Below are 72,089 nucleotides of genomic sequence, written 5' to 3'. Positions count from 1 at the left end.
TCCTCTCTTTTTATTCCTTCCATCAAGGCAACACTTATAAAAAAAAGAAAAGAAAAAAAATATAGTTTAGCAAAATAACCAACATCCAAAAAGTTAGGCATTACCTGTGGTTTTCCATATAATCTATAATTTCCTTAATTCTGCAAAGAGAAAGGGACTACTCTTTCTTATATCTTCTCTTGGGTCAAACTAGAGTATTAAAATTTCACAGCATCTAGACTCAGTTTTTACTGCTGTTCTTTGCTTTAATATTGTTGTGGTCACCATCTATATGATTTTCCTAGCTCTGTTTTAGTTTGTATCATTTGAATAAGTTTTTCCATGCATCTCTGCATTCATTATATGCATTGTTTTTCACAGTACAACAATATTCTATGATATTCATATATTACAGTTGGTTTAGTCATTCCCTAATTAATGGGCACCAATTTTTTTCCCCAATTTTTTGCTAGAATAAAAAGCGTTGCTATAAATATTTAGTTGCCTTTGAAGTCTTTTTGTCATTTACTTTCTTGGAGTATATGCCTAGCAGTAAGATGTCGAAATGAATTTGGTCATTATAACCTTTAAAAAAAAATCCAACTCTGTCAGTCTTTTGAAATCTATAAATCCCTTTCTCAGAGATTACTGTGGAAACAATTATATTGAAACATTAGTTATCAAAATATTTTAACATTTAGATATGTAATAATAAATCTAGCAGTGAATCTTATAACTACAGTAATTTTAAATAGTGATGAGCATGATATTTTGAGATATCTATACTATTTGTAAATGTGATATGAAAACATCTGTGATTTCTATTAATGACAAAATTGGTGTTAATGCTACTGTGGTTTGTTTCCTACATTCATAATTGAATGAAATGCTAAATTTCTGTTAGAAATTGGTGAAAATAAAGATGCAATTTTTTCTCCTATCCAAGTTCATAGACATCCCCTGAAATTTCTCTTCAAACATGTTAGGGTTTCTTGGGGACTCATAGATCCCAGATTAAGAATTCTTACTTTAGAAAAACTTAGTAATAGGCATATATAGATCCTGGCAATGTCAAAGGGATATTACTAGGTCTTCCTTGAGGAAACGGATTTTTCAGATTATATTGCATAGACTCCCTTTTAGAGATGACAGTCTGGGAATTAGAGTTGAGGAGCTTTTTTGCAGTGGTTTGGGGTTTCAAAATTACTCAGAGTTCAATAGTTTCATGCCAACTGATATTTTTATAATGGAGTATGCAATGGGGACAATATTTTTATTTATTTATTTTTCTAATAAATTCTGCTTCCTAATTATTATGTTTGTGTGTCTCTTATTTCCTTTACTTTCTGACTCCTCTGCCTTATTTCTTTCTACCTTGTCCTCCTATTAACTTAAACTATTCCCTCTTCAAAGATCCTTCCCTTATCCTGTCTCCTCACCCTTTCTTTTCCCCTTTAATCCATTCGCTTTAATGTAAAGGGATAAATAATTATTTTATCCTACGTTACATACTCTTCTATACCCTGTTTTATCCTATTTCCTCCCCTTCTTATTTATCTATAAATTTAGAAGACTTTTACACACACATACACACACACACACACACACACACACACACACACACAGAGTATTATTTCCCTCTTTAACCCATTATCAATGATTGTAGGGTTCTAGGATACCAGTCCACCTCCTCCCATCTAATTCCTGTTTGTCAGTTCTTCCTTTTGTACCTCTTTCACACAATTACTCTTTTTACCTTTTTCCTACAGTTTTCCTACAGTTTTGCTTTTTAACATACTCAGCTCTACTTCAATTTTTCTTTTGAACTACTTTTTTGAACTGATGACAATCTTAGTCATGTGATTTACATTTCCATGTATAAAACAAATAGTTTGCCCTTATTTAATCCCTTGAAATTAGTCTTTGATGCTTACCTTGTATTTCTCTTCGATATTATATGTCAAAATTTCTATTAAGTTTAGGTCTTTTTGCAACAGTTTGGCAATTCACTGAATATCCTTTTTTCTCTTTGTCTATTCCTCCCTTTATTCAGGTTTATGCTTAACTTTGCTGGATTGGGACAGCTGCTGCTCTTGACTTCTCATTTCTGTTTCTCTCCACTTGTGAAAAATAATGAAAATAATGTTGATGCCCTCATCATCCCACCCCAACCCGAACAGTTAGGTGGCCTAGATCAGGAGAATCTGAATTCAAACCCAGTCTCAAAACATTTGCTGTATGACCCTGGACAAGTCATTTAATCTTAATTGCCTTTTAAAAAATATTCTCTTTCCTTGTGATATTCTTTTTCTTAAACAGAGCAACTTATTCTTATCTGATATCTAGGTTGAAATAGAGAAAAGTAAGATTTGAAGTTGCCCAAGGCAATATTTCAGAAATCAAGTTTGTCTCCTATCTTTCTATCATCAGACTTTTCAAATATTGGACATTATAAAGGTTGTTTTAGGGGGTGGGGCAGGGAAAGCAGTTTTCCAAATACTAAATATTGAAGGTGATGGGTCCTCAGATCTGTACTTCCTTCTGTGTCATAGAGCTCTGGGAATTGTTAAAATTATTTAGAGAATTGTTAAAAACCCTTTCATAGACCTCTCCATTTGCTCTGTTTGTTTTACCTTATTCCTCTAACCCCTTCCTCCAATCCTTTCCCAGGTACAAATTTTAGTCTTTCAATTCTTTGCCTAGCCCTAGAGGAGTCAGATAATAATCTAGTCAATTATTAATTTGTAAGTAATTTGTAAAATTTATTAATTTGTAATTATAATTGGTGAGTAAAAGTTTTAATAATGCTATTAATTTCAATATTATATTGTACATTTATAACGATTATTAAAAAAAAGGGAAATAAGGTTATTAATGCTTGGTTTCAGGTCCTTATCTTCAAGTCATAGATTTCATTAATTTATCAAACATTTATTAAGCACCAGGTACATTTAGACCACAAAGCTAGGTATTGGGGAAACTTAATTTAAATAGGATATAATCCCTGACTTGAACAAGTTTATAATTTATTCAGGGAGATAAAACATGTTCTCAACTAATTATTATATAAAATAGAATATAGGTTCATATGAGAAATTTAAAAACTATTATGAGAATATGAGGATATGGTGATTACTTTTTGAAGATTTCATCTAGGAGATTGTCATTTAAGCTTGCTTTTCTTGAAAACTCTGAAGGACTTCAGAAAGCACTGATGTTGACAGGGAAGGTGGCAATAGTGTAGAAATTCCCACCATAGGATATGGCAGCAGTGCTGGATTTGAAATCAGGAAAAGACCTGAGTTTTAATCCAGCTTTAGATGCTTGCTAGCATTGTGATACTGAGGTAAACTATTTAAACTTTCTCTGCCTCTGTTTCCTCAACTTTAAAATGGGGATAAAAATAATGCTTCTCATGGTTGTTGTGAGGATTAAATGAAATAACATATATCGAACATTTTGTAAACTTTAAAGCACTATAAATGCTAATGATGATATTGATGATGATGATGAAGGAAATCAGATTGAGCCAGAAGAAAACTTATCTTTTTTTCCTACGCTTTTGTCTTTAATAGAAATCATGGAGAATCCTCACTATAAGAACTTAAGAAAAGAATTTAATTAGCCCCGTTTGGGATAAGTTCTCATCAATTAGTTGATGACACTCTTACATTCTGACCATTTTCTAGTCTCTTAAATCCTTTTGGCCATTTGGCAGCGGACATAATTTAATAACCACTGTGACAATTCTCCTCATTCTCTCCTCCCCCACTGGGTATGTCTACTTCCCCAGAAGCACACACATGTTAAATACAGCATTTTTGTGCTAAAGCCAGAATCTTTGATCTTTCATACAAAAGAGAAGTTGAAGAAGAAATCTCAAACAGTGTGTAGTCCAAGATATTTTTGAGTGGCCCACCGGTAAACTTTTCCTTCTTTAATAAACTTCAGGAGAGAGAGAAGTAAATGGAACTACAGGATCACTAACATCAGAGGTGGTCTTTGAGGATATAAAATATGGCCCTAGAACAGTTTCTAGTGGAGAGTAGTTTCTATTGAAGATGGGGACTCAGATGTACCATATGTGTTGCTGCTGTCATCTAGCTTTGTAACTATAGTCTGTGAAATGTCCCTGTGAAGATGGGACTCTATTCATGGCTCTGTGACCCTAGCTGAGACCACAAAGACCTGTTTATCTCATGCTTCTTGTTGTGAGTCACCTCATTTCAATTTTTGAACATTCTCTGTTGTCAGCTCTGTCAACCTTGAATAGCTGACATGGGGTGGAGAAGTTTATAGATTAGTGACTAGATGAGTGTTTATAGGATGGTGAACATAGAAAGGGGTACAATGTGACATATGGTTATAAATCATGTTGAAAATCAGGTATTTGTGGGCCCTGACTGCCACATCTGCGAATTCAGACTTTATTCAGGAGTTAATGGGGAGCCATCGGAGACTTTTCAGTCCAGAAAGGTTCCCACTTTCATGATTTCAGGGTGCATTGTCTTTTTAAACAATTATTTGACTGCATGAATAATTTCTGTTAAAGTTTGGTTTTTTGGTGAGCAAACTCATTAGCCCCTGGGAGTATGGAGTGATAACTTTATATTATTGTTGGGTAGAGATTAACTTGCCTTCCAGGCTTGCCATTAGGAAAAGTCACATCATTGATTATAAAACAAAAATTTTCAAATAAAAAGTCCCTGGGAAATTTATGTTAATGATAATAATCATGTGATCATGTTTCAGCTGTCTATCTTATTATGTACTGCTGCCATTGAATAGTTATTGGTGAATCAGGTCAGCAGGTCTAGGCTGTCAGAGGCAAAGCTGCAAAATTTGTGAAAAATAAAAAGATGTGCTTTCTTTTCATTGGACCCCTCAGAATCTCTGATTTCCCTTTACAATTTTCAGTCACCAATCTAACATTAAACCTTTATGGATAGAATGCCTAAGTCTTTTAGGTCCCATAGCAACCTCATAAGGTGTTTAAATTCGTACAGCATCAGGACTTAGTGATTTCTTTTTCTTCCCACTGGAGCTAGAATTAAGGGAGCTGGAGGTCTAAGGCACAATACAAGAGTGATGCAACTAAAGATATAAAATACGACATTTTATAAACATTTTTTTTCAGGTAAAAAACATTTTATTGTTTAACACAAAGGAATACTGAACATAGAGTACCTACAAGCATGCATTTGAATCAGTAACTTAACATACACCATATACTACAACAATTCTCAAATAGATACATGAGTTAAATGTAAAAAGTCACATCGAATGCACATTTTCAATATGAGGAAATTGTATTTCCCATGGCACCTATTTTCTCTCTTACTCTGAGGGAGGTGGTCATGGAGGCCAAGACCAGGTGGTGAGAAAGGAAAGTTACTATAGTCTACTTTTCCAGGTTGAAAATTATTCCAGCGGACTTTTCACTCCTTTACTCAAAAATATTCAGTGCTTTCTGCTTGTTGACAAAAAGTCACAATTTTTTTGAGGGGACTTGGCATTTGAAGCCTTCCATAATGTGACACTGCCAATTTTTTAGCCTTATCTCATATTATCATCATTTGTATTACATCCCAAGCAACGTGGACTATTCCTTCTTCCTTGGGATATATAGAGTACTCTCACATTACTTGATCTTTGGTCTCCCTTTTCCTCATTTCTAGAATTTCCTTTATGAATTTTTATTCATTCTTTAAAGATCAACTAAGATGTTAACTCCTCCATTTGAACTTTAATGAACTTCCATGATGATAACCAACTTTCCCCTTAGACTTCATATAGCATTTTATTTTTATCTTTCATACATTTAGCATGTAATATTATAATTAACTCTGTTTTAGTCTTTTCTCCCAATTTGGATTATAATCTCTACAAGGGGAGGCCTATGACTTGTTTAAATTTTTATTTTATATTTATATTTATTTATATTTAATATATTTATATTGAAACAAAAATATATTTTTTCACTGCCAACTTTATACATTCTCTGAAATCTATTTACCCCCAGTATAAGACAAAAAAATAAAATCACTGATTAACAATAATTCTATTTATTTATTTTCTTTTTTTGCTGAGGCAATTGGAGTTAAATGATTTGTCCAGGGTCACAAAACTAGGAATTGTTAAGTGACTGAGGCCAGATTTGAACTCGGGTCCTCTTGATTTCAGGGCTGGTAGTCTGTCTACTGCACCACCTAGCTGCCCTTATTTAAAATTTTATATGTCACCTAGCACATTGCATGCTGTAGGAAGAGTGGTGCAACATTGGGTAGAACATTGGGCTTGGAGTAAGGAAGAACTCAATCTTTCTTCCAATAATTACTATTTGTGTAACTCTGGACACATCACTTGAACTTTATCTATCTGCCTCTCTGCCCTAATTAATTTGTAAAATGAGATAATAACATCTATCTCTTAAGGTTATTGTGAGGATACACTAAGATAACACATGGGACATTTCACAAACCTTAAAGTGATATATAAATTCAAGCCATTATTTCAGTTAAACTTTTAAAATAATATTTTATTTTTTCCAAATACATGTAAAGACAATTCAACATTAATTTTTTTTTGAATGATTTTGAGTGCCAAATTTTTCTTGCTCCCATCCTCCTCCTTCAAGATGGCAAGTAGTGTGATACAGATTATATATGTGTATTCATATAAAATATTTCCACATTAGTCAAGTTGTGAAAGTCAAGCCATTATTATTACTAATAAATGTTTGTTGATTTATATGGGAGCAAATCTAGGAGGCAGGTTGCCAAGGGATCACTTTTCCAGCAAACTGAAGCCAGAAGTTTCAGTTAGGACTCAGGAAGATGGGATAAGTAAGACAATGCCAGGAAGTCCAGATTCTTTCTGACTTATAAACATTGTAGTTTTGAATATCAAAAACTGGCAGTTAGGGTAAAATTACAAGTGGGATGAGACCATATCAGCTGGAGAGAGCTCCTATCAAAAATTTTGACCTGGTTCAAATCCACTAGCAATAATTCTAGAAATGAAAAACTAGTCTTGGAAATCTTACCAAAATTTTGTCAAAGAAAAATGTAATGGTTCCTATTTCTGACATACAGGAAAATAATCCATACTTGGAGTTAGAAAACTGGGTTTTGATTACCAGTTCCATTGCTTATTTATTTTTTTTTTAATTTTTTTTTATTATATATATATATATTTTTTTTTTATAATATTATCCCTTGTATTCATTTTTCCAAATTACCCCCCCCCCTATTCCCTCCCCCCGATGACAGGCAATCCCATACATTTTACATGTGTTACAATATAGTCTAGGTACAATACATGTGTGTGAATATCATTTTCTTGTTGCACAATAAACATTAGATTCCGAAGGTACATGCAACCTGGGCAGACAGATATTAGTGCTAACAGTTTACATTCACTTCCCAGTGTTACTTCTCTGGGTGTAGTTATTTCTGTCCATCATTGATCAACTGGAAGTGAGTTGGCTCTTCTTTTTTTTTTTTTTTTTTTTTTTTTTATTATATATATATATATATTTTATAATATTATCCCTTGTATTCATTTTTCCAAATTACCCCCCCTCCCTCTATTCTCTCCCCCCGACGACAGGCAATACCATACATTTTACATGTGTTACAATATAGTCTAGGTACAATACATGTGTGCGAATATCATTTTCTTGTTGCACAATAAACATTAGAATCCGAAGGTATATGCAACCTGGGCAGACAGATATTAGTGCTAACAATTTACATTCACTTCCCAGTGTCCCTTCTCTGGGTATAGTTATTTCTGTCCATCATTGATCAACTGGAAGTGAGTTGGATCTTCTTTATGTTGAAGATTTCCACTTCCATCAGAATACATCCTCATACAGTATTGTTGTTGAAGTGTACAGTGATCTTCTGGTTCTGTTCATTTCACTCAGCATCAGTTGATGTAAGTCTCTCCAAGCCTCTCTATATTCCTCCTGCTGGTCATTTCTTACCGAGCAATAATATTCCATAACCTTCATATACCACAATTTACCCAACCATTCTCCAACTGATGGACATCCATTCATCTTCCAGTTTCTAGCTACAACAAAAAGAGCTGCCACAAACATTTTGGCACATATATGTCTCTTTCCGCTCTTTAGTATTTCTTTGGGATATAATCCCAGTAGTAGCGCTGCTGGGTCAAAGGGTATGCACAGTTTGATAACTTTTTGGGCATAATTCCAGATTGCTCTCCAGAATGGTTGGATTCTTTCACAACTCCACCAGCAATGTATTAGTGTCCCAGTTTCCCCACATCCCCTCCAACATTTATCATTATTTGTTCCTGTCATCTTAGCCAATCTGACAGGTGTGTAGTGGTATCTCAGAGTGGTCTTAATTTGCATTTCTCTGATCAGTAGTGATTGGACAAGGCAGTCCCTTCCCACTTCTACCCATCTTAAGTTTCTTTAGCTGGAAAAAGAAATGGATTGAATTAGATCACTTCTAAAGTCTTCTCTGTTTCTGAGATTTTATTTTCCAAATGGTAAATCAAAAACTAGATATTTGGCTAGAGTCTCAAATCTTGGTGAATAATCATGCATAGGGTATGTCATTCTGGAACCTTTCCCTAAGCTACTCAAATACTTCATGGTGGTGGGGGTTCTTATTCCCTGGAAGAGAGGTACAAGAGAAAAAGAAGTGGTAGGTCTGAGGAAGGTCTGAGTTTGAATCCTATCCTGGATAAGTCACTTAACCTTTTTTTTTTTTTGCCTCAGCTTAGGCACTATTGCCCAGGGTTGTAAAGAACAAAGGGCAGCTAAGTGTTTCAGTAGATGGAGTGCCTGGAATCAGAACTCATTTTCCTGGATTCTTACTTCTAGCTATGTGACCCTGGGCAAATCACTTAACCCTGTTTACCTCAGTTTCCTCATCTGCCAAGTGAACTGGAGAAAGAAATGGCAGATCACTCCAGTATTTTTGCCAAGAAAACCCCAAATGGGATCATAAAAAAGTTGGACACGACTGAAATGACTGAAGAAAGATTTATTCATAAACGATAGCAGGCCCCTGAGAATATTTTGTTTCCTTGGCTAGAAGCAGAGTTATTGCTATGAGGACAGTATGAGGCAGTTATTCCAGCAGCTGAAATCTCACAAATCATGTTTGGAAAAGAAGGGATATTTTCTATCGACAACACTTGTCTGTATTGTCTATATATAAAGAGTATCCAGGGAAAAAACGTTATCCACATAGATTTTCTCTGAAGATAAATGTAATATTTATTTTATAAATGGCCTTCTACATGACTTCACTTCTCCTTTACATAAATGTATAAGAGGATGTTGATAGAGAAACACTGTAGGTCTATTTCTATATAGACATAAAACAAAATGGTAGCTAGATGGTGCACTGGGTAGAGTGCTATGCCTGGAGTCAGGGAGACTCATCATCCTGAGTTCAAATCTATGTGACTCTGAAGAAGTCATTTAACTCTATTTGCCTCAATTTCCCCATCTGTAAAGTGAGCTAGAGAAGGATAATAACAAATTATTCCTATATCTTTGCCAAGAAAATCCCAATGGTGTCAAAATGGTGTCAAAATTCAGTTTTTCCCCCCTGAGGCAATTAAGGTTAAGTGACTTGCCCAGGGTCACACAGCTAGGAAGTGTAAAGTGTCTGAGGCCAAATTTGAACTCAGGTCCTCCTGACTTCAGGGCTGGTGTTCTATCCACTGCACCACCTAGCTGCCCTTTTTTCATTATTTTTAAACCTCAGTTTCCCCATCTGCACAAAGTGGGGGGTGGACAAGGTGATCTCTGAGATTTCTTCCAGTTCTATGTCCTAAGGTTATTGTGAAGATCAAATGACCTAAAGTATCTGAAGTGTTCTGTTACTGTAAAGAGCTATATATAAATACAAGCTATGATGTGCTCAGGTGCCTATGAATGGAGCAAGGCTCTCCCAGGCTTGTCGTGAGTGTTCTGGGTCAGTGGGGGTGGAGGAAATATCTGTAAAATTGTTCTTGCTGCCCTTGTTCCTTTGCCAAGCGGAATGTTAGGTCACCTTCCATCAATATAATTTCAGAGTCTTATAGGTCAGCACTATATTGAGTATTGAGAAAATATGTTTTATTCAAAGAATAAAAGGACACGTCTCTGTAGTGAGATAGGCTGAGGTGTGCTGGCAAATGTTTAACAACTGGCTCTACAGGGGAAAAAAAAGTATGTGACACACACTTTTAAGTTCAATCTGCAGTATTAATTAACATTTATCTATTACTTCTTCAAGTCTAGACAATCAATAGAACAATAAATCAAACCCCAATTTGCAGCTTTTGCTGATTTCTGAAGTGTAAATGCTCACACCGAAAATTTAGCAATTGGTTGGTCAGGTGGAGCTGGTTCCAGTATACTTCTGGGGGTAATGATCTACAAAGGGTCCTCCTTTTATCCCAATTCCTTCCAAAAAAGGGGGCAGAAAAATCTTTTAGCTCCACCACTTTGCATCTGCTGCTTTTTTTTTTTTTTTTTTTTAAACTCCATGGAACAAGATGTTCCCATAGGGTACTTCCTAATGTTCTGTTCTCTCCACCCCCTTTCTGATTTTCTAAAACTTCCACAAGGAGACACCAATTTATGGTTAGAGGAAATTATTTAATTGTATGTTCAGGATAACATTATCAAAATGAAAGGATGGTTGTGTGTATGGAATCTAGAAAGGGAGTACTCAAACAATGGAATTCTTTATTGTTTTTCCATTTTTGCCTAGAGGAAGGAAATGATGCATAGGGTACAGATGGTACCAGTCATAGGAAACGGGGTACTCCAGGATAATGGACTCTTGGTTATCACAAACTAAATACAATAGCTCTAAAGACCTCCACACTCCTTTAAAAAATGAATTTATTTATTTTTAATATACATTGCTTTATGAATCATTTTGGGAGAGAATAATCAAAACAAAATGGAAAAACCATGGGAGAGAAAAATAGGACAGAAAAAGGAAGTGAACATAGCATATGTTGTTTTATATTCTATCTCCATAGTTCTTTTTCTGGGTGCAAATGGCTTTTCTATCCAAAGTCTATTGGGATTGACTTGGGTCACTGAACCACTGAGAAGAACTATGTCTTTCATAGTTGATGATCGGTGATTCCTGCAGTTATTGTGTACAATGTATTCCTGGTTCTGCTATTTTCACTCAGCATCATTTCATGTAAATCTTTCCAGGCTTTTCCAAAATCAACTTGCATATTACTATTATTTTTTTTAACAGAAGAATGTACCACAACTTCTTCAGCCATTCCCAATTGATGGGCATCTACTCATTTTCTAATTCTTTGCTACCACAAAAAGAGCCACTACAAACATTTTTCTATATGTGGGTCCTTTTCCCTCCTGTATGATTTTCTTGTGATACAGACCCCAGTAGTGGTACTGCTGGGTCAAAGGGTATGAACAGTTTTATAGTCCTTTAGGCATAGTGCCAAATTGCTCTGCATAACAGTTAGATCATTTCACAACTTCACTAACAATGTATTAGTGTCCCAGTTTCCCCACATCCCCTCCAACTTTTATCATTGTCTTTTCCTGTCATCTTAGCCAGTCTGAGAAGTGAAAGGTGGTACCTCAGAGTGCTTTTAATCACTAGTGATTTAGAGCATTTTTTTTCATATGACTACATATATGGCTTTTATTTCTTCATCTGAAAATTTACTTTCATATTCTTTGATCATTTATCCATTGGGGAAAGACTTGTATTCTTATAAATTTAACAGTTCTTTATATAGTTTAGAAATGAGACTTGTATCAGAAACACTAGCTGTAAAATTTTTTCCCCCAACTTGGTACTTCCCTTTAATCTTGTTTCTGTTGGTGTGGTTTGTACAAAACCTTTTTAACTTAATGCAATCTAAGTTGTTTATTTGCCTCTCAAAATGTTCTCTATTTCTTCTTTGGTCATAAGTTCTTCCCTTCTCCAAAAGTCTGATAGATAAATTATCCCTTACTCTCCTCATTTACTTATGGTATCTCCCTTTATTCCCAAATCATGTACCCATTTTCATCTTATTTTGGTAAGGTCTATGCTGAGTTTCTAGTTTTCCCAGCAATTTTTGTCAAATAGTGAGTTCTTATCCTAGAAGCTGGAGTTTGGGGGTTTATCAAGTATTAGATTACTGTAGACCTTGATTATTGTGTCATCTGTATCTAATCTATTCCACTAATCCAATATTTTATTTCTTAGTCAGTACCAAATGGTTTTGATGAATGCTCCAAACTCCTTTTGTTGTGATTTCATGTTTACTGAGCAAAAACTGAGCGACATTTTTCTTTAGAAGTCTAATTATTGAAATGTTCTGTTTTGCACAATTCACATGTTTAAATTTATCTAATTTCTCCTTTTCCCACTTAACTACTTCTTATAACAAAGATTATAAAAGAAAACTAAAGGCCATTTTGCAAAATCAAACTCCTGAACTTATGTCCTTATCTATGGATAGGGAAGTGGGTGAGGGGTCTTTCTGCTGTATAATCTGGTTGCCCATTTTTTGATTTTGGAAACTGAGGCAAACAGGTTAAATGACCTGTCCAGGGTCTCATGGCTGGTAAATACTGAGGCTGGAGTTGAGGTCACGTCTGTGACCTGAAGATCATCCTAGGTACATTTCATCCTTTTTTTCTTGATTCTCTTTCTGCCTTTAAAAAAAAAAAAAAAAAAAAAAAAAAAATTTTTTTAAAATTTCTATGGGTAGATGAACCAATTTTTGGGTTGTGTGGGGGGGGAAGGAGTGGGAAAAGAAAAGAAGCAATTGATCAATTTAAATACTGAGAATTAATTGTTGTCAAGTAATGGGAATAATAGCCGCAAATGGAATGGATTTGGAAAACTGAAGGGAGAGATGACAAAGGGTGTGCCCCAGTCATGGGAGGGCAATCCTTAGCAATGTAACAATGACAGGGAAGCTTGAAAAACTTTTTCAGATAAATGTGTAAAGTCTCTGCCGGATCAGATGTTCAACTTTAAAATAAATGGAGGAGAAGCGATCAAATTCATTCAAGTAGAAAAATCCACTTTTCCTATTTCATAAAAGGCAAGAGCCCATATGATAATCCCTCCCCTGGCACATGTTAGAAATTTTTTATTGTTTCTTTGGTAGAGGCCAGCATTGCCTGACCCAGCGGGGGCCTCTGCTACTGTGACTTCATTAGCACCAGGTCAGTATGCCATGTTCCAAGCCAGTGGGTCTCGAGCTGTGTTCCAGCTGCTTTGCATGAAATAGGTCATGGCTGCATAGGAAGAAATATTGGGAGGGGGAGGGATAACAGGCTCAGAGTCTCAGCCCTTCCTTTCCTACGGTGAAATGGTGAGCCGTTGACCAGAATAGTTTGAGATGAATGTATCCACCACCCCTAATCAGCAAGGCTGCTGGGCCAAGGTTGGTTGACCTCTCTCCTTAGATCCACAATAATTTTGGGCTTTCTTCTTTTTTTATTCACTCTTCATTTGCACAAATGAAAACCAATCTGTTAATTTAAAAACAGTCATCAGACTCCAATAGCCACTTCAAGGGAGGATTGGCTTTGGTGGTTTAGTTTGAAGCTGAGGTAAAAATGATGAGGATTAGTTGAAGTGTGACAATGGAGCCTCATGGCTGAAGTATTTAGGGATATCTATCCTGGAGAAAAGAAAACTTAGGGATGATATCATGTGACTGTTGTTTAGTTTTTATTCTAATGTTTGGCTCTATTTGACCTTATTTGGGTTTTTTTTTTGTTGTTATTGTTTGTTTGTTTTTTTGGGGGAGGGGGCGAAGATACTGGAATGATTTGCTATTTTCTTGTCCAGTTCACTTTACAGATGAGGAAATTTGAGGTAAACAGGTCAAGTGACTTGCCCAAAGTCAGAAAGCTATTAGGTATCTGAGGCTAAATTTGAACTCAGGAACATGGTTGTAAACCAAGGGCTCTATCCACTGCATCACCTACCTCCCCTGGACAATTACACAGTTGCCTTAAAATATCTAAAGGACTGCTATGTAGAAAAGAGCTGAGATTTATTCTGCTTGGCCCAGAGGGCAGAACTAGAAAGAATGGATTGAAATTACAGGCATATAGACTTCAATTCAATGTGAAGAAGGACTAGCTAAAACTTAGAATTTTCTCATTTTTTAGTTATAGAATGCCTAGTTTCCTTCATATCATGTTTGAAGGTTTATATCTTATGAGAATTTTTATTTATTAGTGATGAGGTGAGAGAATTAAGGGTAAGAGATCTCCCCACAGCAGTGGGATCCCCCTTGGCTGAAACCTCATTGAATACAGGCAGGAGGTTTGTGGCAAAGAAGGGATTTATTTTCACTAAGAAGACAGCTTTCTTAGTGGGCAGGGTCCTATTAGGACTATTGTAAAGATGGGTTTACACTGAGAAGAAAATATCTGCATCAGTGGGCTAAGTCCAGAAGGGCAAATAGCAAAAATTGGGGTTCAGAGTTGCCTTTTGTTAGCCTTCTGAGCCTTTATCAGGGTTTGGCCAGGCCCCCAGAGCTGGGAGGGACTAATCTCCAATTCAATAGAGGGTGGTGATTATGCCCCAGATCAAGATCTCCAATTAAATGAGATCACTTAACTGTGAGTTGTCTGGGAAAGCTGCGCCCCTCCCAGGTTTGAGACTCAGGACCACCCTTTCCCCCTAAGGGGTACATCAGGGTCCCCCCAAAGGTTAACGGGGACACAATTTACATCATTAGCACTTTATCTTTTTTTGTAATTGCTTTATATATGCTTTGTATTTTATTTCTTTGAATGAATGAATGAAAGTAGTAAATAGTCCCTGCTCTCATGGAACTTTTGTTGTAATGGAGGAGAAAAATGCATATTTTAGCTGCTATTCCCGTGAGAAGGCTCATTGGTTCTTAGGGTACAGTGTCAAGGTAGTTGGTAATGCATTTTCTTTAGGGTCATTTCCATTAATAATGATGAGGTGCAAATGATGAGGCTAGTGGTAGTGAAGAGGTGTGAGAATTGGCGTGGGGAATCTCCTCTGGTGGGAGCAGGTCCAACGTGAAAGAATTTGCAAACCCGAAAATCTGTGGCAAAAATAAATTTTATTGTTCACTAAGAAGGAAGCTTTCTTAGTGGGCAAAACTCCTCATTAGGAATTTGGCAAGGAGAAGCCAGCTTTGCTCGGAAGACAGACTTCTTGATGGCAAGGTCCTATTAGGAAAACATCAAAGGTTAACACTGAGAAGAGAATATCTTAATAGTGAGCAAAAGTCCTGACAGGCTGCTTTGTCAAGAAGAGAGGTTCCTTTGCAAGTATAATCCTGTTTTGGACTTCTGCAAAGATTCTGGCTTCAGAGTTGTCTTATATTACTAGTCTGAGGCTCGGGCTTCAATTCACAATTGAATGAGATTCCTTCAATATTGTTAAAGCCTGGGGCTTAGATCTCTAATAGAAAAGAGATTGCTTATTTTAGGAGTTGAGCTACTGGGAGTGGTCCCAGACTGATCTTCAACTCAATAGAGGGTGCAACCATATCTCTGGCCAGATCTCCAACTGAATGAGACCACTTAACTGGGTGTTGTCTGGGAAAGGCTTGTTTTTCCCAAGGGAGAGCCTGAGACCCAGAAAAACTCTTCTTTTACAGATTAAAGGGGACACAGTTTCCAGGTTCATCCCCATCAATAACAATACATATACTTTTCTGATGTTAAAACAAGTGTTGGTGTCAAGGACTTTGGTGCAAAGAACTTTATTTTTTATAGTCTTTAGTATGAGAGAAATGATTATTAAATGTCAAATTAATGGGGCTATCCCTCCTCTATCCCATCTAGAAAATTTTCTAAATAATGTAAGGTGAATTCTGGCCTATTGTATGTATTTCTAGTCACCTTTGAGCAAAGGTGGAATTTTCTTTGTCTAAATTGCTCTAGGCAGGGATAAGAGATGTCTCTTTGTTCTAGACTGAGTGATTAAAATCTGATCCCCCAGAGCCCCTCTTTAGACTAAGCTGAAGTTTCATTATAATCTTCAATTTTTATTAATTGGTAACCAATTGGAGTTAATTGCCACCTTCAAGACAAGGGCACATAAGCTTTGAATGAGTTCTATGATGAGTCTTTCAGATTTGAGAGTGTCACTGATTCTTTTTATTTATTTTTATTTTTATTTTATTTTTACCTCTTTAGCTCATTTTAAAAAAAAATTTTGTATTAATTTTTATAATTATAACTTTTTTTGACAGTACATATTCATAGGTAATTTTTTCTTTCTTTTTTTTTTTTTTTTAACAACATTATCCGTTGTACTCCCTTCTGTTCCAAATTTTTCCCCTCCTCCCCTCCACCCCCTCCCCTAGATGGCAGGCAGATTCTTTTTATTAATTACTGCTAGCATTATTAGTGAAATGATTAGGCTCAGAAACTATATCTAACATATATATCCCAAGTACTAATATGTCACTAGGGTACTGAGGGAGAGGGGATGCTGAGTATTTATAGAGGTAACTTTTAGATTTTTATCTTGATAAGTGTTGTTTCTCTGGACAATGACGATGGGGGTGAATGGGACTGACTGGGAGAAGTTTTCTCAAAATTTATGAGACTAAGCATAAGTCTGCAGAGCTGGAAGATCAGTGGTTATTAAGTGGGGAAAACAAGATTTATGTCTGGTTAAATGTTTAAGTGGTCCCAAGATGGTCCCCTTCTCATATTGGGTGAGAGAGGGTGATCTGAAAGAACAAAAACAATTTGGGGGATTTTCTGTGTCATGCTAAGGTTGGACATGGTATTTGAGCAAAACAGGATGAAGACTCTTTGTCAACATTTTTTGATTGTACCTGTGAACTTCCTAACTGGTAGACAAGTGGTAAACATGGGACAATAGTTTGAGGCCTACTAATAAAGGATTAGCAAAATGGGTGAATAAGGAAGATTGTAACTTGGATTGTAAATCTGACCAATTGTAACTCAGACTAATCCAGACCTTGAAAGAAGGAATAAAGAACTGAAGTAATGGCAAAAGGCTTGTTCTCACTTCTGTATTCAGTGTGTATCCCACTCTGGAGCACACTTACTTCTCTTGAGAATTGAATAAAGGATTCTTCTTTCACTCTAAAAGAATTATTTCTACCCCTGGACTACTCCCTGACTCTGCTGGGTTCTACAGCGTCTTTTGATAACAACTTGGGAGCTTGTGCGGGATCCCCTGAGACCGTGAGGTAACTTCCTGAGGGGTAAGTAGATGAGGAGCGTTCCTGCCAATCTTTTGGTGGTCCTTGGCTCTTTGACTCCCTTGGTGCTTCACATGGCGCCGAGACTTTGGTGTTGGCCAAGAAGAATGACTGAACAAATCTGGGAAAAGAAAGTCCACTAGGGACCACACAAGTCGGTATATCAGATAAGGTAGGAAAATTTGTAGGTAAAATACTTCCTTGCCTTGTTGGTCCAGGATCTATACTAGATGAGATTGGCCCAGTTAAGGGTCCTGGGAGGAAAAGATGGAGGGAAAACTTCTTCTTTTATTTTTTTCCTGAGGCTGGGATTAAGTGACTTGCCCAGGATCATACAGCTAGGAAGTATTAAGTGTCTGAGTCCAGATTTGAACTCGGGTCCTCCTGAATTCAGGGCTGGTGCTCTATCCACTGGGCCACCTAGCTGGCCCCGAGGGAAAACTTCTAAGACAAAAGCCCCTGGAAAGGGTAAGTGTTCCCTCCCCCAAATTCCCCCAAATAGTCCACTTAGGAGAATTTTAGCTAATTGGGTAAGTGGGCCTACCCTGAGAAAAGATTTACAAAAAGACAATGATTAATTATTATTATTATGAATAGTCAGAAGAACCTATTCTGACACTATCAGTGTTTTGGCTGAAGTTTGAGGAGATGAAGACTGGAACAAGTAGATTATGAAGCTTGTTGGATGGGAGGTCTGGCAGCAGTGATTATGCTATTGGGTAAATGGTTCTATGAAGGGGACAAGTTATTTTCCCTCTTAACACTTGCAGAGAAAGAAAAAAACACAGAAGCAAAGAAAACAATAAGTTTATCCTCTCCTTATCAACTTTCTGTTCCTACTGCTACTAAATCCTCTGGTGTACCCCCTCCTGGCCTAGCAACTGCCTAGCAGCAGTACCCAGATCACTGGAGGTACCTCAGGAGATAGATAGGAGTTCCCACTCTAGATGAAGGAAAAAAAATTATCTCATTGTAAAAAAAACCAAAACAAAAAAAAGCTTAGAAAATATTCCTTTACCTTTGACTCTGGCCCCTCTTCATGCGGTTCCCATGGAGGGCCAGGAAATGGATAAGGATATGCCCCCTTTAATTCTTTGCATATTTAAGAAGGAGATGAAGTCCTTGACAGAATTTCCTGTGAGGCTATCAGAACAATTAGTTCAATTTTTGGGCCCAAATTTTTGCACCTGGAATGAATTAGTTCTATTCCTAATGTTCTCTCCAATGGGGAAGAAAGGGACATGCTTAGTCCTCTGTGGTTAAATACTCCAATATGTATGCTGGATGGGATCTTAACAATGTGGTAATTAGAACCCTTATGCAATTAGAACCTGAGAGAATTAATTATAGCTAGAATGAAAGAAGCAGTATCAAATTCTCAAAATTTGAATCAGGACTCTGACATCACTCGGAAGAAGAATGAATTCTTAGAGAGAATGAGAGAAAATATGAATTTTGTAACCAATTCTTGGTCAAACATTAACAAGAACCTCCAGAAAATAGATGGAGAAACACCTGAAGTTAGAAGAACTCTTGAGGGGAGCACAGAAAGTGTATGAATGGAGAGAGGATGAGAAGCAGAAGCAGAAGGCTAGACTTATAGTGCATACAGAGAGGGTAGTTGTGAAGAAGGAACTTGTTAGAATATGGGATCTGAAGAAAGGACAAGACAGGTCGAATATGAGCTGATGGAAACCTGGAAACAGATGGACAGAGAAAGTTATAGAAACAGGACCCAAAGGGAAGTACGAGGGTAAGAATGAGTGTTTTCATTCTGGAAAATTGGAACTTTTCAAGGGAGAAGGCCCTGAGCTAAAAAGGGAGGAGTGGATACCTCATATTATAGTCTCTGAGGGGACCGAAGAATAGAATTTTGTGGGTTCTTCCTTCTAAAGCCCCATCAGGAACTCCTGTTAAACTTGAAGATTGGGGATTCCAGGAAGGAAGTTTTTTTCCTAGTTGAAACAGGAACTGAGACATTATCCATGGCTCTCTGGCCAAAAGGAATTAAATTAAATGAAGACACTTTAAGGTCTCTGGAGTTAAGGAACAAAATAAGCTCTGAATACTAGTTTTTGAAAAAGTAGAAATAGAATGGGAAGATGACAGAGATAAAGCCAAATTTTTGTTTATACCTGAAGCAGGTACCAACTTATTAGGGGAGATTTGGTAATTAGGCTTAATTTTGAAATGAGAGTTAAATAAGTAGTTGAAAGTTCAAATGGGAATTTTGACAACTAAAGAAGAAGAGAAAATTAATCCTGGTGTTTGTGTTAGGGATGGCAATTAAGGGAGACTAAAAATAAAGCCCTTAAAAATCACCCTAAAGGACCCTCAGATAGTGACATGTATTAAACAATATCCCATCCCTTTGGAGAGAAGGAAAGGACCACAGCCAGTAATTACACAACTACTACAGAATAAGCTTTGAGAACCATGCATGCCCAAATTCAATTTACCAATAATGCCAGTAAGGAAACCTGATGGTAATTACCGATTAGCACAAGATCTTAGTAAAATTAATCAGTTGGTATCAGTCTGCTACCCAGTGGTACCTAATCCACATATATTATTGAGTCACATCCCCTCAAAACACATGGTTTAATGTCATAGATCTAAAGTATTCATTCTGGGCCTGCCCTTTTGATCCCTTTAGATCAATATCAATTTTAGATTAATATCTCTTTAGATAGTGGGACTTTTTTTTTTTTTTTTTTTTTTTTTTTTGCATTCATCTGGGAGAATCCTGATACTGGTAGAAGACAGCAATACAGGTGGACAGGAATTCCAGGGGTTCATTGAGGCATCCAATATTTTTGGGCAAGTTTTGGAAAGGATATTGGAATTATTGGCAATAATCTCTGGGATCAAATTGTTACAATATGTGATTTTCTTTTGTCTGGAAAGAAAATTATTATTGAACTTTTTGGGCACTTAGGGTTTGAGAGTTTCATCTAAGAAATTAAAATTTGTGGAGAGAGAGGTGAGGTATTTGAGACATTTAGTTAGGGAAAGAATAAGGAAAATCAGTCCTGAGTGAGTTGATCTTCCCTTATCCCAAACTAAGCGGGAGTTTAGGAAATTCCTGGGGTTGATTGGGTATTGCAGATTATGGATAAACTCATGTGTAATTGACTAAAGGATTATATAAGAAATTATTAGCAGAAGAATCTGAGGTCCTAACATGGACAATGCAAGAAAAAGAAGAGGTGATCAAATTGAAGTACCCCCAATGATTGCTCCAGTCCTGCTGTCTCCATTCTAGATAAACCATTTCAACTGTTTGTCAGTGGGACAAGAGAGCAAATCTGGGTGGGATAAAGGCCAAAATTATTAGACCCAGTGTCTCAGGGATGGCCTGAGTATGTTTAAGCTATGGTAGCCATAGCCATCTTAGTAAGAAAGCAAAAAAAATTGATATTTGGGGTAGCAACTACTGGTGAGCATCCTGTACCAAATTAGGACAATACTAAATCAAAAGGCAGGAAGATGGCTGAGTAATTTATGAATCTTAAAATATGAGTTCATATTAATGAAAAAGGATGATTTAGTCCTGGCAATTGATAACAATGTTAGTCCTGTAGCTTTTCCTCAAAAAGGAGAGGGGATGGGTCAGGACAACTTAGAGTATGATTGTTTGGATCTGATGAATTTTCTTTTCTTTTTAATTATAGCATTTTATTTAAAAATATATATATATATGGATAATTTTTGACATTTATCCCTACAAAACTCTGTGTTCTAATTTTTTCCCTCCCTTCTCCCTGTCCCCTAGTCAGCAAGTGATCCAATATATGTTAAATATGTGCAATTTCTCTATACATATTTCCATAAAAATCATTCTGCATAAGAAAAATCAGATCAAAAAGGAAAAAAATGAAAAGGAAAACAAAATGCAAGAAAATAACAAAAAGAGTGAAAATAATATGTTGTAGTCCATATTTAGTTTTTACTATTCTCTCTCTGGGTGCAGATGGCTTTTTTCATCACAAGACCATTGGAACTGCTCTGAATCACCTCATTATTGATAAGAGCCATGTCTATCAGAAGTGATTATCATATAATCTTACTGTTTCCATATATAATGATCTCCTGGTTCTGCTCATTTCACTCAGCATCAGTTCATGTAAGTCTCTCCAGGCCTCTTTGAAATAATCCTGCTGATTGTTTCTTATAAAACAATAATATTCCATTACATTCATATACCATAACTTGTTCAGCCATTCCCCAACTGATAGTCATCCACTCAGTTTTCAGTTTTTTTGCTATTACAAAACGGCTGCCGCAAACAGTTTTGCACATACAGATCCCTTTTCCTCTTTTATGATCTCTTTAAGATATAAGCCTAGTAGGAACACTGTTGGATCAAAAGGTATGCATAGCCCTTTGAGCATAGTTCCAAATTGCTTTTTCAGAATGGTTGAATCAGTTCACAACTCCACCAACAATGTATTAATGTCCCAGTTTTCCTACATTCTCTCCCACATTCATCATTATCTTTTCCTGTCATTCTAGCCAATCTAAGAGGTAATTTTCATTTCTCTGATCAGTAATGATTTAGAGCACCTTTTCATATGACTAGAAATGGTTTTAATTTCTTCATCTGAAAATTATCTGTTCATGTTCTTTGAACATTTATCTACTAATATTGTCTGCATTGGTTTTGTTTGTACAAAACTTTTTAACTTAATATAATCAAAATTATCTATTTTGTGATCAATAATGATCTCTAGTTCTTCTTTGGTCACACATTTCTACCTTCTTCACAGATCTGAGAGGTAAACTATCCTATGTTCTTTTAATTTGCTTAATATCACTATGTCTAAATCACGAACCCTTGCGATCTTATCTTGGTATAGGGTGTTAGGTGTGGGTCAGTACCTCGTTTCTGCTCTTTTTAAAAAATTAAAGCTTCTTATTTTGAATACATATACATAGATAATTTTCACCATTCATTTTTTTTTTTTTTTTTTTTTTTTGGCTGAGGCAATTGGAGTTAAATGACTTGACCAGGGTCACACAGTCAGGAAGTGTTAAGTGTCTGAGATCCCATTTGAGTTCAGATTCTCCTGATTTCAGGACTGGTGCTCTATCCACTGTACCACCTAGCTGCTCTACAAAGACAGCTTTTAAAGAAATTATATCTTGGCAGTGTTGGGATCCCTTTCAGAGTTTTGTCATAAAGGCATGCTGGCACAGACCCCACTCCTAAAGTTTACTGTTTACCCTTTCAAGGGGTGACTGGGAGGACAGGTTAAGTCCCAATTGGGATGGACCTTATCTGATATTGTTGATGATAGAGGCTGCTGTGAGAACTTTTGAAAAGAGTTGGCCATTTCTCTCAAATGAACATTGTCTACACAGATCTTTGATGGATGTGCGGCAAAGTACTCTAAGACCACTCTCCCCCATGACTGGGATCGACCCTGTCTAACACATCATTCTTAAACCCGGGTTGAGATACAGTGGCAAGGCTCAAGATCAGGAAAAGGAGAAAGACTTCTGAAGGACCTCGAGTCATTTGATGAAAAGATATATTTAGATAAAATAAGTGTTCCTAGATGAGTTCCTGATGAATTCAAGGCCCAAGATCAAATAGATGCAGGATTTGAGTCCCTATTTTGGTGGGTCACAATTAATAAAAATGTAGATTGGATAAAGTAAGAGTGTGTGTGTGTGTGTGTGTGTGTGTGTGTGTGTGTGTGTGTGTATAAAATAACCAACAAAGATTCATTAATTACAATAGGAAAGCAGTGAAGCGTATTACTAGCCAACTGGATGCTACAAGCAGGATAACCTTGGAAAACAGCATGGCCTTGGACATGCTCTTGGCAGAAAAAGGAGGAGTATGTAAGATGATAGGAGACAGTTTTTTAAAAAAAATTTTTATTAAAGCTTTTTATTTACAAAACATATGCATGGGTAATTTTTCAACATTGACCCTTACAAAACTTTCTGTTTCAAATTTTCCCCTTCTTCCCCCCACTAGCTGGCAGGTAGTTCAATACATGTTAAATATGTTAAAATGTATCATAAATATAATATATGTATACATATTTATACAGTTATCTTGCTGCACAAGAAAAATCAGATCCAAAAGGAAAAAAAATGAGTAAGAAAACAAAATGCAAGCAAATATCAACAGAAAGAGTGAAAATGCTATGTTGTGGTCCACATTCAGTTTCCATGATCCTCTCTGGGTGCAGATGGCTCTCTTCATCACTGAACAATTGGAACTGATTTGGATCCTCTCATTGTTGAAGAAAGCCACATCCATCAGAATTGATCCTCACATAGTATTGTTGCCATGTATAGTGATCTCCTGGTTCTGCTCATTTCATTTAACAACAGTCTCAATAGGAGACAGTTTCTGTACTTTTATACCAAACAATAGTGCCCCTGGCTTTGCAGGGACTCACATCCCTCTCTGAGAAACTAGCTCAGAATTCAAGAATAGACAGCCCTATCTCTGGATGGTTAGAATCCTGGTTTGGTAGATGGAGAGGAATGGCAGTATCACTTTTCACCTCTCTGATAGTATTCTTGGGAATCCTCAGGGTTGTGGGACTTATATAAACTTTCACATTAGATAATTAGTTCAAAGTGTATTGCTATCAAAGCCATTCCACCTTTCACCCCAGGTGACACCATTGGTCTGTCCACCAATGTGCAAATGATAAGATTAGATCATGCAAGAATAATGGTTGAAAGAATACATGACCAATCTCGCGGTGATGAGGAATGTAAACTTATGCTACAAAGGTTTGAAGAAGAAAAAACAGAAAAGCTATGGACACCAAATCCTTATTAAAAGAGAAATAGGGGGAATTGTGAGGTATTAGGCTTTCACAGATATTGTCAAAATAGGAGGAATGGAGGAGATGAAATGTCTTGTTAAAATATCTCCAACTAATCCCCTTGTGACTTTGCTTCATATTCTGACTCTATTATCTTATGATCTTAGGTGCAATTTTGGTTGAGGCTTAAACTCTTGGAGCCTCAATTCTTCATTTGTGAAATGAAGAGTTTGGACTATATGACTGCTAGAGTCCCTTTCAGTTCTAGATATGAACTTCTTATTCATCATTTGTAAAACAATGGCTCTCCAAAAGTCCATTTTTGCTCTTAAATTCTGATTGTTGTGTTCCTTACCCAAATTTTAGCACATGCAGAATTTAATATCACTATATATGGTATATTCTCTCTCTCTCTGGGCCTTGGAGAAAAGGATCATTCCTTTTCTTAGAATCCTACATCCTGCAAAATAAAAGAAAAAATTGTAAACTAAGAAAAAGACTGGTGTTCTGTTCTTACTTGGGTTTCTAATTAGTCACCACAATCATTCCAATTAGGTGATGCATGGTGAACAAATAAGTGATACCTAATAATGGACAGGTTATCTCTACCTGCATTTAAGAACTGGATCTTTAGAATCTTAGAATAGGACCAGAAGGAGAGTTAACTGATACAGATGTTATTGAATATCTAATGTGGGAGAAACATCACATTTTCAGCTGAAAAACATGTTTTGTTTTTTTTTGGAATGAGGTTACTATATTGGTACATTTCCAGGTAATGTCCTCTCATGATTGTGGACTTTGAAACTTTCATCTTAGTCATCACATAATTGAAGGATTCTTAAACTATTTTGTGTCATGGACCTATTTGGCAATTTGTCAGAATAATGTTTTTTAAAAAACTCATAATTGAAGGAAATGATAATTATTAAGTAAGGCTAGTGAAATTAATTTATATTGTAATTTGTAACCCTGTTCTTAAAAAAAAATGAATGACCACTTTGTGACATATTAGCAACAGAATGATTGTTTCAAGTTATGAAAGCTTTTAGCTCTTTGTTTTCATAATTTTCAATATTTATAAAATGGTTATACTATTTCATAGCTCTACTAACAGTGCATTCATATATCTTTCTAATGCTTTCCTGACAATGACCATTCCAATGTTTTGTCATCGTTGTCAGTTTTCTGTGAGTGAGATAATACATTGGGGCTACTTTGATAGTAACTGAGTGACCTATTTTATCTTTTGCAATTGCCTATATTCCTTCTTTGGTTACAGATACTTCTCCTATCCATGGTTTTGAAAGGGATGATCTGCTTCTCTTCGCTTTTATTTTTTTTTAAAAGGCACGATCTTTAAAATTCAGATCAGGTATCTTTTGGAATTTATTCTAGATTATGTTGTAAAATATTGATCTAAATATAATTTCTGTCAGACCTCTTTCTATTTTTCTCTGTAGTTTCTATCAAATATACAGCTATTTCCTCAGTAATTCATATTTTCACATTAACTGAGTACTTGTTTATTGAGTTCCATTATTTACTTTCCAGTCTGTTCCATTAAATATTTCTCTACTTTTTTGGTTAATGTCAAATATTTTTAGTGACTGCCATTACATAATATATTTTGAAGTCTGGAAGTGCTATTCCCTCTTATTCTAATCCTTTCAATAATTTCCCTTGATATTCTAAGTCTTTTGTTCCTCCAAATGAATTACTATCTAAAAATGAATTATTAATTCAGCATATTCTGTAATGTATCCTTTGATAGTTTTAGTTGACATAGTATTAAAATTATAAATTAATGATGCTACTATTATTATTATACTGATATGACCCAGTCATGAGCACCTATTATTCCATCTATCTATTTAACTTATTCTTTATTTCTTCAACTTAAGTTAATTCAATTCAATTTGATTCTTCTATTTAACTGATAGAAAAGATCATAAAGGTTATCTAAGCCAACTTTTTATTTAATAAATAAGAAAATTTAAACCTAGAAAGTAAGCAACTTTTTACTTTCGTATCATGTATAACAATAACAATAATGACAAGAAGTTTACTGAGTATTATTGATATTTACATAGCATGTTAATGTTTTACAAGCATTTTATGTACTTCCCCTGTGTGGGCCTCCTTCCCTCCCTCCCTATTTGAACTTAATAATAACTTTATGAGGTATGTACTATACTTGTCTTTTACTTTGGTTATTGGATTTCATTGGTGCAAAGGCCCCCTTATATGGTAAATCTATTCAATCAGTGAATATTGGCAGCACATTTGTAATTTATGGCCTTAGAGAATGCCTATGGACACTGAAAAGATAAGAGGCTTTTTTAGGGTCATATGGGATAATATATGTGAGAAGTATAACTTGACCCCAGGCCTTCTTGTCTTCAAGGCCAGTCCTCTCTTGAGAATATCACACTGTGCATATTATATTTCTGCTTTAATCAAATGAACCAAAAAGCCACTCGTATAAGAAGTGTGCTATAAAATTAAACTTAGAATACCTCATATCAAGGTTACCAAAAGATGGCCTTGTTCAGAACTTGGCAAAATGCAATAAGTATATGGACAGTAGAGGAGAAAGATATGCAATATAGTGAGGAAGCAGAAGAAAAGAGTAATAAGTATTGAAGACTTCGCTATCAGTGGCTAATGGTGATGGCTTTGTCACAGCTGTTTAGAGTAGTTATGGTCAGTCTGACTAAGAAAGCAATAGTGGATATGTATATGTGTAATTTACCAAAAAAAAGAGGGAGAGAGAGATAAAAGAAAAAAAAAAACTTACGGAGTAGAGTGCCATTGATTATTGTTACAAGAGATCTAGAAAAACATTCAGTGGCTTTCAGAGAATGAGATAGGAGCCTAATAAGGATTGTGGATATATGGCATAGACCCAGAAATTGGCTTATATCTATATCTAATCACTCTTCAGTTATGCTGGTTTTTTGTTCCTGCTTATGAAACTCCCCATCCCCTTTTTAGGAAGACTTTCAGAGGAATTATGGTGCTTTTCTCCCTGAAGTGTGTGTGTGTGTGTGTGTGTGTGTGTGTGTGTGTGTGTGTGTGTATGTGTGTTTTGTGTGTTTTTGCTGCCCAGGAGACAGAGTGTTGGTTCCTATGGAAGTAATTATAATGACAAGAAATGACTAAGGTCAGTAAATCTTTCATCCTTGAGAACACAATTTGATTTTCTTTATCATCCTTAGAGATGCTCAGTATCCCTGGGTATAGGATGTTATTAGAGGTTAGAGCATCTGAAAAGAGTGCAGCATACATTCAGAGAGGAGAATGATTATATCCAGCTATATGACACAGGAAGTTTTCAGTGAGGAGGTGCGATTGAGTTGGACCTTGACAAATTTGTAATATTCAGGTAGTTGGAAAGAAGAAATGGTGAGTAAAAATGTGGAGGATAGAAAGTTTAAAGAATGTTTTTCAAACAATCAATTTGGATAAAACAGTATTTATGTAGGTTTTTTGTCAGTCCTGGATAAGGCTGAGATTCATTTGAGATTGTGGTTGGCCTTAAATGACTATCTAAGAAGTTTGTCTTTTTCTCATAGAAAGTGAGGAGCTATTGACTCTTTCTGAGAAGATGAATGAACATGATGAAATGAACAATTTTAGCAAACTGATTTGCCTTGTTATGTAAGATGGACTGAAGAAAGAGTTTAAGTGTAGGCAAGGCAATGAGGAAGTTATTATAATAGTCCTGGTATGAGGGAATAAAGAATGAAACTCTTATGGTTTCAGTGGGAGTATAAAAGAGATGATAACTCTAAGAAATATTTTATAGGAAGAATCAACAGGATTTTGTGACTGATTTGATATGGGGGATGAGGTTGCTGCTCAGTCATTCAAAGGAGAAAAGCCACATTTCATTGCTCCTGATGTGATCTAACCAGTTTAGAGTAGAGTGGGACCATGGTCTCCCTCATTCTATTTCCTTCTTTTCTTTTCCCTTCCCTTCATCTGTAAAATGGGGATATAGACCTGCACTACAAATCTTACAGGGATATTATGAGACAAATTGATAGCATATTCTCAGTCTTTTAAACATCTTTATAAAATAATGAAGTTGAGCCAGCTGAATATAAATGGGAGATAATTTGTGTTACTAAATGGTTATATTAGAAAATGTAACTTTTTTTTTTTCCCCAATTCTGCCAAGAGAATGGCACTCTATTTCTGCCAGTGCTTGAATTATTCTGGATGAAATTTCCTCCTGGGTGAAGTGATCTTGGAAAAGTGTTGCCATTAAAATGTATAAAGTAATGGCAAGAATTAATTTTTACCTATCATCAAAAGTTCCTACCCTTGGGAGCACCATCTATCCTGATATCTGCCAGTCTCTAGAACATTGCTGTACTTCATGTGGGATAAGTTGACATCTTGGAATCTAGCAGCTAACTGAGCTTTAGAATATAAATTGTAGATTCAGCAGAGGTGCAATTAGGAATTTTAGTATCCAGGAAAAATTTGGCGCACCTAGAAAGAGAGTTGCACTTATAGTTCTGGCAACTAAGGTCTATGATCTTAGGTCACTATTTCTTTCTAGGCTCAATTTCCTCTTCTGTAAGATGAGGAGTTTGAATTAAATGATTTCTGAATTCCCTTCTATGTTGCTCTTTGCATGAACCTATACTTTTTTGTAATATGCTATAGAAGACTTTGTACTTATTGATATAACTGAAGAGGCCTTTTAATCTTTTAGTTTATCGTCCCAGAAACTTTTTCCTATCTACCCCCACCCCCAATACCTAGTTCTTCCCTCATAGTATATCACCTTGAGAACCTTGTCTTCTCAGGCCAGGCTCCTTTAATTAGATAGAAAAGACTTTACTCCAGACATGAGGCTTTTAGTATTAGTCCTAACATTTACTAGCAGTGTAAATGTGGGCAAATAACTTCACCCCTCAAATCTCCATTTTCCTCAATTGATAAGATGCAAGTAGGTGGTACAATGGATAAAACACTATGCCTCAAATCAGGAAGATTTGAGTTCAAATCCAGCTTTGAATACTTGTTAGCTGTGTGTTTGTGGGTGAGTCTCTTAATCTCTATCTCAATTGCTTTATTTGTAAAATAGGAAGCCTAATAGCACTTACCTCTTAGGATTGTTGTGAGGATCAAATTTGATGTTTATAAAATGTACCTGTCCTGTTTTCTTTTTTTTCCTTCCCTTCATTTATGAAATGGGGATACAGTTCCTGCAATGCCAATCATACAAGATTGTTATGAGGCGAGTATTTTGTAACCCTTAAAGTACTATAAATGTGAGTTATTGAAAGGATACAAAGTATATTTCCCTGGGCAATTATGGGGGACATAGAGCCATATAGTAGATGAAAAATGCCAGTGTTGTTTAGCCTTGAAGACAATTCACATTAAATTCTTTTGGTCTGTTTACCTATAATATCTGTCATCATTTTGTTCCATTAGCTTTAGAGCTTCATAATTGGAGAAGGTGTTTTTCTAAAATCAGGAAGCACTCTTAAGAGCGTATCTAATCCAAGAATGATAAAACCTCAAAGTAAGAAGTGATTGAAGAAGTCATCTTATCTGACTCATACCTGAAAAAGAATTCTTTCTACTAAATAGCTGACAAGGTTACTCAAACTTTGTTTGAAGGGGAATTTGAGGAATGAGGAGAAAACACCGTCTCCTGAGTTAGCCCATTCTGCTTTGGGACAATGGTATTACCAGGAGATATTCTCTTATATTGAGCCCATGTTTCTCTGTAACATGTGCATATTGCTTCTAAATTTGCTCTCTGAGACAATAACAGTACAAAACTGATTCCTCTTCTACCTGACCTTTCAATCAACATGACCTTTCAGTCAATTATCATGTTCTTGTCCCTCTCTTTTTCAGACTAAACATTCCTTGTATTGATCAATTAATTCTTAAATGCCAGGATCTCAATTTCCTCTACTATCCTCATTTCCTTCTACTGGGTGTTTCCTAGTTTACCAGAGTCCTTTTTAAAATGTAGGAGTTTGTGGTGGAACACCATGCTCTAGATGTGAGCAGAGTGGCACTCTAATCTCCCTTATTCTGAATAGCGTAGAACCTAAGATCACATTTGTTTTTCAAATTATTAGTAAAAAGCTATGGATCTCATCCAGAAGACTGTGTTTACTTTTTCTGGATTTGAACTCAAGTCTTCCTGACTCTTGACATATTGCTCTATCAACTATATCAGCTAGCTGCCTCTCAGAAGTTGAGGAAAATGGGGATAAAAGGGATGGAGTTATTTGCCCACATTCATATAGCTTGTAAGTGTCAACATTGAGACTAAAAGCTTCATGCCTGCAGTGAATGAGCACAATTTGAGGAGATAAGGCTCCCATGGTGATATCCTATAAGGGAAGGGAATAGATATAGGGGGCTTAAGTAGGGGCAAAAAAAACTTCATTTTTTTTTTTTTTTTTCCTGAGGCTGGGGTTAAGTGACTTGCCCAGGGTCACACAGCTAGGAAGTGTTAAGTGTCTGAGTTCAGATTTGAACTTGGGTCCTCCTGAATTCAAGTCTGGTGCTCTATCCACTGCGCCACCTAGCTACCCCCAAAACTTCTTCATCTTGCAATTCATTAAAATCCCTGTATGTTTATCAGAAGTTATAGGTTAACTCTTTCAGGGAATTTTACCCTTGTGAAGTTGATTTTTGGAACCCCTGTTATTCTTTACATTTAACCTTATTAAATTTTGTCTTATTACATTTGGCACAATGTTCCAAAATGCTGAAACTTATTTCATTCCTGATTCTGTTATATATTATGTTTACTATTTCCTCTTCCATAATAATCTACCAGTTATCTATAAATATGACAAGTACTACACCTAAGCTTTTATCTATATCACTAATAAAAATGCTAACTATCACAAGACCACAGACAGATCCCTGGTGAACTCCAAAAGATATTTCCTTGAACATTGATAATGCCTCCTTAGTGACTGCTTGGACAGCCTTCAGACAATTCTGGATGTACTGCATAATATTATTATCTAGTCCAAATTTCTCTATCTTATTCACAGTAATTGTGAGAATTGGTCAAATGCTTTGTTTAGATGTAGGTAAAGGATGATATCCTAAGTGTGACTCTGATTAATTAGTTTAAATAATTCTGTTTTTCCAAAAAAAAAAAAAAAAAAAAAAAAAAAGAAAAAGAAATAAATCTGGCATTTGGTAGATTAATCCAACTTTCTTATTTTATAGATAACTCTTAGGCTATAGAGGTGAAATGTCTGTAGTATGTGTCAGAACCAGGACTAGAATTGAATCCTCCCTGACCTCTGCCTTCCTTCCTTCTGGAAACATCAGAGTAAATAGAACTGTCCCCATTTGGAAGGAGATCTTCCTGCAAAGCCAGACTTAAAAACTGGAAAACTATATTTATCCTTCAGTGTGAACAAGTGTGATGCTTATTACTGAATTTTTTTCTCCTTAATGTTATCCAGACTTTGATGATTTTCTCTTGGACTGTTGTTAATGTCTTTCCTTTGGATTCTGCTGACTCCAGTCTCTAAATATACAGATATATCTTATGATAATTTTATGACCAATCTGTTACTTGTGAAACTTCTCTTCACCCATTGTTCCCTTCTATATCCAGATTGTACCAGATTGTACCAGATTGTACCCTCCCTTCCTCTCATGACATCTTATACCACTAGATCCCAAGTAGATTCTGAGACTGGTTATATCATGAGCAACAGCTCCCTGGAAGGAGTAATGGAAACTTTATAAATTGTCATTCTATTGCTCTTTCTGTTTGCTTTTTTTTTTTTTTTTTTTTTAAATTTTGCGATTGAATTTTGTTTTTCAAGGTTATACATTTGCTGACTTCAATTCCTTATCACTTCCTTGAAGTTTTGCTTTTGACTTCATCAATCCAATCAATCCAAAGAAACTATGCTCTCCAATATTACCAACGATCTTTTAATTTCTAACTCTGATGATCTCTCTCAATACTCATCCTTAATCTCTTTACAACCTTTGATACAGTTTTCTCCTTGATAATCTCTACTCACTTGACTCACATTTATCTATTTATTCTTTCATCTTTACTGCTCCCTATCTGTTTTACTAATCCTCAATCTCCTTTGTTGGATCATCATCTATTCCGAGTCACTAATATGAACATCTCTTGCATTTCTATCCTGTTACCTCTTATTTTTTGTAGATTCTCCTTTGGATAAACTCATATGATCCTACAAATGGACCTATAAACTCTACACAGAATTCTCCAAAATCTCACCATAATTGGATTTTGTACTATATTGTTGACCATATATTCTACAGGCATTTGAAATGCAAGATATCCAAAAGTGGACTTATTATTTTCTCTACTAAATCTGCTCCTCCTTCAAAGTTCTTTAGTTCTGTGGAGAACATTATTATTTTTCAAGTCACTCAAGTATGTATGCTAGTCATATTGATTCTATCTTCCACACCCCTCACAATTGTTACCTTCTCTCCACTCACAGCTATTTTCCAAGTTTAGCCCCACATTGCTGCTTATATTATATTCAGAGAAGTAATAGCTATCATATTTACCTAATTGATCTACTTGGTCTAGGCCTCTACTCTTTTTAATTCATAGTTCTCAGAGTAGCCAAACCAATCTGTGTAATTTGATCATATTACTTTATTGGCTCAAAATTCTTCATGACCTCCTTTACTCCTAAGATAAGAGTTTTAAATTTGGAATCCACAAACACTTCAATAGGATCCGTGGCTAAATGTCAAGAATTCAGTGAATTATTATTTTTTTAAAATTACATCCTTATTTTTTACTAATATTTAACTGAAATTTAACATTTCCTTCAGCTAGTTAAAATATTATTTTGAAAAGTGATGTTAGGTTTTACTAGACTGACAAAGGTGTTCATGACTAAAAAAAAGTTAAAAATTCCTGCTGTAAAATAATAAAAAATAATTGAATCTGGCATTTAAGAACCTTCATAATCTGTTTTCCACCTGCCTCTCCTGTTCTATTTCTTACTTTCTTGTGTAAAATCTTTACTATTATTTCTACAAAATTGACACTAAAATTTCCACCTTCATATTTCACTTATTAGCTGTTCTCTTTACCTAGTATGTACTGCCTCCTTATCTTTGCCTCTTAGAATCATTGCTTTTCTTTACATATCAATGCAGGTGCCTCTTATTCCCTTTATAAAATTTCCCCTAACTTCTCCGTGTTTTTTGTGTTCAATTTTCTCTTCAATTTTTCTTATGTTGTGTTTATTTGTCATCATGTTTTATTCCCCAAGTTGAATGTAAGCTTCTTGAGAGTAAGGGCTGATATTTCTCTTTCCTTTTCTCTCTTTTTATCTTTGTATACCCTATCTTATATAAAATAGGCGCTCAATAAATGTTTATTAACTTATTTGATTTAAATCTCTTAGGAATAGTGGTATTAAAAATAGTGATCAATGACATTTAAATAATGCGTTCAAATTTGCAAAGTATTTATGAAGAGTTATCTCAATTGAACCTCATAGTCACTTTTTGAGGTAAGTTACTATGATGAAGAAAGTGAGCCTTGGAAATGCTGGTAGCTGGAAAGCTTTGATTTTACAAACTGATTCTATTACAGTCTCCTCAGCTGTTCTTTTATAAACAGCTATCATCTTTTACACCAATCATTTTAAATCATTTGAAATATTTTACATCTATATAAACCTTCATGACATTATATCTGTCATATAGTAGCCAGTTAAATTATTGCTACTGTTTAGGTTGAGTCCAACTTACTGTCTTGAAAACTTTATAATTAAAGAAATTAGATAGTGAAAAATCTCAGTGTGGGGACCCTTTAACTTTGTTACTTGAGAACTCTTTATTCTATTTTTAATTTTTTTCTTTCTCTCTTGATCCAATATTTTATATTCTTCATAGGCTACTTGTTAGGTTTGATCTCCAGATCCCATTAAGAGAGTTTTTTGACAGATAGGTGGTAGAATGGATAGAATGCCAGGCCTGGGGTTTGGGATTCCTTAATTCAAATCCTGTTTCAGATATTTAATTTAGGCAATTTGCCTAAATTCTCTTATCTGTAAAATGGGAATAATAACATTATTGCTAGGACTTTTTTGATGATCAAGTGAGAGAATAATTATTGTAAAGTGCTTAGCATAATGATTGGTGCATCATAATCACTCTATAAATGTTAGTTTTTGTTGTTGGTTAATTTTGGATTCTTTATGACCTTATTTCAGGTTTTCTTTGCATAAATACTGAGTACTTAGCCATTTTTAAAAAATTTACATTTGTTTTTTAAAAGTTTTGAATTCTAGGTTCTCTCTCTTTTGTTCACCCACAATTTATAAACCACAAGTAAAGTTTTGCAAAAAATGCTATTCTGTTTCTAGCCCATTTTATCTTATTTATTTATTTTTTTTTAATATAAGATTATTGCTTTAATGACTCAGTATGGCTCATTTTATCTTTGAAGAAACTGAATCAAATGTCTAAGTGTCTAGCCTAAGGTCACGTGTCTGAAGCTAGATTTGAATTCAGGTTTTTATCTAGCTGCCCAAATACTAGGTACTATTATTATTATCTTTTTCTAGGTATGTTCTTTTTTCCTGTTCAGACTCTTGAGTTTCTTACTTTTTCTTTGTCCCCCATCCCCAAGAAAAGCCAAAGATGGCCTTTGTTTACCAACAAATTTCTATTTTGCTATTTGCAGAGAAATTAGTATAATTATATCAGTCATGTTTATCCCAATGTCAGATATACTATGTATGTTTTGTACAAGGAAGCATGGAGACAAAGTGGTACTATGGTAAAAGAACTGGATTTCTTGATTCATCTGTGGGATGTTATCTGTGTAAGTTTTGTTGTGCAAATCACTTATTTTAGGTGTAGGTGGGTTGGAGGGGAGGGCAAATTCATTATAGCAGAAAAGAAAGGACAGTATAGGGTAGAGCTGAAATATCCAATCTAAAAGAGGAATGAGTTCTATTTTTAGCTTTGGCACTTATGGTCTTGCTGAAAGACTTATAAGAGAGTGTTCCCATGAACTTTAGCTCTAAGCAACTGTTTTGGGTTTAAAAGAGGCCATAGTCAACTGTGTAAAAGGATGTCAGACCAAAATTCTGAATAATTCAAACTGTGGTTATTTGGCAGTCTAGGCTCCTTGCATTTGATTTGTTTTCTGCATTTTAGTTTCCCAGTGGCATTCTTACTCCAAATCTCTCCCTGACATTTAGATGTCCTCCCCTTTTTATGACTAACTTTTCTCTGGATTTGAGCCTATCTTCCTTGGGTTGTGACATTTTGATTTTCATTTCCCCAGTTCATTCCATCTAGGCATTGTTTCTTAGGACTTCATATTAGTCAATTTATGGTAGACTTTTCATTGTACAGGACATGATTTCTCTGCTTAAGCTTTTCTTACATATAAAATGATGTTCTCTATGATGATAGAAAAAAGATTTACAACCAGAACTAGGACTCTAAAACATAAATATACAAGCTCTCTAAGTAATATTTTATAAACAACAAAATTTTATAAGCCATAATTTTATCAAGTACTAGACAAATATGAAGTTTCCTCAGTAAGATTCCTTGGCATTTAAGAGACTTTAACCTAGATATATACACAAGATAATCCAAATGGATGAAAACTAAAAATAATCTAGATTGTGCTAGTATTTTTGTATTTTCCTTCTAACAATTGTCATTAATATAGAATGATTTATTTAGTACATTTCCAGAGTAAGCTAAAGTATTTTTTATTACTTGCTAAAGTATTTATTATTACTTGTGTGGAAAAAGGGGAGAATCAGACTTTTAATAAGCAAGTAGATCCCATAGACATGGGCTTTTTTGATATAGATTATAACTAGCTAGTTTATAGCTTTATAAGTAGATGGAGGAAGCAGAAAGTAAAGCTAAAGATGGTAAAGAATAGAAAGATGAATGGGGATGTAAATGTTTTGGCATAATGTTAAGAGAGAGAAGAATAAAATTAAGAGGCTCAGTTATGAGAAGGGGACTTAATTAGGATTGTCCAAGGACACATACTAAAAGTTGACCAGGTACTTACCATCATCCTGCCTATGGACAACTTATTTTTCATTGGAACATATCTTTCCATTTTTTCTTCATATGAATATTTTCTAGTCTATCCACAGGCCCTTACATAAATGTCAATTTCTAGGAGTATATCCTGCCTACCTGAAGCTTCTGCTTCCTCAGGGTACTTCCTGTATAGCTGCAAAATGCAAATCTATCCTTGTCTTTTTATTACGATAATCAGTTGGGTGGGCAGCTCATGGAATTAATTTGTCAATACATATATTTGGATCATTACTGTAATTGGGGAATTATCAAGACTCAGAATTGAACATGAAGAAAGAATTAGTCTGGATTGCAGTTGGGAAATTGTGCAGAATTTCAATGATCCCTGAAATATATACAAACATCTTTTCAGCACTGTTATTCTCTTGGTAATACTATACTATTATCCTTTCCATGACTTGGGAGTTAGAGTTTCAGCATGTCCAGAGTCTGGAAAATTATGTAAAAGTTTTTGGCCCTTTCTTCATGCCAAAGAAGAAGCTTCTGACTTAACAGATTTTCCTTTTTTTTTTTTTTTTTTTTCAATACTATACACATATTTTTTGCTTTTCTGAGTTTCTAAACTTTTTCTATTTTATCTCCTAACTTTCATGTGCTGTTTGTGGCTTCCACAAAACTTTCTCAGAATTCCCACTTAATTTCTTGTGTTGACCTGTGTCTTATAGGAAATAATAGGAAATGTTGCAATGTGGAAGAAACAATTGTATTACAAAAAAGGCTGAAACACCATTCCCCCTCCCCCCCTTTGAGTCATTTGGGGTTAGTGACAGCCAGAATGTTAAGTGTCTGAGAGCAGATTTGAACGCAGGTTTTCCTGACTTCAGGGCTGTTGCTCTACCAGCTAGCTGCCCCCAAACACCATCTTAGTCACCACAGGTGACTTAAAGGGCAATTGAAAGTTGCATGTGTTTTTTGGGTTTTGTTATCTTATTTTTCTCCAGTTACAATTAAAAACATTCAAAAATTTTTGTTTTTAAAACTTTGAGTTCCAAGTTCTCTCCCTTCCTCCCTCCTTCCCTTCTATCCTTCTTACTGAAAAGACAAACAATTTAATATAGGTTATACATGTAGTGATGCAAAACATTTCCATATTAGTCTGTTGTGAAAGAAAAACAAATCCCAATTCATTCTTCCTTCCCCCCGAAAAAAATTCACTTCAGAAAAATAAAGTTAAAAAAAGTATGCTTCACACCTGTCAGATTGGCTAAGATGACAGCAACAAATAATTATGAATGTTGGAGGGGATGTGGGAAAACTGGGATACTAATACATTGTTGGTGGAGTTGTGAACAAATCCAACCATTCTGTAGAGCAATTTGGAACTATGCACAAAGAGTTATCAAACTGTGCATACCCTTTGATCCAGCAGTGCTTATATCCCAAAGAAATACTAAAGAAGGGAAAGGGACCTGTATGTGCCAAAATGTTCGTGGCAGCTCTTTTCGTAGTGGCAGAAACTGGAAAATGAACGGATGCCCATCAATTGGAAAATGGTTGGGCTAATTATGGTATATGAATGTTATGGAATATTATTGCTCTATAAGAAATGACCAACAGGATGATTTCAGAAAAGCCTGGAGAGACTTACATCAACTGATGCTGAATGAAATGAGCAGAACCAGGAGATCATTGTACACTTCATGTATGAGGATGTATTCTGATGGAAGTGGACATCTTCAACAAAGAGAAGATCTAATTCAGGTCCAATTGATCAATGATGGACAGAATCAGCTACACCCAGAGAAGAAACACTGGGAAATTGTTAGGTTCTTATTAAATGCTAGTGAGATAATGAGATATTAGGTTCTTACTAAGTGCTAAGTCTGTACTTAACAGTTCTCTAGTTCTGGTCTTTACTAGGAGTTCAACCCCTTTGAATTTCTGGGGAGGAGCTTGCATGCTTAGGAGAAGCAAGTTCATTGGTTGAAGTAATTTTTCCCAGAAGCCCTTGCATTATCCCACGCCCATTCTCTGGGAGGATAAAAGAGGGCGGCATCAAAAGATAGCAAGTCTTGTCTGGGCCAGACTTAAGTTGGCTCTCCAGAGGAAGAAGAAGTCTCTCCTCTAGACCAGAGGGTGATCAACAATTTCTGGAGACGACAGCACGTTACAGGAAATGAATGTGGAATACTTGCATTTTTGTTTTTTTTCCCCAGGTTATTTTTACCTTATGAATCCAATTCTTGTGCAACAAGAGAACTGTATGGTTCTGCATACATATATTGTATCTAGGATATACTATAACATTTAACATGTATAAGACTGCCTGCCATTTAGGGGAGGAAGGGAGGGAGGGAAGGAAAAAGTCGGAACAGAAGTGAGTGCAAGAGATAATGTTGTAAAAAATTATCCAGGCATATGTTCTGTCAATAAAAAGTTGTAATAATTAAAAAAAAAAGTATGCTTCAATCTGTATTCAGACACCATCGATTAGGTCTTTTTCTGGAAATATTTTTCATCATGAGTCATTCAGAGTTGTTTTGGATTATTGTATTGCTGAGAATAACTAAATCTTTTGCAGCTGTTACTTTTAAATTATATTTCATTTTGCATCAACTCATGAAAGTCTTTCCAGATTTTTCTGAGAGCATCTTGTTCATCATAGCACAATAGTATTCCATGTTAACCACATATGACTATTTTTTCAGCTATTCTCCAATTGATGGGCATCCCCTCAATTTCCAATTCTTTGTCCTAATAAAAAAGCTTCTATATTTTTGTACATATATCTCCTTTACATTTCCTTTCTGTGTTTTGTGTTTGTCTTTTTGGGGATACAGGCCTAATAGTGGTATGAGATTCAAGTAATATCATTTGACCAAGAATAACTGGCATGCATGAAAATCTATCATACAATAATTTGTCAGAGATTTGCATGATTAAGAAGGTATGTGGTCTAGTCATGAATAAAGAATAACACAAGATTAACTCCAATGTTACACCAGTACTCATGAAATATCCAAGATCTAATGGAAGACCTCCAATATATTAATTAGAAGGTCGTTGCAGAATTTATATTATGGAAGGATATGGACAAAAACTTCAAAAGAACAAAGAGCAAGGATGGGATTGGTATTTATATCAGTGGAAGCAGTGCTTGCAAAGATGAGACCATCAGTGATTTTATAAATACAATGTAACTTAAAATTTCATTAATTCAGGTACCCTTATTGGAAATTCAGTTATTCTTGGGATTTAGATTTCAAGGGCAATGTTGAAACTACTTAAGAGAACAAACTTTTATATCATTCTCCACCAGTTCAGAACCACCCATTTACATGCAAATGATTGATATGCTAATTACAAAATTTCTTATTTATTCATTAAACAAGTCCCCTCAGGACATCTCTTAGATATTACTTTGGCCTATTTCTAAGTTGAAAGTAATGAAAAATTTTCTTCTTCTAATATCTAATATTCTGACTTTTCAGTAGTTTAGTCTGGCCTCATATTTCCTTTGAATTATTGAGGTAAATTATAGTATTTTAGTGACATAATCAACCCAAATATTATTATATTCACTATTATGACAAAAGGAAGAATGATTATCTTCTCCATGCCTTGTAACATATCCATTATACTTAATAGTGATGTAATCTAATATTTATGTTGTTCATTTCAGTCATGTCTGACTCTTGACTGTATTTTGGTTTTCTTGGCAAAGATACTATGTGCGTTTGCCATTCCCTTCTACAGTTCATTTTACAGATAAGAAGACTAAAGTAAACAGCATTAAGTGACTTGTTCCAGTTCACACATATTTGAGGCCTAATTTGAACTCAGGTTTTCCTGCTTTCAGCTCTGGGACTCTATCCACTGTACCATCTAATTGTCTCTAACATTCACACAATGTCTTAAAGATTCCAAAGTGCTTTATAGATATTATGCCACAGAGCCTCTTAACAAACCCGTGGGCTATGTGCTATGCTTATTATTGTCTCCATTTAACAGATTAGGAAACTTGAGAGAGGTTAAGTCCATGGTTGCACAGATATTATGTCAGAGGTAAAATTCAAAACCAAACCTTGATTCCAAGTCCAGCGTTTTCTACTCCACTACACTGGTTTTCTAAAACATTTTAATATCAGTAATTCAACAAATTATATCTATCTGTGTTTATTTGTTGTTGCTTAATCATTTATACCAATTTTGACAGTGGGTATATTTTTCTTTAGACTATGTATGATCTGCTCAAAATTAGTCTAATTAGCACAATCCAAATGTCTCCAAAGTAGGCCTCTGTTATACAGGTTGTATAGTCACTAAACCTAAGAGTTAAAATGTCAGACAACTAAGATCTTATTTATTTTCTAGTTGCTCAACATTATATAAAAGTTCAGAAGATAAAAGCTTGTTGGGGAGAGAGAGAGAGAGAGAGAGAGAGAGAGAGAGAGAGAGAGAGAGAGAGAGAGAGAGAGAGAGAGGATCAGGGTGTTCTATCTGTTACATTTCTAACACCAGGTGGCTCAGTTGTCTTGAGAAATCATGGCATGTTAACCACAAATAGTTCTGAGGAAAATTTATATTGAATAGCCTTGTCTCCCCCTTACCACCACCTCCAAGTCATTGGGGGAGGTTGTTTCCTTATGATAAGGGAAAAACAATCATTAATTTCCTACAAGAAGAGAATATTTCTCTTTTTTTTTTTTCACGATGAATCTATCAGGAGAGAAGGAATTGAGTCTTTATATATTGTAGAAGACTGAATACTCTGATAACATTCCTGATTTTTTTTTTTTTTTAATTGGTTCCATACTTGTGTTTTTGTTTCCTTACTGGACAATGATTTAGGTGATAGCTTTCTGAATGTGATTAGGATTTGGGATTTAAATAACACTTTGTATGTTTAAAAAAATCCTTTCAAAATAATTTTTATTTATATAAGAGAGTTCTATGAACAGAACATAGCTTTTGGGGTATCAGTGGACTAGGGCATCAGGAGACCTCTGTTCTTGGTTCATCAATAACTATCTTGTTCACTTTCGTTAAGGTTTCAAGTCTGCAATTTATAAAGTGAAGTAATTGGACTTAATCATGCCTAAATCTTTTTTTTCTAGCTTTTTCATGTTACTCCTACTCTTTTTCCTTCTTCACAATCATATTGTGATTATTGTTGTTCTTTTCTTCCTTTTCTTCCCCTTCTCCCTCCTGAATAGATTCTATGAAGCAAAACTCACAACGATAAAGATTAGGATATGGTTACAAAGGTCTTTAATATTAAGGCCTCTGTATCTTTTATTAATGCTATTTATAACCCAAAACTATGCTTCTTTTTTGATTCACTTGAATATAATGTGTGTACTTGCAGATTGGTATATTTTTTAAAGATCCCACTTTAAAGTTAGGAGGACCTAACCTCTAACATAGGCTATCAGTATGCTCCAGGAATGCCATTTAAATTGACCTTTTACTGTCCCAAACAACTCTAAGATAATAAGTTGTACAAGCTGCTCATCTGCCTTGGTAGTTTCTTTATTGTGATTCCTTGTATCCATTATGACTTATATATACTGAAAATAGGTGTGTAAATTACATAGTTAAAAAATATAGTTAGTAATGTCTATAGCTTCAGAAGAGTAACAGATAATGGAAATCAGAAGACAGAATATTATTAGATTTTGAACAATTTCATTTGACTTGGATTCTCTGAAGTTGAGGAAACACTTTTAAAACATAATGTAGAATGGATAAAGCTGTTGATGAAAGTAAAAAACACATTCTTTTAAGACAACCAAGGTAGTAAGATTAAAAGGACACAAAAAGATACCAGAAGATGCTAGTGGACTATATTGATTGTTGTTATGAGCTTTTGGAATGTTGTCTCAGGAAAGGGATATGTACTATAAACTTTCATAATTGGGACCCTATCTTTGTAGTATCCCTCTATTAGACCTCTCAGACATTTAACTAGAGATCCAGAATCTGGAATATATGGAAGTTAATATCTAATTGTGTATTATTAGGGCTTCTCACTTTTAATTCTCCATTCCTCACAAACAAGAGATCAAGGGAGTTACTTGGCTGATAATAAGAATAAATCTAGATGAGAAAGTTTCATCTCAATAAGATGCATATTTAAAGCATTCTACACGTGTTTCACAGAAGCGTTTTCAGCCTCTCTCTGGTGCAACCTTAGAAGCATCTAATATGGAATAAATGTTATTTTGATACAGAAAGAACACCGATAAATACTGGACCTTTAAGGTCAGACCTTGGAGAATGGAAACAACACAGCTCTAGAAGAGATGGATTTAGATTTCAGCACCATGGACAGAGATCTGTACATTCTAGTATAATGCAATTTGGGCAAAGATTTAATTTAGTGAGTAACAAACTGGAGTGAAATAGTATACTTTATTTTAAGCTTTCCATTTTTATTCTTTATCAAATGGTTGCTACCCACCTGTTTGAAAGGAGCCAGAAAAGAGTCTCTATTTTCTTTACCAAAGCACCCAGGAATGTTCCACATTTTGTTAATGATAGTATTTTATACTTTCCATGGAAGGTTCTCTAAGGACTTTCTGAACATTAATTAAATCATGTAACTTCCAAAGCATTTTGAATTATCATATCCCTCTACCAGCTGGATGGAGAAAAGGGAAAGATTAAAATAGTTGAAAAGGCCAGATGCATGTAGAGAACCTAGCTGCCTGACATCAGATTCTTTTATTTTCTTTTTCTATTTTTCTGTTTCTCTAAAACATATTTCCATACTTATATGAAGTTTATATTTCACTTTTTCCATTCAATTTCCTTCTTTGCTACCCCTTTCAATGTTTTCTACTCCTTCTGAGGAAATTCTCTTTGCATGTAGTCAAAGTTGAACAACTTCTTTGGCAAAGAAATTTTGGGCTAGAGGCATCTTAGCCTTTGTGTATAGTCATTTTGAATGCTTCCCATGTGGGATATATATTGTGGAAGCATGAAATCTTTAGTTAAAGAAATTAACTTTTTTCTATGGCATGGTGGTACAGAATCTTGACTTTCCTTTTTTTCAGTTCTTCCTTTCATCTAGTGAAATATTTTAGTTAATAAACATGATTGTGGAAATATGCATAGATGTGCTTTGGCTTAAACCATTCTTTCTGCCTTATCCTTCTCAAAGCTGCCTCTTCTCTACTGAATAACATAAAATCAAAGTTGGAAATGATCTTTGTGATCATTTATTTCCACTCATTTGTGAAGCTGGAAAACCTATTGTGGTATGCTCAACAAATACTTATAAAGCTTCTTCTGATATGGGAACTAATTATTTTTGAGGCATTGTCCATTCTTTATTTCTTTTTATTAATTTTCTTCTTCTGGGGCATGGTGGATAGAGTGGCTAGAACATCAGCCCTGAAGTCAGGAAGACCTGAGTTCAAATCTAGTCTCAGACACTTAACACTTCCTAGCTGTGCGACTCTGGGCTAGTCACTTAATCCAATTGCCTCAGCAAAAAAAAAAAAAAAAAAAAAAAAAAAAAATTTAAAAAATTTAAAAAATGCAATTTTTCTTCTTCATTTTGAACTTAGTAATCATCAATAAACACAAACATTTCAATATATAAAAAAAGAAAAACTTGTCTGAAACTGTGACCTTGTTATATATTGTTTGCTTTTTAAAGGAAGTATAACTATATATTTATAATTTAACGAAGTAGCAACAGAATTGTTTTATTTGTTTGTTTCCTTCTGTATTTGGTTTTTTTTTTCTTTTTGACTTCTGTTCATTTAAAAAAGTTTTCTTAATGCTATTTTTAATTTTTCATTATCCTCATTCCACCTTTTCAAAACAGGAGCCGTTTCCTGTAAGAAATATGTATAGTTGGTTAATCTAAGAATGTATATCTTTTTCTTTATCTTATATCTATATCATTATGTCTATGTCAAGAGGCGGGAAGCACATTTAGTCATATATTTGAAGTCACTATCTTCACTGCTTTCATCAACTCTGATAACTTGCAAAGTTGTTTTTATTTATATTATGGTTGTTCTTATTGCTCATGTTCATTTTTTGCACATTTCAGTTTGTATCATTAGATATATATCTTTCCAAGTTCTTTTAAATGTATTGGTCACAGTTTTATTGATTTACATTTATATATGTTAATTTATTCAGTCATTCTCTAATTGATAGACAGTTTTTTTGGCTTACTTTATTTACCATTATAAAAAGTATTGTAAATATCTTTCTATATATAGATGATTTTCCTCTGATTTTGAACTCCTTTGGATATAAATCTAATAGTAGCATCACTAGGTTAAAGAATAATTTAGTGACTTTTTCACTCTAATACCAGATTGTTTTCCAGAGTTGTTGAACCAGTTCATAGCTCTAACAACAATGCATTAGTGTCTTCTACAATTCTTCCAGCAGTTGTTTTTTTTCTCTTCTTATTCTTTATTAAACTAATGAGTGTGAAGTTGAACTTCAGAGTTATCTTAATTAGCATTTTCTCTAATTATTTATGAGTTCAAGAATTTTTTTCCACATGGTTGTTAATGGATTGCATTTGTTTTTTTGAGAACTGCCCGTTCATATCCTTTGACTATCTATTGGGAGGAATGCTTATCTTTGTATATTTGTCTCCATTCTTCATATATCTTATATGTAAGATCTTTATCAGAAAAATTTGCTGGAAAGACTTTTTTTCCAATTAATTGTTTCACTTCTAATTTTAAATGCATTAATCTTGCTCATGCAAAGCTTTTTAATTAATGTTTAATTGAACTTGTCCACTTTATCTTTTATGATCACATTTTTTTCCTTATTGGAGTAAGAATTCTCCCTCTATCGATAATTGTCAAAGTTTTTTTTTTTTTTTTTTTTTTTTTTTTTTTTTTAAGATAGTTCTATATCCTGGGAAATATTTTCTCAAATAAAACTGAAATTACCTCTCTCTATCTCTATAATTTCCAACCATTGTTACTACTGCCATTTGGGGTCAAGCAAATAAAGTCTAATTTCTCTTACAAAAGACAACCCTTCAAATGCTTGGAGATAACTATTATATCTCCTTCCCAAAATATTCTATTTTCCAGATAGGTTGATAGGTAGGAAGGCAAGTTGGTAAGTAGAGAGAGCATTTATGATACACAGCACTCAGGACCCAAATACAAGCAAGCAAAACTGTTTTTGCATGTAAGAAACTTTTATTCCAGAAAGAGAAAGACCAAGCCATAAAGTAAAGCTGGAATAGGGAAATAAAATAGCAGTAGAGAAGGATGATTTGAAGACGGATAAGAAGTAACAGATATCTGGTTCTTAGCAGTATAAGCAGAAAACCCACATAACAAAACTGGAGGACTAGAGGAAACATTTTTTTTTTCAAACTGTTTTTCTATTATCAAATATCTTGTCATTTTGGTCACTCTTACTTCTAGCTTGTCACTGTTCTTCTTGAAATGTGTTGCCTTGAGTTAAACATGAGTCTCTGTTTATAATTTGACCTGAGTAGAAACAACAGTATTATTGGTTACTTTCTTTATTTCAGACACTCTGCTTTTAAGTTCACAGACCAAGTCTTTCCATTTCCATGAATTCCTTCTGGACTATTTCAGTCTAGACAGATTTCTTCTTCCTATTAACTCATTCATTTATACCACTCATTTAGCAAATACTCATGTACCCTTGACTGATGTTATTACTTAACTCATATACCACTATTTAACTTTTCTGGAATGAGTCTGGTTTCTTCACCTAGATTATAAGATCTTTGAGGGCTATGGCCTTGAATTATACTTCTCTCTGACCTTGACTTAACATGAGATGGCACCTTATTTATAGTATATGTTTAATAAATATTCATTGATTGATTGAAGATAACATTTGAAATATGTCATGTTTCACCCTATTGCAAGATATGTCCCAAGATGCTTTGCTGTTCCTTGAACAGATAGAGAGACCAGTGAAGTGTGGATGAAGCCTGTCTGAAAGGTTTCGTGTTGATTGACTGATTAGTTCCTTAGCATAGAAAATGTTCCTTCCTTAAATCTTTACAGATGCTCAGTTTGCCTTTTCAGAGTCTATTTTTGAGAGGAGCAGAGACATTTTTTTAGTCTTTCACAGTAGGAAGGCCCTTATTAACACAAAAAAAATTTTAGATGAGTAACATTCCATCACCTCATTTTGATAGGTGACAGGCAAATTGGGTCCCTGAACTTGGAATTAAGAAGATCCATGTTCAAATTTTACCTCAGATACTTTCTTGATATGTGACCTCAGGCAAAACATTTACTGCTTTTTTATTTTCCTCGTCCATAAAAGGAGGAAGTTGGCTTTCCCACCACAAAGAAAGCTGCTATAAATATTTTGGAGTGCATTGGTTCTTTTTCATTTTCCTTAATCATCTTTGGAAATAGATCTAGTAGTAATATGCTGGGTCAAAGGACATAGGCAGTTTAGGTTTGATGAACTCTAAAGTTCTTTCTGGCTCTAAATCTGTGTTTCTGACCTGAGTTTCTTAGAGACCTAAAGTCTTTAACAGTGGTAGGACCAATTGCTTTAGAATCATAAGATTTAAGTTAAAGTTTTGTATTCAGAGTTTACTATATATGTGACCATAAGTATAGCAAAATTTTCTGAGTTTCAGACTCCTCATCTATAAAATGAAAGTGATAATATTTCACTTACCTATCTCACAGGGTTATTGTGAAGTAAGTACTTGGTAAATCCTTAAAGTACTTTATAAACCTGAGTGATTATTACGATTAAAAGTTTTGATGATGATTTCTAGAGAATCCTGAAAAAACAAAGGTCACATTCTGTCTCTGATACATCCACTTACAAATGAGTTGCCCCTTGCAGAAGAGGAGAATTTATTGTTCTGATAAGTACTGGAGGTACAAAGAAAGACAAAAATAATCCCTGCCTTCAAGGAGCTCAGTCAGTCAATAATTTTATTAAAAACTTAATACGTGGCAAGGATTGTGCTAAATACTAGGGAAATAAAGAAGGCTACCCCGGAGAAGCTCATAGTCTAATGTAAATAATTAGGTAAGTACAATTATTTATATATATAAATAATATAAGTAATTATTTATATATATAAATAATATAATGTAAATAATTAGGTAAATACAAAATTATTTATATATATATATATATAAATAATTGATGGAAGATAGTCTCAGGGGGAAGAATAAACATTTATTAAGTGCTAGTTTAAGGGACAGTTAGGTGGAACAATAGATAAAAAGACTGAGCCAGAGTTAGGAAGATTCATTTTCTTGTACTAAACCATCATTGGAAAGATTCATTTTCAATCTGGTTTCAGGTACTTATTTGCTGTTTGACTCTGGGCAAGTCACTTTTATCATGTTTACCTCAATTTCCTCATCTATAAAATGATCCTGAGAAGGAAATGGCAAACCACTGAAGTATCTTTGCCAAGATAATCCCCCCCAAAAGTTCATGAATAATTAGACAGACTGAAAAACAAAAGTGTTTGTTAGAACCTAGGTACGCAGTGAATGCTAAATGCTTCATAACATTATCTTAATTGTTTCTCACAACCTTGGGAGGTAGGTACTATTTTTATTCTTGTTTTATGGTTTGGGAAACTGAGGCAGTTAAAGGACTTGTCCAATGTCATAATAATAGTAAATATCTGATATCAGATTTGAAATAAAATCTTCCTGAATCCAGATTCAATACTTTATTCGTGGCCTAATCTGAGTGCTTAGTAGCAGAGATTGGGAATACATTCTCTAAGAAAGTTTAGTACATCATTTTCTTGGTCTGCTAGCACCCTATCATTTCCCCCTGAATATAGTCTTTGAAATTTGCATTTGTGTAGTTCTCTGTGATCAGTAAAAGCACTTGCCAGTGTGTTTAAAATTCATTTTCTAGGAGTACAGCAGTTTTCTTCATATAAAGATGGGGAAACTTGTACTGTGAGCAAAATAGGTCTTTCATGTGCTCCAAACATATGCTTTCTAGACCACTCCCCTTTTGTGCAGATAATTTATTTTCATAATTTACTCTGGAGACAAAATTTTTATAGCACTTTAAAATTGAAAAGCTCTTACCATTTATCAATTCATGTGAATCAGAGGGCTCCAGAGTGTCCAGAACAAGGAAGTGGATATCCTGTAGTAACCTGACCTGCTCATTGGATTTACCTGGAGCATCATGTTTAATTTTGCTTACTCCATTTTAGGGACTAAATAATAATAACAGCTAATAATTATGTAGTGTTTAAGGATTGTAAATCAGTTTGTAAACATTATCTGCTTTCATTCTCATAATAACCCTGGGAGGTTAATGCTATAATTTATAATTATTCTTATTTTATAGATGAGAAAACTGAGGCAGGCAGCAATATATGACTTGTCAAAGGGCCAGATTTGAAGTTAGCTCTTCTTAATTCCAGGTCTAGTACTCTATCCACTGTGTTTGCTGTTCAGTCATTTTTCTTTTCTTTCTGAGTCCATTTGGAATTTTATTGGCAAAGATATTGGAATAGTTTGCTGTTTTCTTCTCCTGCTCATTTTACAGATCAAACATTGAGGCAAATAGGGTTAAGTAACTTGCTCAAAGTTGCACAACTAGTAAGTGTCTGAGGCCAGATTTGAACTCAGGAAGGTGGGTTTTCCTAGTCTATCATCCATTGTGCCATCTAGCTACCCTTTTATCTATTGTATCATATACCTTTGCTAGAAAGGCTAATTCTTTTTTTTTTCCTGAAATAAATTTGCTTCAAACATGAGTAGCCAGAATTATAAGACTAGATGATCATTTGAAACTACTGGGAACGTTTAACCCAAGGACAAAAAGCTTCAGGCAGCTACATGAATGTTGTCTTTAAGTATTTGACTGGCTGTCATGTGAAGAAGGATTAAGCTTGACCCCAGAGGGTAGAACTAAAAACAGTAGATGGAGGTTTAGAGAGGCAGATTTAAGCTTGATATAAGGATAAATTTCCTCAGAATTAGACTTGTCCAGAAATGGAATGAGCTTCCTCAAGAGGTAGCAGACTACCCCTCACTGGCATTGTCAGTGGAAAACTGAATGGCTACTTGTCAGGATATTGAAGTGGTGTTTCAGTTAAATTCAGGTAGCATTGGAGTTACTTAACACAAAATATTTTGTCAGTCTTGTCAGATTACAAAGACAAAACCCAAAACAAAATGCCTTCAAGGAATCAGTTTTTCATGGGGGAAGACTGCATGTATGCACATGTAGTAATAAGAGAAGACAGAGAATGCTAACAAATGGGTGTGGGAATGGGGGTCCCAGATAGCTTCATAGAGGAAGAGATACCTGAGCTGAGTCTTGATGAAAGATAATGATTTCTACCATAACTGAAGAAAAAGGGTATGCTAGATTGGCTTGAGTAAGTCCATAGGCGCAGGAGATGGAATGCCAAATTTGAAGGATAGTTTTGTTGCAAGAACAATTATAGATTGATAAGAACCTGGGTAAGATTGATAAGACTGGATGAGAGGAATTGGACTTGTGATTTTATTGTGACAGGGAATTTGTGGTTGAGAATGCTCCTTGTGCCAATATAAAAAATTGCTTTCTTTGCAACTTTCAGCCATAGACATTGGAGTCCCAGGTTCATTAACTTGGCCAGTTTGATACAGATAATTTGCATCACAAATAGATAGATGACAGGTAAATAAGGTTGGAGCAGGGTAATGACTTGGAAGAAAAGATGAAAAGAAGGATTAGTAATCATGGTGAATTTTCACAGATTCAGAAAGAATAAAGCAGAATGTGGGAAAGAAGGATAAAATATGAGAAAATTCAGAACTCAAGATCATGGAGGACTGAGTGATGGGGAAACAAAGGTCCCTCTGGGTGAATAGTTTACAGTGGACATATTTTGAAGGCAATGCTGTTCAAGGAATATTAACATTAACAATATATTTATCCCTTCCATATTGTGGGTATTAGGGATATGGTGTCTTTGTGTTCTGAAAAATCTGTGTAAAATTTATTGGGCCTCTATACATGCCAGGGAATAAGTCTGAATTTTCACAGTGTTAAAATATAAAATGTGTTGCTATTATATAATATTATGCATATATATTGTGCATTTCTGAATTGCAACATGTTTTCTGTGTTGCCTACTGGCCTTCCCATGTTGTGTGTGGCTTCTGCAAATTTTGTCCCCTCCCCAACTTCCCATTTAATTTCTTATAGCAGCCCATGATATACTGAAACCATGATGGGTAATATTATATTGTGGAAGTGATAACTAAAAAGCACTGAGTTTTGAGTTAGATAATCTGGGTTCAAATTTTAGCTTTCATTAATTATATCTTGTCATCAAGGGCAAATCACCTAATATTCCCTGGGTGTCGGTTTCTTCATTTGTAGAATTAAAGAGTTGGATAAGATGTGTCTGAAGTTCCTTGTAGCTCTGACTATGATCTTTTCAACATTAATATTGGATTAGGGCAGGGGTTTTGGTGGAGAGATAGTCTAAGTCCTTTTGATGGGAGATAGAACAAATTGGAGGCTGATAAAATGCCAGCAATGTCTGATCTGGATAGTGTGAGGGAAATGTGTGGAGTGAACCTGAACAGAGAAGTTGTTGATTAAGGGTATAAAAGGGACCAAGTGACAGTAGTGACAGGAAGATCTCTATAAATTCCAAGTCAAATTAAAATTAGAATTAGAGATAGTGGTACTGCAAAAGTATTGAGACAATCATGGCACTGCTCCTCATCTTTGCTTTTCTCTTCCCTAGAGAAGAATGAAAGCACAATCATTTTATGAATTGGGGCAAAAAAAAAAAAAAAAAAAAGATGCAAAAGAAAGGGAAAAACCTGATTTCATGAATGTTTCATAAGAATATGTTATGTCCAGTTGGACAGTCCAATCATGAGTTGCCTAATCCAGTTCTTGCCAAAATTTTTCTGATGAGGCACCTTGGTAGCGTAGTGTTTAAGTATTAAGTCTGAGATAGGAAGTCCTCAGTTCTAAGGCATCCTCAGACACTAGCTGTGTTAGCTTGGGTATATCACTTAACTATTATATATCTTAGTTTTCTCATTTGTTGTTGCTTTACCTTCATTTTTAAAGAGTACTAGTGACATTATGGTTGATATTTAGACTTGCTTGGGTATTGGATTTAAGTGAGAAAGAGCTGAAATCATCATCCTCTCCCTTTCAGAGTTATTAAAATTCAGTGGCAAGTCAAAAGTCAAGATGGCCAAGGATGGAGTTTTTGATGTCTGACCAAGTTCTAATTGCTCCACCATACCTGCTTTAGGCAGTTTTATGGCCCCTGGAGCAAATTGTTCTCAAACACTCATTATGCTAGGCAGAGTCCTCACATGCTTAGGCTAGACATCTCCTTAACTCACTGATATTTGAACACATTAAATTGCCTGCAAGGATTTTACTGGGGTGTGGCTACTGGGCATGCTATGGCTTCTTATATAAAGTAGGGATGGTGATACATCTATTTTGCAGGGTTGTTGGGATCAAATGAAAAAAATTTGTAAAGTGCTTAGTACAGTATCGGGCACATAGCAGCAACTCAATAAATGTTTGTTCCTCTTCCTGACTTGCTAAGTCCAAAACCAGATTTCAATTCCAGTTAGTTTTCATTCAATTGCTATTTCTAGTTGTTCTTAAGTGTTCAGATATGACATTATTAAGTGCTTTGGATGAGAGGCAACGACTTATTAAGAAAAAAGTAAAAACATCTCTATTTGTTTAGAACACTTGAAACATCTGGGAATTCTTTGATATGACAGTCATTGTTATTGGTGTTGGTGCCACATAACCAAACTCTTGGATATTCCTAACTGAGAATTTGAGAAATTATAGTTAGGCTTGGGTCATATATTTTATTCTTTTATCTTAGAATGGTTTTTCATGTGATAGTGGTGATTTCAAAGGAACAAACTGAAACCTTGCTATATGACATGACTTTCATAAACTGGAACTTGGCATAATACAGTTCCATCTTGAACGCTGTCCAGTGGGGACTGATTACTAGATAAGATCATTTTAATGTAATCTTTTCTCTGGCCTGAATCTAGAAAGAGTCATTATGAGGTTTGGGAATAAAGTATTAAAATGATTTTTGAATAAATTTATCAGAATGTATACATTGAATTTTGTTTTCCCTTCTAAAGGTAGACCTTGGCAGACTCTATACTTATTCCAGTGATACATCTAGTGCACAAAACATTTTCAGAAACTTCACTTTTCCCAAGAGTTGGGAATTTTCTTACAGTGTTCAGTGTCTAACTCCAGGTGGACTCTGTTGTTGCTATGGAGAACAAAGAGGGTGAGGATGATAGTTATCAGGCACTCTTTCTTTCCAGCTAAAGGGACTTCAGAAAAAACTGGAGGGCGGAAGCTGGCTAAAAATGTCTGGGAGTATCCAGGCAAAGGCACCCACAAACCAAATGGCTGCTGCAAAATTAAGTTAACGCTTTGTGTAGTTGGATGCTCTGTTTCTTCTCTAGTTTTGTACTCTGATCTTCACCTCTCCACAGCCCCTTCTGAGAACTTGTTCTTATTCCTAGCTTTGAACCTACTTTGTTTTAGTCACAACCACTCAGTTCCTCTGACCCTTTGAGTTTACTAAGTTTATCCAGTTCTTGAGTTATTCTGATGCTGATCCTGATCTCTACAATCTTTTTTTCTCCAATTACAAACTATTTTCTCTCCTTTTCACTTCTCCCTTTTATTGATGATAAACATAAAGAAAAATTCTCCAAAAATATGCCCTGAAAAATAAATTCTCACATCATCTATTTTCAAACATGTGTGTGTCTTTTTTCTGTGTCTTAGTTACCTCACCTGTTAACCTTAAAGGAAATATCTGGCATGCTTCATCATCTGACCTCTGTTTTCACAGGGAAGTTTTAGGTGGAATTATTTCTCTTCTGCGTGCTTAGATTAGCATCTAACATAGCTCTCCTCCTTCACTTAAAGTCCTTGAGAATGGGACTATACTCCTGCCCAGTGGGTTGAGGCAAAGAGTACATAGTACATATTGTTTTTAATATCTTCAGTAATGACAAGTCTCTTTCTTATGAGTGTGGATTTACAAAATAAGAGTCCTTTCTAGGGTCCCTTTTCACTCTAAATATCTGATCCTATAATTACTGACCACACTTTTTCCTAGGAATATTTTTGTTGAATGGACCACACTTGGCCAGATGACTGGAAAATGTCAGTTGATTCTTCCTCTATAGAGGTATTATACCATTTTATTGCTCTATAGTCATTTTCTTTCATTCATTCAGCATTAATTTGTTCAGTTGTTTTCAATAATGTCTGACTCTTCATGACTCCATTGGGATTTTCTTGGCAATGATACTGGAATGGTTTACTATTTCTTCTCCAACTTATTTTACAAATGAGGAAACTGAGGCAAACAGGGTTAAGTGACTTGCCGAGGGCCACACAACTAGTAAGTGAGGTCAGATTTGAACTTATATTCACAACTCTAGGCTTGGCACTTTGTCCACTGAAATATCTATCTAGCTTTTAAAAAATTTTTTTAATTTTTTAATTTTATTTTTTAGATTGATAAAAGAGGTTTATTATGGGGTTTGGAAGTAAGGTTAAAAGGTGTTAGGTAAAGAGAGGACGGTATCGGAATCAGGGTTCCAGTGGGCAGAAATCCTTTGGCGTGCCAGATGTAAGGCTGCCATGTTTGAGACCTTTGCCTCCATCTATCTCTAAAACTATTTAAACACCTGTTATGAAAGTGTCCAATATCTTGGGCATCATCTTGTTTCTTAGCTTTGTTGGTTTCTTTCAGGACTCTGCTCAAGCCAAGTCTGCTATAGGAGGCATTTTTTCACCCTCTTTACTTCTTTCTGAGATTAGCTTCCATCCATTTATATCTAAAATGCACCTAGTTGTTTGCATGCTGCCCACATACTTGGAAAGTGAATTCTTTGATTGCAAGGACTATTTTTGCCTTTTTTGATCTCCCTAAAGCTTAGTACAGTACCTGGTACATAGTACATCAAAAATAATTGTTGATTGACTAACTCTAAAGAAAGAAGTTAGATTAGCCAGCCTCCATACAGCCTCTTAGTTCTCAGTCTAAGATCTATGAAAAGAAATGGCTCGAAATCCCTGGACCCCAAGGCATGATAGTGTGTGTGTGTGTGTGTGTGTGTGTGTGTGTGTGTGTGTGTGTAGGAATTCCTGTGGAACATCATAAATTTTTAGAGGTTTTACAAATATACTTGATGAGTAATTCTTAGCTTTAGGTCCATAAATGTTTTTTAGTTTTTTTCCCTTAGTATGCTGATAGTCATTTGATACCATTGAAACCAATGATACATTGCTTTCCTTGGTGCCCTAGGTAGCTTGCTAAGATTTTAAGTTGAAAAATAATTGCTCATGTGTATTGATAAAGAGGATTGCCTCATTGTGAGATCTCTGTAACAGGGGTCCCAAACATAGTGGGCACAAGCAGCTCACAACATTTCTAAGTTTTACCTGACCCAGATTAAAATGCAATTGGCAAATATCTAACAAAACAAATGAAGATACAATAAAACATAAAAAATTATTACATTTTAAGCTAAGTCAATATGTTGCCCACAGGAATCTTTGTGTATGGATTAATGGCTCCTTTCTATTTGAATTCAATACTACTTCTATATACCAATGAAATGATAGTCCAAACTGAATGCCTGAAAGGAGTCCCAAGTATTAACAGTTCACATCTGGGAAAGATTATTTTCAGCTTAGAGGAATTCAGGAAAGTTGGGATTTTGAGTGGAATTTTTAAGAATAAGGAGAAGGGGATTTCAAATTTGGGGAACAATGTATACAAAAGCATGGAGAATAGAAAGATCAGATATTTTGGGGGAGCATAATGATTAGAGTGTAGACTATGTGAAGAAAACTGTATGAGATAAAGAAGAATAGAGTTCTGGAAGGAGCTTTAAATTTGGACTCAGCAGACTTAGATTTAAAAATCCCATCTTGGCTTTGTTCAGTTATTTTTCAGTTATGCCTGACTCTTTGTGACCTCATTTGGGGTTTTCTTGGCAGTGATATTGGAGTGCTTTGCCATTTCCTTCTCCAACTCATTTTATAAGTGAGGAAACTGAGGCAAACAGTGTTAAGTTTACATAGCTAGTAAGAGTCTGAGGCCAAATTTGAACTCACAAAGGTGACTTCCTGACTCCAGGACTCGCACTTTATCTACTGAGTTATCTAGCTATCTATATTTTTATTTTTTAATAATAATAGTTTTTATTTACCAGATATATGCATGGGTAATTTTACAACATTGACAATTGCCAAATCTTTTGTTCTAATTTTTCCCCTCCTCCCCCCCTCCCCCCAGATGGCAGGTTGACCATATGTTAAAGTATAGATTAAATACAATACCATATTTTTATTTTTAAATTTTAATTACAAATTTTAATAATAGCTTTTAGTTTTCAAAATACATGCAAAGATAGTTTTTAGTTTTTATCCTTGTAAAACCTTGTGTTCCAAATTTTTCTCTTCCTTCTCCCCTCCCCTTTTCTAAACAGCAAGTAATCCAATATATGTTAAACATGTGTAATTCTTCTAAATATATTTCCATATTTATCAGCTACTCATATTTTAAAAAGAATCCTTGGCCATCTTTGTTACTTTCTAGATTTGTTATGTTGACTAAGTCCTTTTATTTTTCTGAGTCTCAGTTTCTTCATTTGTAAAATGAGGGAGTTGAATTAGATGATCCATGAGATCCCATCTAATTCTAAAACTATTATTTGATTTTTGGAAACAACTCAAAGTCATTTGGAACTGAGACCACTCAATAATTTGGTAGACTGAGTGGGAGAGCCATTGCTTTTGTATAAAACAAAGAAGTGTCATGATGAAATAATAAGACTGGCTGTATCTGTTGGAAGAGGGAAGGCTATTTTACGTGAATGATTCCTCAGACTCAACAGTTTGGAGCCTTTTGAATTATTCCATGGCTTGCCCCACTATTGTATCCTCAGGCTGGCTCATTCAATGAAGAAATAATTGACTGATAGTTACTCAAATTATGATTCTTGCTTTCTATTGGTCCATTATTACTGACTGTTGGATCAGGTTGCTGTGGTGCATAAAATTCTCACATCCTTACTTAATCTCATGTTGTCTGCCCTGTGCAATATATATCTGTTTTCTGGCTGATGAACATTCTAGTCACTTCTGTTTTACCATATAGCTTAGTGGTCCAGTGTTCTAATACTTGGTTAAAACTCTTGGAGTAGAGGGGCAGCTAGGTGGTGTAATAGATAGAGCACCAGCCCTGAATTCAGGAGGACCTGAGTTCAAATCTGGTCTCAGACACTTAACATTTCCTAGCTGTTTGACCCTGGGCAAGTCACTTAACCCCAGCCTCAGGAAAAAAAAAAGAAAAAAAACTTTTGGGGTACAATTGATGTGTTTTTTCTAGTCTTCATTCTAACCAACAACCAGCATGATTTGTGGATATGTATTATTCTTTTGTCCAACTGTGATACCCAGGGACTTGATTGATATGTTGAACTGCAGGATTCCTCCATTGGTTTTCCCAGGTCATATATAAGCTGGTTCTGAAAAAGAAGTTCCATAATACTTTGAGTAAAGGTAGCATATTTGGAATAAGTGCATAGCCACAAAAGGGCAATATTCATTTGCATGTGTAATTTCTTTCTTTCCTTTTTTCCTATTTTTCCCCTCTATTTTTTCCAAATATATGTAAAGATATTTTCAACTTTAATTTTTGTAAATTTTTATGTTTTAAATTTTTCTCCCCTCTTCCCTTACCTCCTCCCTCCCCAAGACAGTAAGCAATCTGATATGTTAAATATATACTATCCTTTTAAACATATTTCCATATTTGTCATGTTATATAAGAAAAATCAGACTAAAAGGAAAAAGTGAGAAAAACAAACAAAAAGTTTCAAATATATGCTTTAGTCCACATTCAGTGTCAATACTTTTCTCTCTGGATGCAAAGGGTATTTTCCATCCCAAATATATTGGAATTGCCTGTAATTACCACGTTATTGAGAAGAGTCAAATCCATCACAGTTCATCTTAAAATAATCTTATTGTTATTGTGTGCAGCATTCTCCTGGTTCTGCTCACTTCAATCAGCATCAGTTAATGCACATTTTTCCAGGCTTTTCTGAAATGAGTCTTCTCATAATTTCTTTTTTTAAAAATTATTTAAATTTAATTTTTATTTTATTTTATAATTATAACTTTTTTTTTGACAGTACATATGCACGGGTAATTTTTTACAACATTATCCCTTGCACTTACTTCTGTTCAGATTTTTTCCCTTCCTCCCCCAACCCCCTCCCCCAGATGGCAGGCAGTCTTATACATGTTAAATATATTACAATATATCCTAGATACAATATATGTGTATAGAACCGAATTTCTTGTTGCACAGGAAGAATTGGATTCAGAAGGTAAAAATAACAGTTTACACTCATTTCCCATTCTCATAATTTCTTATAGAACAATAACATTCCATTATCTTCAGGTACCATAATTTATTCAGCCATTTTCCAACTGATGGGCATCCATTCGATTTATAGTTCCTTACCATTACAAAAAGAGCTACTACAAATATTTTTGCACGTGTGGCTCCTTTCCCCTCTTTTATAATCTCTTTGGAATACAGACCTAGTAGTGAACACTGCTGGATCAAAGTGTATGCACAATTTTATAGCCCTTTGAGCAGTGATGTGTTTTTAGTTGTCTAACTTTAGACTCCTTTGTTAGGTTGTTTTAGTATGGGCTTTATTAAGTTACCTAAGAAATCCTATGTATAATAATACTGGCATTAGGAGTATGATAAGTAAGAAATTACTACTGCATGTGTAGGTAGAATCATCTGGATTTGAGTACTTAGGCGATTTGCTTTCAATTTTTAAAAATGATTTCATTATTTAATTTTAGTTTTTATTGATAGATTTGATTTTTTAATATCACTTTTTACTTGTTTTGTTTTTTTTATTGTAGTTTTTTATTTACAAGATATATATGGGTAATTTTTCAGCATTGACAATTGCAAAACCTTTTGTTCCAACCTTCCCCCTCCTTCCTCCCACCCCTTCCCCCAGATGGCAGATTGACCAAAACATGTTAAATATGTTAAAGCATTACATCACATTTTCTAAAAGTATTTCTTTTATCTCTCCTACCCAATAAACTACCCCTATAACAGAATAAAACAAAAAAGATGGGGTTTGGGGGACAGTTTAGAAAAACTAATCAACACCATTTCAATCTGACAGTACATGAAGTGTTGCAAGCCCAACATCCTCCACCTCTGCAAAAAAGGTTTGAGGTACATTTTAAAAATTTCTTCTTGAGGTCCAGGATAATAAAAATAGCTTGGCTATTTTTCCCATTTATATTTTGGTCATTATTTTTGTTGTTTTCCTAATTCTGCTCATTTCACTTTTGTATCAGTTCACATAAATCTTATCAGACTTCTCTGAATTTGTTATTTCTTATCACACAGTAATATTCTGTTACATTCATGAACCATGGTTTGTTCAGACATTTCCTGATGTATGTTTTCCATTATTTGCTACCATTAAAATTACTTTTATGAATATTTTGTATAGCTGTGATATTAATTTCATTCTGCTAGCATTTTTTTTCAAAATGAGGATTTCATTCTGAGGGCAGGAAAAGAATGAGGAATCTACTCTTCCCTTGATGTGGAAAAGTCTGACTGTAGTATAAAGCGTTGCATTAGGATAGGCCCTCATTTCTAAGGAATCATTTTGGTTGCTATTTATTGTATGGGGCTGGCTTTCTTGTTGTCAATGTGTATGCTTTGGAAGTGTTAATTGTGTTTCTAAAATCTCTTGATGTTCTTGTATCCTGGGGTCTTCAAAGGAATAGGGTGAAGGGGGCGAGGTTTTAGAAATAGTACCAATTAAACACATTAGCATTTACCCATTTGAAAATGATCAATTACCACACATTAATTAATATGCATTAACCATTAAATGCAATTAGAATTGCTTAAAAAAAAAAAAGAAGACAGAATCTATCAATTAGGGACCCCATAGTTCAGCTTGGCTGTCCCTTCTTGTCGTCTAGGTCTACTTCAGTGCTGATTGCTCTTTTAGTGACTTCCTAGGGCACTTATTGAGACCCTGACAAGTCAGACAGGGACTTATTAATTAAAGAAGCATTGGCAGTCTTCAGCTTAGCCCTACATGATGATTTAATTCTAGGAAATAATAACCCTGTCCCTGTTCTTTTCTGCATAAAGGTAACTTTTATTTCTAGTCAAGGCAGATAATGATTTGAAGAGAGTAGAAATGGAATCAAATATAGCCTAATGTTTTTTATTCTTTTGCGCTTTAGAACATGGACTGCTCTTACAGTGATTTGGACTACAGAAAGATTATGAACTTGCAATAAGAATCCTAGAATTAGTCCTAGTAAGGGAAGGTTTCTAATTTTTCTTATTTTATTTTGTTCTGTTGGAGATGATAGAAGGGGAAAGAAAGTGGGGAGTGGGTAGTATGATAAGTACTCTATTAGGGTTTACCATGACTTCTCCCACTCCCTTATGACATGGGTTAAACACACAATTCTCCCCACCTTCCACTCTTGTGGATTAGGACCATGCCTTCTCTCAAAATGGTTTAGTTTTCCCTATACTCTGTATGGAAACTGAGTGACACATCCATCTCTTTAGGGAGCTTCCTATTGGTTTTTGGATATACCGGGATGCTTCCTGGTGATCTCTGGCTATATTGTTGTGCTTCCTAGAATGTAAGAGTATAAAATATCCCACCCACATAGATTTCAAGAGCCTTAGATTTGATGTCTGAGGCCCACTTTGTGGAAACTGCGTTAGCACCCTGGATACCTTAGAATCAGCCAGAGTCGGGATAAGCAAACATCTTTATTCTTGGTCTTTAGCAGTAGAAGTCAAGGGGAATAGATGAGTAGGATCTCTGCTACCTCACCTCCTCATCTCCCACTCAGAGTTAGTCCGGTTAGTCTTACTGCACCTCCTAGTCCCTCCCACAATTCTTTGTATACACCAAACAACTGGGCCAGCACAGGATAGTGGGAAGGGGCATTTTCCCAGCATATGCTAATAGAGTATTGTCCAATGGGAAATTAGCCTCAAGTGCTCAATTGTCTGACCTCAGTGCATTGACTCAAGAGTTTCAGCCCTTTATATCTCCCGCTTTCTTTTGTTTTAGAACACAGGTGGTCACGCTATCCCTGATTTCTCAGGGAGGTGAGAATCCCAAAAAGGAGGTGATCGTGCCCTCTCTGACTTCTCAGGAAGGGAAATGAAAAGCACCAAAAGGAAGTTGGGATTGCTGGTGAGTTTCTGGGCTGAAGGGTCGTATTAGAAACAGGTATATACAAACCCATCAGTATGGGAAGTATTACACAAACACATAGCAATAACGCACAGGCTATTAGTGATGACTCTCCCCACAGCCAGTGCAGGCTCAATGTGGTGTAACAAACATGAATTGTACATGATATAATATAATAATATAAATCAATACGGTATTGTAAAAGATTTCCAGAAGTCCTAGAAGGAGGGTATGTAAACAACAGTCACACATGCATCTTCTTCAGCAGCCAAGAAATAGTCCAAAACTAATCTATTGTCCATTGCTTCACATGTCAGGGAATCCAATGTTCCCCGCAAATTTTTGAAGTCCTGCAACAATCTTTTTATGTATTAGGGAATCCAACGATTCCTGCAGATTTTGAAGTCCTGCAATAGTTTTATCATTTCTCAGAAAATCCAATGATTCCTGAAGATTTTCAAGTTCTCCAGTAGTCTTTTCATGTCTCGGGGATTCCAATGATTCCTGAGGATTTTGAAGTCCAACAATTCTTCATGTCCATGAGTCAAACGCCATAACTGCGATGCTCTTTCAGTGGTGGGCACAGTCAGCAACAGAACCACCCAATGCTTCTTGGGTCTTCTCCTTCGTTTCAAGGGTCTACTCCAACTCTCTCTGATGAACAAGTCTAATACAGCTTGTCGGTACCCATCTGATTCCTTCTCCATCTCCAAGCAGTTAACCTATCTGGTCCCTTCCATTCACCACTTTCTGGGTCTCTCCACATCACCTGGCGATTATCTAAAGATAGTTGAGCTTCTCGCACTGGACACCACCCTTCCGGTGGGTTATAAAATCTGTCTGCCAGAGCCAGTACATCTTTGTCAAAAATCAAGAAGTTAATAGTATAAAGAGCTAAATTTAGAAGTTCTCTAGAATAACCTGTGGCTCCCCCTTCCTTTTGTTTTTGGAGAAGCATCTTGATGTCTCTGTTTCTCCTCTCTATTATTGCCTGTCCTTGAGGATTAAAAGGTATGCCAGTGGTGTGTAAAATCTTATACTGTGCATAAAAGTGTGCAAAATGTTTACAAGAGTATGCAGGTCCATTGTCTGTTTTTATTGTTTGTGGCACACCCATAATTGCAAATGCTTATATAAGGAATTCAGTGACCACTCTGGCTGTCTCTTTTGCTGTTGGTATTGCAAAAGTGAATCCTGAAAAGGTGTCTACCACAACATGGATAAAAGACAGATGACCAAAAGATTTATAATGGGTCACATCCATTTGCCAAATTTCATTAGGTCTCAAACCATGAGGGTTCTCTGGAGGGAGTGTAGGAGCATGGAAAGGAATGCAAGCTGTACAGCCTTTTACTATACTCCTAGCTTCCTCTCCTGTTATTTCAAATTGTAAATGTAAAGCTCAAGCAGCCTGATGATATTTAAAATAAGATTCTTGAGCTTTTTGAAATAAAGGAGTATTGGCCAACATGGTTAGAAAGCTATTTGCCTTTGAATTACCATCAAAAATAGGACCTGGAAGTCCACTATGAGAATGGACGTGCAATATATAAATCTTATCTGGATGCTTTCTCACTTGCTCTTGAAGTTCCTTAAAGAGGTGATATATATTAGAGACTACAAATTTTATTTGGGCTGTGGCAATTCTTTGTACCACACCTACTGAATAGGCCAAATCAGATATTATATTTATGTGTCCTGGATAATAAGTAAGAACTAGAATTATTGCATACAATTCATTCTGCGGAGTGGATTGAAAAGGAGTTCTGACTACTCTCTTTATAGTTAAGTCACAAGAGTATACAGCACAAATGTTATGTTTGGATGCATCTGTAAAGATAGTTGGTCCTTTAAGAGGAACTTTAGAAACCTTTTCTTCAAGAATCCATCACCAATTATGTAATAGTCTGGTTATCTTTAATGGCGATCCATGTGTAAAATTTGGAGCCATGGCTAATAAAATTTGCCACTCTGGGATGGTTTCACAGCATACATTAATTTGTGCATTGGTATAAAAGGTGTTTATCTTGTCAGGTCTTATCCCAATTAATTGCATTGCTTGCTTAATGGCCATCAATAAAATTCTAGACACAAGCACTGGGTATGGAGTAAGGCTTTATTCTGGCTGTGCTGGGAGGTTCGCCCACTTTGTCACATTGTCTCCCTGATGAAGGACTGCTGTGGGTACTTCTTGTGTAGCAAAAACTGATATTTCCAAGGGTTTTTGAGTGACTCTTTCAACCACATTGGATAAAGCCGGTTCAATTTCTCTCAAAGTCTCTTGAGCTTCTTTTCTAAGCTAGCGTGGTAAGTTTAAAGCACTGTCTCCCCTTAAAATGTCATATAATGGTTGCAATTGATATGTAGTGAAGCCTAACACTGGACTCATCCATTGGATGTCTCCTATCAATTTCTGAAAGTCATTTAAGGTGTTTAGCTTCTCTGTTCTTAAGGAAAGTGTTTGTACTGTTAGCACTTTAGGTATACTTCATATCCTAAATATCGAAAAGGAGTATGTCTTTGAATTTTTTCTGGAGCTATGTGCAATTTGTAGTTCCCTAGTGTTTCCATGGTCTTTTGTAGACATGCTTCTAACATTTGTTCCTCAGGTGCACATCCCAATATATCATCCATGTAATGTAATAACTTTTCTTTTGGAAATGCTTTTCTTACTGGAATAAGAGCAGAAGCAACATACATTTGGCACATAGTAGGGCTGTTTTTCATTTCCTGTGGCAAAACTGTCCATTCATATCTTTCATAAGGCTCAGCTAACTTAACGCTGGGCACTGAAAAGTCAAATCTTTTCATATCCTCGTTATCTAGAGGGATAGAATAGAAACAATCCTTAATGTCTATAACCCAAAGAGGGTATTCTCTAGGCAACTGAGTAGGAGATGGAAGTCCAGGTTGAAGAGTTCCCATAGTTTCCATCTGTTCATTTACCTTTCTTAAATTAGTCAACATCCTCCATTTTCCAGATTTCTTTCTTACAACAAATACTGGGGAATTCTAAGGACTTAGAGAAGGTTGTAAGTGTCCTTGGTCAAGTTGCTCCTGTAATATATCTAATAAGTCCTGAATTTTATCACTAGTTAAGGACCACTGTTCTATCCACACTGGTGTATCAGTTTTCCATTGGATAGGAACAGGTGAGACTGTTTTGTAAGTACACTCAAGAGGTGAAATGGTCAAGCCTACTGTGCCTGGAGCCAAAGGATCCATAGGCTTGAAAGGAACAGATTTTTTTTTTTTCTTTCTTTTTTTTTTTTTTTTTCTGAAGCTGGGGTTAAGTGACTTGCTTAGGATCACACAGCTAGAAGTGTTAAGTATCTGAGACCAGATTTGAACTCGGGTCCTCCTGAATTCAGGACTGGTGCTCTATCCACTGTGCCACCTAGCTGCCCCTGAAAGGAACAGATTTCATCTCTCCAGAGGGTATCTCAGTTGTCCCAGCTGCATACAACTCTATTCTCCCCAATTGTAATCCCTTTCTCCCATCAGGTTGCTTCCTGGCTAATTGGTTGTGTATGGATACTGAACTTCTAGGCACTCTCTGGGTGTAGCATCGGCTGCCATCATGCCCTAAGTATTTTTGCCTTGGGCCCTGGATCTGGGGCCCTCATCCCGTTTCCCTGAATCAGTCTACATTTTGATGCCCAATGGAAGCCTCTGTTGCATTTTGGACATGGGGTATTGCGTCTTGTTCTCCCACCCTGTTTTCTCATTCTGTCTCTATGCCAACATTGTGCTTTCAGATGCCCTACTTTACCATGTTGAAAGCATTGATGAGTCTCTCTCTGGAAATCCCTTGCCAAAAGGGACCTTGTCTTCCCAAGTTCGGATCTTGGGAAGTCTGCATCATAGCCTGGCTATAAAAGGTATTTGTGCCCACTGTGGCACTGCATCTTATGATCTCCTCTAAAGGAGCATGCTTCGGTAATCCTGGTATAATCCTTCTACAAACCTCATTAGCATTTTCTTTAGCAAGTTGCCTTATCCTAATGTCTGTTACTGCATTTTCACCATTAGTTCATATGACATCCTAGAAAATCAGCAAAGGGTTTATTTGGCCCTTGTGCAATTTTTGTGAAGGCCTCACCCTTGTCATTTTTACCAGGGAGAAAAGCCCATACTTTGATAGCAGCAGCAGCAATTCGCTCATATGCTGCTTGTAAAGGATAATTAATCTGTACTGAAATGTCTGCATGTACTGAAATATTCTTAAACCTACACCTGTTAGTTGGTCATAGGTGATTGGAGGATTAACTCCACCATTACTATTTTGTTGGGCTTGTATCCTACAGAGCTCACTATATTCAGAAAGCCACAAGAAGTTTTGTCCAGGTTCTAAGCATGTCCTTGCTATAGATTTCCAGTCTATAGGGTTGACTTCATAATCCAAATTCTATATATCATCTTAACATAAGATGATGTAGCCCCATAAAGAGTGCAAGCCTTTTTCAGGTCTTTCAGGATTTCTATATTAAAAGGAGTGTATCTCCTACTTTCTTGACCCAAAGAGTTAAACTGTTGAATCCCTGGATACATATTGGTTTTCAAATCAGCTAAATCCTGCCTTTCTTCTGTGGCTTTAAGTAGTGCCTTTTGCAATCTAGTCATAGGAGGGGGTGATTGCTGAGGGAGAGGTGCTGCCCCTCCCACTACTCCTCCTCTCTCCATCCCAGAAGGTGAAGTTGATGGAGGTGTGTCAAGGACCAGTTCTGGTTTAGGGGGGGTTGAAGCTGCTTGGTCAGAGTAAGAAACATTATGCCCTTCACCACCCCCTTCACCTTGCCCTTCATCCTCACTTAACTCCACATGCTCTCTAGTAATATGGCTATTAATCCATTCATTGTCTTCCTCTTTTTCCTCACACTTCCTCATCTAGCTGTTCTTAAAAATTTTTCTTTTTCTTATAATTTGCAGGATTCTTTAAGACGAATTGTATTATGTTGTATATATAGAATGTTTCCTTGGAAATTGAATGAGGACCTTTATCATTGTAATAGTCACAGCTTTCTACCAGCTTCCAATTATGTAGCCCTATTTCTTCTTCCTTTAAGAACCAAGGGGACATGTATTCTAATGTACTCAAGAGTCCAGCGATCTGCAATCAAGTTATAATTAAACCTTGCCCCTTGATCATTTTAAGCATGCTTTCTATAGCACCCCCTGGGGTGGGGTTGGGGGTGACACTGGGGCTGGGGGAGAATCTTTTCCTAATATTTGTCCCATTTCAGCTAGAAAAGGTTACTAGTTTAGACCTTAACAAAGTAAGTTCTCTGTTTTTCTATTAAAATACTCACCCTATTTCCTGGTCCCCAGGGACTTCTTTAGTGAAATTAGGGTCGTTGGTCCCATCTTGAGCACCAAATGTGATGACCAAGTTAGCACCCTGGATACCTTAGAATCAGCCAGAATCAGGATAAGCAAAAGTCTTTATTCTTGTTCTTTAATGGTAGAAGTCAAGGGGATGGACGCAAAATCTCTGCCACCTCACCTCTTAGTCTCTTGCCCAGAGTGAATCTGGCTAGTCTCACTGCACCTCCTATCCCTCCCACAATTCTCTGTATACACCAAACGATTGGGCCAGCACAAGATAGTGGGAAGGGCTATTTTCCAAGCATATCCTAATAGAGTATTGTCCAATGGGTAATTAGCCTCAAGTGCTCGATCGTCTGACCTCAGTGCATTGACTCAAGAGTTTCAGCCCTTTACACCATTTAAGTCATCTCCCTTTGCCTGTTGGTCAAATATATTTCCATGTGAAATGAATGGGGCAGTCATACTCCCTTATCCTTTTTGTATATCCTTCTTATGGATATATGGCCAAGTAATCATGTTAAATGATTTATGAGTATAGAACTAATGGGATCTTGGGATCATTTCTACCCCTTCCCTCTCAAAAGGGAGTCATACTTTATGTGAATGAGAAAGGAGTAAAATAATTGTACTTCTTGAGCTACTGTGTCTGGGGACCATGTTTTGGTTTGCTTGTTACAGAAATGTCCATGTAGTTATAATCATGAGACAAAGACACAGATGTTGGTCACCTTTCCATGAGCGCTACTGATACTTTGAATTTGTATCATGTTTTTAAAGCTCCAAAGTGATCCATGATCATGATCACTAGAATTGTTATGTAGCATGTAAAGTAAGGGGTATAGTGAAAAATCCACTAACTTTTATATAATGATGATGATGATAACAATAACTCCCTTAAAGACCAAACTATCACCTAGGACAGGGTGGAAAATGTCTAGCCCTGAACTGTATAAGGCTTGTGAAATCATTTGGTCTGGCCCTGCCAAGGCTACCATAGACAGGACTCAACATTCAATAAGTCTAATATCCTTTTTCAAAGCAATATAAGTTTATATTAAGTGAATCATAGTAATAATATACATTTTGAGAGACAAATAAGAAATGTCCATCATAGGATAAATAGGACACATAGCAATACATGACAGGACAGACATGTATGCTTCTTTTTGGCTGCCCATGACCCATCTGTCTGTATCATGATGACTCAGAGTCCATCAGTGCCAGACAGGCTGGGGGTGTGTACACATTGCTAAAATGTTAGCACATTGGGGTAAAACTATGGTGATCTGGAGTTGATGATATGGGAAAGAACTAAATCACCTCACTCTTGATCCAAGTGATTTAATTATATGCTACTGTTTCATATACCAAGAAAATCTCTGAGCATTGTCATTGCAGCTCAAAATGTGATGTCCACAGTAGGGCCATGCATAAATTTTGAGAACAGCAGAGGGTTTAATACCCAACAATTTAAGGAGTTCCTAAATAATCTTGACTGAGTATGGTGACCTGATTTATCACTTTGAAGTGCAATGTTTGAGTTGTGAGAATGTGTTCATGAGATTTTACGAACTGTGGAATTAAGTCAAGCAGTTCATAGAGATGAAAGGAAAACCTGTCAAAGAACTCAATGATAACAAGTGGCTGTGTCATGGTGGACAATACCAAGTATTTCTCAGAGCTGGACGTCAAGTTACAGGGCCTCAACCAGCTTCTTAGCTCCTTTCTTTCAAACATGAAATCATTTGAAGCTAAAATTAAAGCTGTGAAAGGTCCAACTCAAAGGGAATAATACGATACATTTTCCTATTCTGGAAAGATAAAAGCCTTCTACTACATTTGACTATCCTAGTGAATGTGCAAAACCAATTGAGGCATTTATGAAAGATTCAAGGATGTACAAAGTAAACAAATGGAATTGAACATCTTTGGTACATTGTTCAATGTGGAATCAGCTGATGTGCCTGATAACCCATAACACAAAATCATATAACTGCAACTGCAAAGTGATGATGAAATAAAAACTAGGTCCAACAACCTCTCTTTGCTTGGGTTCTGTAAATATTACATATGTACACACATTTTTTTAAAAAAATTAAAGCCTTTTCTTTTTAAAAAAATTTTTATTAAAGGTTTTTATTTTCAAAGCATATGCATATGTAATTTTTCAACATTAACCCTTGCAAAACCTTATCTTCCAATTCCTTCCCCCCATTTCCAGCCCCTCCCCTAGATGGCAAGTAATCCAATATATGTTAAACATGGTAAAATATCTTAAATCCAATATATGCATACATATTTATACAGTTATCTTGCTGCACGAGAAAAATCAACTCAAACTGGGAAAAAAATGAGAAAGAAAATAAAATCCCAGCAGGCAACAACAAAAAGAGTGAAAATGCCATGTTGTGATCCACACTCAGTTGCCACGGTCCTCTCTCTGGTGTAGATGGCTCTCTTCACCACAAGAGCATTGGAACCGACCTCAATCATCTCATTGTTGAAGAGAGCCACATTCATGAGAATTGATCATTGCATAATCCTTTTGCTGCCATGTACGATTTCTTGGTTCTGCTCATTTCATTTAGCATCAGTTTATATAAGTCTATGCAGGCCTTTCTGAAATCATCTTCCTGATCATTTCTTATAGAACAATAATATTCCAAAGCATTCATATACCATTACTTATTCAGCCATTCTCCAACTGATGGAAAGCCTTTTGTTTTCAAAATATATGCATAGATAATTTTCAACATTCACCCTTGCAAAATTTTGTGTTCCAAATTTTTTTCTTCTTTCCTTTCCCTGACCCCTTCCCCTAGGCAGCAAGTAATCCAATATATATTAACATGTACATGAATTTCTCACTTTGAAGAGATATTCATTGAAATATGCATCTGTGTTCAGAACAACATTCTGTTGCAAGCAGTTCTTTTCAAAATGTATCACTGAAAAAATAGACTGTACTATAGAGTGACCACAAATCTGGAAAAGCAATTGTGAACAAGCAATATCATCAATAACAGCTAACATCACATACCTCACGAAAGAGAAGTGGTTCCAGCCATCACATTAGAGGTAAGTTAATTAAGTATTTTACCAAATATACTAGGCTAATTTTTAAGTTGATAATTTTGTATGGCCCATTAATGATGTTATAAATATCCAAATGCCCCATGGCAAGTAAAAGCTTCCCTATCCCTGATTCCTGATCTAGGGAAATAAGAGGGGAATAGAATAGAAGGGAATATTAGTCAGGGTAATTTATAACAAGAACTCTGGCTACCCTGAGACTATGATAGCCAAGATGGCCTGACTAAAATCAACCATTTGGTGCCTAGAATCACCATTGATTAGGTTAACAACCTGGCTAATATAATTGCTTCTATAAATCTAAATATTAAATGGGGTGACATAGGATTGCATGTGATACCTCCCTCATACCATTCTGATGTTAAAACTTATATGGAGCACAGTGATTGAGTAGTGCTCTTTCCTGTACTTGTACTACAGCAAGATATATTAGAACAAATCAGACATACTAATATTATATTTTCTGGAAATACTTTGATGCATGTGACACTGACCACAAATGAGGACTAATCATGAATATATGACATAAACTGAAGATAAGAAAATTTTTATTCTATGCCCATGTCATGCCATAACAAAATTGAAAACAAATCATGCCAAGGGCAAAAGATTCAGGAAAGACTTTTATCCTACTTCTTTTCAAAGATACCCTCAGGCCCAAGTTTAGCAATATGAATTACATAAAATTTCAGAGCAGTTATGAGAAATAGTATCTTGAATCTACATTGGCTAAAATAATAGAGAAAAATGACTTACTTCAAAGTGGAAGGGAAAACCTTTTTGAAGGTTTTTTTGAAATTTTTTGAATTTGAAGGCCCTGCAAATCTTTATTTCACCTAAACTCAAGAAATACTACCTAGTAGTAAAATGGAAGGCAACATCAATGGACCAGAAATAGTGTATTCTATCAATGCAAAATAGTGATAAGAAATGACATCATTTCTGAGTCCATATTGGGTAATAAAAGATTAGAACTTGAAGAATTACTTAAAACTGGAAGGGAGAAGTTGAAGAGTCTGAAAATGTAACTGAAATTTAAAAAAATTCGCATTGGTAGTCATACTCATTAAAAAAAAAAAGCATGTATTAAATGAAAGGGATGGTAAAAGCAGCACTATATTTCAAATAATTTTTAAAAGGATACGGATATACATACTTTGAAAAAGGTTTTAAGCATTTTGGCAAGAATACTGTGGAGCAACTGTAACAACAAATTATAATAAATCCACCAATGTTGGAATCTTTTGTAATCATGCTGTGGTCATTGGCAAAGTAAATCATATATAAGGAAAGGCAGAGTTATTTAAGGAGATATATCAAATACAGTTATGGCAAAAGCAGCTTCAAAAAACAACTATTGAAGATCTACAAAAATAACAATGGAAGATTATATAAATATCTATTGAGTATATTCAATAGAAAACCTGAATGAGTAGCAAACATTTCACAAAATGTTTCAAGAATATGAAGAATAACATATCAATTGGTAATAATTGAATAAGCAACTCAAAAGCACTATAACACTGACACCACTTTAATTGATTTTCATAAGATCTCTGATTGGTTCTACATTAAGACACACATGCTGCAAACAAAATAAATCTAAACAGTAAGAGTGATAGTTTGTTTGATGAGCACATGCAATTCTGTTCTGTATCTAAAATGTGCTGTCAGCAAAATGGTATCAAGAACAATCGGTATAAAGCTTAGCAACTGCTTGGAAGTCAACATAAGTCTGTTATGGTTCTGTCTAGTTTTCAATCCATTTTCTTTTTTCCTTCATAAAACTGTGTATTACCCTCAAGTTAAGAATGTTATTGTCCTAAAACCTCATATATTAATCACTTGATTTACATGGATGACATCAAATTATGTTGTTCTATTAAAAAAAAATTAAAGGATTACTTTATATCTTCAAAGCTTTCTCCAACAACATGCAAGTTATTTTGATTTGATAGGCATACTTTTCTTAATCTCTGCCAAATATGAATTTAGACTGAATTGACTTTGAATTTAGAGGTTAAATTGAATCCACTGATCAAAGCAGTTTTTAAAAATACTTTGGTTTTCTCCAGGTAAATTCTAGCCAGATCCAGCTATTAAGGAAAAAACAGAAATGGTATATGTTAAGAGACTAAATGGCATCCTCAAATCAAAGCTTTACATCAAGAAATCATCTCAGTTGAGTAAGCCTTCCATAATGCCATTCTTTCTCCTCCCCACGCCTCCCAGGTAATTGGGGTTGAGTAACTTGCTCAGAGTCACACTGTCAGGAAGTGTTAAGTGTCTGAGACCAGATTTGAACTCAAGTCCTCCTGACTTCAGAGCTGGTGCTCTATCCATTACACCAACTAGCTGCCCCATATAGTGCCATTCTTATGAAGACTTTTTATATAGTAAAATGGAGTATAGTAGATTTAGAAAATTGAATAATATCTCATCAAAAAGAATGGAGAGAATTAATAGAGGTTCTCATAGTATATGATAAAGGTTAAAAATCTATAGAAATACTTCTGAATTAAACATAACTTACTTTATGAAGTAATAGAAAAATGTGACAAATATATGCCATTAGACTTTTTTGCTTTTAACTGAAATCAAGCAATTAACTGCATGTGTGACATCCACATCAACTTAATCCCAACTCTTATAAGCAGAAAGAAACATTGACTGAGTCACGTAGATCTGTTTATACAAACTGATGGATTTATGGTAGTAATTCAAAATCAGATCATTGCCACCAAAAATTTCAGAAAGGCTGTTCTTAAGAAACTCCAAATAGATGATTCATGTAGATTATGTTGAGAAGTGGTGGAAAGCTTGTAATGTATCACCAGTTTCAGAGCTTTAGCATCTATTGGTTTCTAGAAATACATTATCAAGTGACTATAATTATATGCCAGATATTCTGTATGTTTTGTAAATACCAGCAGTTCATAGATTCCTATTATACAAATAAAACTCACCAATATTGAGAATATAATCAATATACTATGCTAGTATTGTATTATGATTCCCAACAGAATTCTTGTCCAGAAACATTTAAACATTAACATTAATTCCTACAAATTTAAGAACATTTCAAATAAATATTACCATACCAAATGCTCACCATTTTTGCTTTTGAAATAAAAGTTTTCAAAATTTTTAAATTTAGCACAGAAAACTAAAATCATGTGAGAATAGTATGAGGTACTTATCTTCATTATCTTGTCCAGTACTGGGATATTCCCAAAGATGCTTCCAGTATCCCTTGGTAACATGAATTTATATACCTATGCTTTTTTTC

Source organism: Sminthopsis crassicaudata, chromosome 2, assembly GCF_048593235.1.
Source record: "Sminthopsis crassicaudata isolate SCR6 chromosome 2, ASM4859323v1, whole genome shotgun sequence".
Classification (NCBI taxonomy): domain Eukaryota; kingdom Metazoa; phylum Chordata; class Mammalia; order Dasyuromorphia; family Dasyuridae; genus Sminthopsis; species Sminthopsis crassicaudata.
This window is presented reverse-complemented; position numbering follows the sequence as displayed.